Source organism: Acomys minous, assembly GCF_964271855.1.
Source record: "Acomys minous genome assembly, chromosome: 12".
NCBI lineage: Eukaryota > Metazoa > Chordata > Mammalia > Rodentia > Muridae > Acomys > Acomys minous.
Window position 1 is genome coordinate 66,918,280 of NC_140493.1, and position 60,948 is coordinate 66,979,227.

The 60,948-nt window shown below is 39.4% G+C and overlaps 2 protein-coding genes and 2 pseudogenes across 4 annotated transcripts; 3 read left to right on the forward strand and 1 right to left on the reverse strand.

Annotated features, from left to right (window-relative positions):
- Window positions 1-747: 747 nt before the first annotated feature.
- LOC311578376 (olfactory receptor 1468-like) lies at window positions 748-1,683 on the forward strand (the record flags this gene model as incomplete). Its single annotated transcript, XM_084748209.1, has 1 exon — window positions 748-1,683. One exon carries the CDS (start codon window positions 748-750, stop codon window positions 1,681-1,683), a length of 936 nt encoding a protein of 311 aa, XP_084604335.1.
- An 11,145-nt stretch (window positions 1,684-12,828) lies between these two features.
- LOC311579636 (olfactory receptor 1468-like) lies at window positions 12,829-13,763 on the forward strand (annotated as a pseudogene). The gene has a single exon. The product of its transcript is annotated as an olfactory receptor 1468-like (transcript).
- A 17,329-nt stretch (window positions 13,764-31,092) lies between these two features.
- On the forward strand, window positions 31,093-32,042 carry LOC311578377 (olfactory receptor 1E5-like; annotated as a pseudogene). Its single transcript has one exon. The product of its transcript is annotated as an olfactory receptor 1E5-like (transcript).
- A 5,477-nt stretch (window positions 32,043-37,519) lies between these two features.
- OR1R1 (olfactory receptor family 1 subfamily R member 1) lies at window positions 37,520-38,464 on the reverse strand (the record flags this gene model as incomplete). The annotated part of the gene is made up of 1 exon (XM_084749865.1): window positions 37,520-38,464. One exon carries the CDS (start codon window positions 38,462-38,464, stop codon window positions 37,520-37,522), a length of 945 nt encoding a protein of 314 aa, XP_084605991.1.
- Between the last annotated feature and the right edge of the window lie 22,484 nt (window positions 38,465-60,948).

A 60,948-nucleotide genomic window follows, 5' to 3' on the forward strand; every position in this document is an offset into this window, starting at 1 on the left:
ATAGAAATATTTAGAACAAAGATTAAAGTAAAATTAAGTTCAGCATCTATAACATATTTTGTGTGGGATGTAGACAGTGAAAGAAACAAATGAATGGAAACAAATCTCTGATGTTACTGCTTTGATTACAGATTCTTTTTACTGATATTAGAGACCAAAAGATAATGGGAAGGAAGATTAAACAGACTGAAGGTTAGAGTTTTATTTGGAATCTGGTATGCAATACCTGCCGCATATTCTAGGGAAAAATAATTCCCTCTTAGCAATCAGAGTTCTGTGGGACAAAATAGAAATCAAGCTTGAAATGGTGATCTAAACCATTCAACTACATTAAGTTTTCATTGTTGCAGATATATAAATAAACTAGACAGTTTACAATGAGGCTATGGGAATATTGAGATGCAAGAATCTGACAGGTGGGACAAATCATAATCACTGAGGGCACATAACCAAACTTACAAGTAAGAAAGAATCCAAAACATTTTGTGCCTCAGATGAGAGTAGGATTTAAAGGATGGAATACAGAAACATGTATAAGAACCCAGAGAATTAAGTCATTAATGGCATTAGAAATTCTAGCTCTATTTGGAATATATATATATATATATATATATATATATATATATATATATATATATGATAATTGTGAAATTAATTATTGCAGAGCACTTGGTTGAATCTATGTTCATTTTTATGTGATGTTTAGAAGTATCCTACTATTCTCCTTACAGATATTACAGAAAGAGCATGCCTGAAGACAACCAGACTGTCAGCTCCCAGTTCCTCCTCCTGGGCCTGCCCATTCCCCCAGAGCACCAGCTCCTGTTCTATGCCCTGTTCCTGGCCATGTACCTCACCACCGTCCTGGGGAACCTCATCACCATTGTCCTCATTCACCTGGACTCCCATCTCCACACACCCATGTACTTCTTTCTCAGCAACTTGTCATTCTCTGACCTCTGCTTTTCCTCTGTCACAATGCCCAAGTTGCTGCAGAACATGCAGAGCCAGGACACTTCCATCTCCTATGCAGGCTGCCTGGCACAAATGTACTTTTTCCTGTTTTTTGGAGACCTTGAGAGTTTTCTCCTGGTAGCCATGGCCTATGACCGCTATGTGGCCATCTGCTTTCCCCTTCATTACACCAGCATCATGAGCCCCAAGCTCTGTGTGAGTCTGGTGGTGCTGTCCTGGGTGCTGACCACATGCCATGCCATGCTGCACACTTTGCTCTTAACTAGATTGTCTTTCTGTCAAAACAATATGATCCCCCACTTTTTCTGTGACCTGTCTGCTCTCCTGAAGCTGGCCTGCTCTGATATTCACATTAATGAGTGGGTGGTATTGATCATAGGAGGGCTTGTTGTTACCATTCCATTTCTACTCATCATAGTGTCTTATGCACGAATTGTCTCCTCCATCCTCAAGGTCCCTTCAACTCGAGGCATCTGCAAGGTCTTCTCCACTTGTGGTTCCCACCTGTCTGTGGTGTCTCTGTTCTATGGGACAATTATTGGCCTCTACTTATGTCCATCAGCTAATAACTCTACTCTGAAGGACACTGTCATGGCCATGATGTACACAGTGGTGACTCCCATGCTGAACCCCTTCATCTATAGCCTTAGGAACAGAGATATAAAGGGATCCCTAAAAAGAATGCTTCAAAAGAAAACTCTCTTCTGACTGTGAAAGTCATCCTTCAGATGTTTTTAGAAAATAATCAAGTACATGTATTGATAATAATATTAGCATTTCTTAACCTTTCCCTATGATGGGAATTACTATTAAAGGAACATTCTATATAATGGCTCAATATGTGAATCTCATTTTTTACTATGAATCTTACTGTGCCTCCATGCCCTTGTGATTCTATGAAACTACAGTATAAGAACTCTTGTGCTACAGTTTTCTAAATGACATCATAGAAAACAACTGCACATAGACTCTCATGTTATGTTTTTCTAAATGACATCTCCCTTCCATACATCATTAAAATAAGCCCTGAGATTTTATCATTGTGTTCAGAAATCTGCGTTGTCTGTGGCATCATTTTTAAATATGCTTCAGAAACTGATTTCAATATAAATCAACACTCAGGCATCTCACCCTCCAGATACTTGCTAATGTCTCCCACATATTTCATCCTATAGAAAAGTGCACACAATTTTGTGTCTAAGTGTTCTCCACATCCTATTTTTTTTTCATTTTACCTAATCTTTTCTAAGATGCCCTTGCCCTAAGTCAATTTTTGTAACAAAGTCACCTCGCCTTTTTATTTCATATTTTCCTGGGAATTATCTTATGCCCAAGGGTTATAATTTTTCTCCATTAATGAGGAAAGGAACTAGAGTCTGATAGTTCAGTGTGTAAGGATGCTACTCTTATTTATGGTTACTTGTAATACTTTTGGGTTTTTCATTTGTCTTTTTGTGATTTTGAATTTAAAACCTTATAGATATATTTATTTTATTCTTTATAATAAAAGGAAGTAGAGAAAGTAATCTGACTTGTTTACACATGAAAAATGTAGCTCCACAACCTCCCATCCCACACAGTGTAAAGATTGGCACCTGTGTATGAGGAAGGACTGTCTGATTCTTAAATTTCCTCTCCTGTCTTGTATTTTAGCAGAAGAGATAGACTAGACTAGACTTCGTAAACTCTTAGCATTGCTATGGCATGGAGAAGACTTCCAGCAACAATGCATTCTTGTTTCCTGCTGCATCTTCTTATACAAACAAAACCTACCCATTTTTTTTAACCTTATATCCACTGCTAGCTCCTTATGTCCATGGGAATCTTTGACCTTCCTTCAGAGCTCCCTGCAGCTCTTCTCATCTGCCCAGATGACAGTTTTAGTTGGGGTCCTGTAGTTGTTAAATTTCATTGTGAAGAACCTTAGACTCTTCATGTTCTTCCCAAATCTGACCTCTGTCATTTATTACATGTCATGATTTATGATATCATTTCCTACCAACTTACCTGGGCTAACAAATCTGTACAAAAAATCCTTATGAAAATTTGACTTGGACACGTTTTCTTATCACAAAAACAAAAATATATCTATACATATATATATATATATATGAAATTCCAGACCAATGATTTTAGTTGCTGTTTTTGTTTTTGCTTGAGTCATATGAAAGTAACTTTAGACTAGAAAAATGGTTGAATGCTAAAAAGTCAAGCTCAAAAAAAGAAAACAATCTAGAAGACATTCATGTTGAGAGAAACAAATGCTCTGGAGACACAGCTCAGGAAGTTTCAAGAGAAAACAGTCTTAACAGCTGGACTAGGGGCCATTTGTGGGATAATATGGCAGAGAAGCTACCTGACTTTGGCACTGTCCAGAAAACACGGTTCAGGGCAATTTTTAAATTGATGGGCTAATTTTTTTCATAGAGAATATTACATGATTGCAAAATATTTTGTCTATGGAAAGGATATATAGATAACACTTATGTAGGTTTACATGAAAAAGTGGTTTGGGCAAAAAATGTACAAAAGGTCCAGTTTTGAAAGAAAAAAGAACCCTCTTAAGCTCAGTGTTACAGCCAAGGCATGTGCTGGCAAAAAAGCATGCAGTATTTAAAAGATTATTATTTCATTTAATTAAATTATTTATTCACTTTACATCATAAGAGTAGCCCTCTCCTTCATCTCCTCCAGGTCCCACCCTCCCTCCTGCTTCCCCATATGCCCCTACCTGACCCTACCATTCAGAATTTGGAGCCTCCTTTTACCTACCCATCTCAGCCCATCAAGTTGCATCAAGAGTGAGCATATCTTAAAGAAATTATTATTTCAGCTAAGGAAAGGCCTTCTCTGAACTGGAACAAAGTAAAGAATGACCCCATGGCAATACACACCCCAGATAAGCTTCCAACTTGTAAAAGTGAGCATAATGGTGATTCCAAAGGCCAGGCTCCAGCCCAAGATGAGAGCTGAAGTTGGTTGTTCAATCTTCAGGAGGCTGTCATAGATGCATGAAAGATTTGATAGTGAAGAACTCGTTCTTCCATTGTTTCAGAGAGCTACCAAGGACAGGCAGCAAGTGAATTAAGGCTCTGAGAGGACAAGAGATTATATGAGGTCACTGGGTAGAGTGTAAAACTGAGTCCTGAGTTTTGGCAGAGATCCTCATGTGTTGATGATGCCAGAACTATGAGACATTAGCCAACAAAAACTGTATATAACAAGTAGAAACAGACCAAAGAGAGATGTATGTTCCAAGCATAACAGCTGGAGGGACAGAACTATCTAATTCCTTTGAAAGTAAAGCCCCAGACACCAGACATGGAGATACAGAATTTGGAATTTTCTCTTTTTTTTCTTGTTCTAGCCATCATTTCTGTACTCATTCCTCTACTTTGAAATGATAATGAACTTTCTATTCCATTATATATTGGAGGTATGTATTTTTCTCATTTTGAGGGGTATGGGGCTTTCTTTCTTTTGTGTTTTTCTTTTTCTTTTTCTGGAGAGTGGATTGTACTTACAAGATTCAGTTGAGTCTCAGAAATGGCTTTTGGCTTTTAAGCAGTGTTAAGACTGCTAAAGGTTAAATACATTGTGCATTATGATATGGCCATGAGGTTGTGGTGGCTGGGGAATAACATGTCATGCTTTGCTTGGAATCATGTTTACCTAACCTTGTTAAACAATCTCTATCAAAAACCTACACAATGTTTAAAAAACATTGAAAGACCAATTCTCAACTTCATATGGAAAAACAAAATCCCCAAAATAGCTAAAACAATCTTCTACAATAAAAGATTGTCCAGAGGAATATCCATACCTGATCTCAAGCTGTGCTATAAAGCAACAGTAATTAAAACAACATGGTATTGGCAGAGCAATAGGCTGGTTGATCAGTGAGATTGAAATGAAGACCCAGAAATAAACCCACATACATATGGTCACTTGATTTTGACAAAGAAGCCAAATCTATTCAATGGAAAAAGGATAGCATCTTCAACAAATGGTGCTGGTTTAACTGGATGTCTACATGTGAAAAAAATGCAATTGGACTCATATTTGTCACCATGCACAAATCTCAAGTCCAAGTAGATCAAAGACCTCAACATAAAACCAGACACTAAATCAGTTAGAAAAAAGCGGGGAAGAGCCTGGAACACATTGGCACAGGAGCCAACTTCCTGAACAGAACACCAACAACCCAGGCCTTAAGGTCAACAATTTAAAAATGGGACCTCATGAGGCTGAGAAGCTTATGTAAGGTAGGAGACACTGTCAACTGAACAAAGCAAAAATCTAAAGACTGGGAAAAGATCTTCACCAACCCTGCATCTGACAAAGGTCTAATATCCAAAATATATAAAGAACTCAAGAAATTAAACACCACCAAACCAAATAACCCAATTAAGAAATGAGGTTCAGCTCAACTTTGACCATGTCCCCTGGAGGGGGAGACCTGGTGGCACTCAGAGGAAGGACAGCAGGTTACCAAGAAGAGACTTGATACCCTATGAACATATACAGGGGGAGGTAATCCCTCTCAGGAACAGTCATAGGGGAGGGGAATAAGGGGAAAATGGGAGGGAGGGAAGAATGGGAGGATACAAGGGATGGGATAACCATTGAGATGTAACAAGAATAAATTAATAAAGTAAAAAAAAGAAAGAAACTGATCAAACTTGATACTACAAAGCCTATACTGAAACTGCTAACTAACAGAAGTTCTGTAGACAGAAGAGCATTATTCAGACTAGAAACTTGGATCTAGACAAATAAAGAATGTTAGAAATAATAAAAAAAGAAAGAAATGAGGCTCAGAACTAAACAGAATTCTCAACATAGGAATATCAAATGGCTGAGAAACACGTAAAGAAATGCTCAACCTCCTTAATCATCAGGGAAATGCAAATCAAAACAACTCTGAGATTCCATCTTACACCCATCAGAATGGCTAAGATCAAAAATTCAAGCGACACCACATGCTGGCGAGGATGTGAAAAGAAAGGAACACTCCCTCATTGCTGGTGGGAATGCAAACTAGTACAGCCACTTTGGAAATCTATCTGGCACTATCTCAGAAAACTGGGAATAGGGCTTCATCAAGACCCAGCTATTCCACTCCTTGGAATATACTCAGAAGATGCTCGAGCACACAACAAGAACATTTTCTCTACCATGTTCATAGCAGCCTTATTCATAATAGCCAGAACATGGAAACAGCCTAAGGGTCCCTCAGTAGAAGAATGGATAAAGAAACGGTGGTACATATACACTATGGAATACTACTCGGCTGTTTAAAACAAGGAATTCCCAAAATTTGTGGACAAATGGATTGAACTAGAAATGATCATAATGATTGAGCTAACCCAGAAGCAGAAAGACTCAAATGGTATATACTCACTTATATCTGGATACTAGCCCAAGGGGCATGTCCCATTAAAGTCTTAACTTACCAGTAAAGTGGGTCAGAGGGGAGGACATCCTGCTGGGACTCTAGATAAGAGAAGCATGGGAGAATGGGTAAATAGAAGGATCCAGAGGGTCCTGGAAGCCTACAAGAACATTATGATGGGTGGATCTGGGCCCAGGGGTCCTGCTCAAACTATGGCACCAGCCAAGGGCAATATGTGCAGTAAACTTCTAACTCCTACTCAGATCTAGCCAATGGACAGGACATTCTCCACAGTTGAGTGGAGAGTGGGGTCTGACTTTCACACAAACTCTGGTGTCCCATATTTGACCATGTCCCCTGGATGGGGAGGGCTAGTGGCACTCAGAGGAAGGGTAGCAGGCTACCAAGAAGAGACTTGAAACACTATGAGCATGTACAGGGGAAAAGAGGTCCCCCTCATACACAGTCATTGTGGAGGGGAATAATGAGAAAACAGGAGAGAGGGAAGAATGGGAGGATACAAAGGGTGGGATAACAATTGAGATATAATATGAATAAATTAATAAAATATATTGAAAAGAAAAGAAAGAAACTTAGGGGAGAATGCTGGTTTTCCATAATGTAATACTGTGTGTATAAGGTATACATTTTCAAAAACTATAAATTATCAAATAAGGACATAAATGTTTAAGGAATATATTAAACACTTTTTCTTGAAAGTAAGTTTACATTGTATCAAGATGTCATCTTGTCAAACACTTATTTTGATACTCAGTAAAAGTCTAAACACAATTTCAAAAAGAATTATTTCATACAAATTCAGTGTATGCTTATAAAATTCCTATGTAAAGACAAGTAAAATACAAAAGAACATTTTGTGTCAGAAGTGGTGACACACACCTTTAATCACAGCACCCTGTAGACAGAGGCAGGCAGATAACCCTAAGTTTGAGGCCAGCATGGTCTACAAAGCAAGTCCAGGACAGCCAGAGCTACATAGAGTAGCCTGTCTCAAAAAAAAAAACATTTTCTGTGGGTATTATTTTTTGCCTTTCATGTTGTGACGTGTGACATTTTTGTTGAAAAATTTCTTTCATAGAATATATTTGAATTGTGAATTCCTTCTAACTCACCTCAGATAATCCCCATCCATTCAACTCTAAACCTCGTTCTGTCTTTAAAAAATAAACAGGCAAGTTTTTTTTAAGAAATTGAAAACCAAAGAAGTACAAGACAAACATACAAATATGTAAAAACACAAAATGAGAAGACACAAGATGTAAGTAAAATACTAATATGGTAAAAAAAATGCCCAAAGTATTGTGAGACCAAAAAAGTCTCCAAAATATACCATTGGGTTTGCTTTGAGTTGGCCATTTACAGCTAGGCATGGGGACTACCCTTAGTGTGGTTTGTACACCCAGTGAGACTCCATGAGAGAAAACTAATTTTCCTTTATAAAATGTTGTCAATTGGAGATAACTTCTGGGTTAGGGACAAGTGATCATGTCCACTTTACTTCTCAGTGCTGGACTCCATATGGCTTTGGCTTGTGCATGCCCTGTACATGCAACAACAGTCTCTGAAAGTTCATATGTGCATTAGTCCTGTTATGCCTGAACATTGCTTCCTAGGTGTCTTCTATCAACCCCTGAGACTCACAATTCTTTCTTCTTTTACAAATTTTCCTGAGACCTGAGACGAGAAGTTAGATGAAAACATCCCATTTAGGTCTGGGTATAGAAATGCCTTTCAGTCTTTGCACATTGTCCAGTTGTGAGACTGTTTTGTTTCCATCTACTGCAGGGGAAAGCATCTCTGATGATGGCTGAGCAAGACACTGATCTATGGATATAGCAGAATGTTGTTTTGACTCACTATAGTATTATATTTCTTTAGTAAAACACTATTTGATTTCCTCAGGGTTCTATGGCCTATCTAGTCCCATGTTCTTAGTCACCAAATCAGTGTCAGGAATGAGTTCCATCTCATGAAGTCAACCTTAAAACTAATGAGTGGCTGGCCAAGGGACTCCCATGGAAACCCTCTAACAACCCAGGCTGTTGCCATGACAATAGGATGCTCTCCACATTTTGAGAGTGAGGCTCCATTCCTGAGGACAGCATCATACAATTCATTGAAAATAGAGAAGTTGAGCTGGTGCCTACATGGATCCTTTACCCCTACATTCTAATGTCTTTTGCATAAGAAGAACTCTCTGCAGGCTACCAAAAGAGAAACATAAATGTCATCCAGCCACAGAATGTTTGAACTACAATCTGTCCTGTCTGCAATATTATTAGGAAAAGGTAACACAGACTCATAGATGTACCCAACGAATATCTGATTTGATTAAGGGGCACTCCATAAGGTGGAACCCATACCCAACACTAAGAACCAGAAGCAAAATAGCCATGAGCCTTTTTGTAAAATGAAATACTACTGATCTAAAAAAGAAAAACAAAGAAATGATAAAATTGCACATGGTGAAACTCTTCTATATTCATAGAGCAGTGCCTCATTGAATCATTTTCACTGATGATGAGAAGCTCTTTCCCACAGCAGACAGGAACAGATGCAGATATCCACAACAAGACAGAACACAGAAATATTCTTTGAAACACACACCTTTAATTGGATGTCTCCATCAAATTCATCCCTTCAGAGCTCCATGGAACACTGAAAAGAGGAAGTAAAAAGAGTGTAAGAATGAGAGAGGATGGTGGGATCACAGGAGAACAAGGCCCTTTGAATCAAATGAGCAAAGCTTGTATGAACTCACAGAGAATGAGTGGCTGGTGTTTGTTTCCTTGTGTGGCCAATGACAGGCCTATGATGGTTAGACAGATGGTTATGTTTCACCTAGAGAGATAAGGAGTCATGGGTTTTTTAAAAGATATTTACTTGATGAATAATTGAACATGGTTTGAAGGAGTTATTTTCCTTAGTTATTGACATGTATAAAAAATTGACTCATACACGTGATTTTTGTTAGGGGCATGTTCATCTCTCCTAACATTTCATTATAGCAAGGTGGGTTGTATTGAGAGTGGGTAATCTGGGAATCTATGCAAAGCATTTGCTTCTCACGGTAATATGCTAATATGCTACAGCAAAATCTCATTCTAGTACAAATTATCATATTTATATTTTAAATAGGGCCCAGTATTGTATTTATGCACTTTAGGAATCATCAACTGCACTTCAAAAACTCCATAATGTGTGTTCTAGGAATTAAAGAGTCATGCCAATCCCCCAAAGGAACCAATGACTACACATCCATCCATGACTTTCCTACCATTACTACCTTCCCCTAAATAGAACCAGATAATCAGGGTTGTATCACTCATTATTGCAGGACTCTAAATTGGTCCTAGAAAGGTTCTGTCTAGTGTGTATTTATTGAGTTAGATCTGCACTCTGGAGAGTATGTTCCCTTAGGTGCAGGGATAAGTATAGTGGGAGACTTGAGCAGGTTAATACACAGATTATAAACACAGAGGTATTACTTCACTTGCCTGCAGTTAATAAGGTGATAGGGTCTCAGGCTGAGGTCTTAGAGTCCAGTGAAGACATCCTCCGTGAGTTAGAAAGATAGTGACTGACTTTTAATGTTCTTCTAACCTAAAGGTCTAGTTTTCCTGAGTTTTATTATGTTCTGCAGTGTTGAGTTTTACATGTGATAACTTCTCTATTTTATACCTCACTCTCTTTCAGGTCTTACATTCTTACTAGCCTCTATCACTTCAATACAACAACAGCTATGTAACCCATGTAGTTTTGATGAAAGATTTTTTTTTTAACTTTTGTATTTTAAACTAACCTGAAGAGATTTAAGAAATTCTGGATAGGCCTTCTCTCAGGAAAGCACTTCAATTTTTTGAAATACCTAATGATATGCAAATTAAAATGCAGTTCAGTCTATCACAGCACCTCACTTTCTTTAGGTGTGAATTTAAAATGCAATACCTTATTTTAGGGGTGATGTCAACAGTTCAATAAAATATCCTGTGATTTATCGCTTACTCTGAATTTTAGAAGCACCATCTTAGATGATCCCTACATTAACTGTAGCCAAGGAAGCTGACATTTCTTGAGTCTGGGAGATGTGAATCTGTTGTCTTCTTCATGCACCATCTACATGTGAATGTTCTTGTCTGTGAGTCCTAGTCACACTCAATACCAGAGATTTTATCTTCTTAGTTCCAAGGGAATCAAACTTCTGGCAAAGTGTGTGTGAGTTTTCAGTAGATATTTTCCTTCCTTTAATATTGGCAGAAAACTTTGAAATATAAAAATTAGTAATAAAATGGAACAAACATTTTAGATAGGAGACCACTGCAGTTGGCTTCCTGCAAGTCTTTATGTTTCATTTGTCAGAGTGAAGATATAGTGAACTTTATTGATGTCAGAATATTCCAGAAATCCAAAGCATCCATACCATATCCATGTATAAGTGTGCATATGGGAACTGATATCCAGGGCAGATCTATAACTACAGGCTGGAAACAGAAGGCACTCAGCGTCATAGCCCTCTCTTCCTTACAAAACTGCAAAGTTTTCTGTTAACACCATCAGTTCTGTATATGAAGCCAAACACATTATGCCAGGTAATCTGATTGACTCAAAGTGTACTGAGGTAAATGTTAACTAAATTGCAAAATGTGAACAAAACTAACAGTACAGCCAAGCTGAGTTGACACACAATTTGACTGGCACTTGGGGTATGTATATTGGAGAAGGAGCTCACACCGACTAGTTGTAGAAGTATAACCACTCTTATTAAAATTACCACCAGTTTGTTCTTAACATACTTCTTGATATCAGTGACATTGCACATATTGAAATATAAAGACTTTTAGGTTATCATTGGAATTAGTAACATGAGTAAGTCTCATACATTAAGCTCTATGATAGTGTCCATGTTTGCAAAATCATAACAGAAAATCAGAGCTGGGAGTAAATAATTAATGCTAGAAATTCTTATTAGGGTAGAATTAACAGTGTTAGGTATTCTAATTTCATGGAACAATTTTTAAAGACCATTGATGTTTTTTGAATGGGTGCATTTTCTAGTGCAAAAGGCAGCTAATAATACTGATGACATAGTCAGCAAGCAGAATGTCCCTGCTACACCATGGAGGCAGACATGCCTTCCATGGATGGAGTTTACAGTCTGCTGAAAGTCAGCAGCTGATTAGGCATTGAGTGCGTCAGGGTACAGACCAGACATGGTGGGGTAATGGCAACACGGCCACTTACTATAGACAGATTTGGGGGATTTATCTTAGAATGCCACATGTCTGTACATGAAGGATAAATCATAATCCAGGTGAGTTGAAGCAAAGAGAAGAAATTTTTAGGCAGAAGGACTTACAGGTGTTAGATCCAGAGCTTCGGGAGTTATACCCTAAAGTAGATTTCATCATCCAATCACTGAGACTTCACCAAACAATTCATTCAGCAAGGAAAGATGATTGGATTCTCACTTTGGATGTAAAGATCATAGAAAGTTGTTTGAGAAGAGTCCAGATGTTCAGAATCAGGGAGGTGAACTGGAAGGCAGTTTCAAGAGTCCAAGTGAAGTGATACCATTATCTAGGATGGTAATTTTTAGGACAAAGATGAAGTAACATAAAATTAAGTTCAGCATCTATAACATATTTTATGTCAGATATAGATAGTGAAAGAAATGAATGAATGAGAACAAATCTCTGAGATTACTGTGTGGATCATGGATTCCTTTAACTGATATGAGAGACCAAGAATAATGGTTAAACAGGCAGAAGGTTGGAGTTTTATTTGGAATTGGCCGTGTGTGCAATACCTGCAGCATATTCTAGGGAAAAATTACTCCATCTTAGATATCAGAGTTCTGCAGGATGAGATAGAAATCCAACTTGAAATGATTATCTAAGCCATTCAACTACATTAAGTTTTATTGGAGTAGATATATAAATAAAACAAGACAGTTTACAATGAGGCTGAGGTAACATTGAGATGCAACAACATGACAGCAGAGCCAAATCATAATCACTGAGGGGACACAACCAATCTACAAGTAATAAAAAAAAAGCCAAAACACTTTGTATCTCATATAAGAGTAGGATTTAAAGCATGGAATACAGAAACATATATAAGAACCCAGAGAAAAAAACATTTATGACTTTAGAAATTCTAGCTCTATTTGGACTATAGATGTGTGATAATTGTGAGATCAATTATTGAAAAGTTTATAAGTAACTCCCAACAGATTGTAAACTCCACTCAGAGAAGAAATGTCTGCCTCCATGCTACAGCAGGAATATCCTACTTGCTGACTGCATTTACCCAACATGTAATCAATATTATTAGCTGCCTTTTGCACCAGGAAATGCACCTGTCTTACATATATATTTATTTTTATGACATATTTAGAAATATCCTACCATTCTCTTTAGAGATATTACAGAAAGAGCATGCCTGGAGACAACCAGACTGTCTTCACCCAGTTCCTCCTCCTAGGTCTGCCCATCCCCTCCAGAGCACCAGCTCCTGTTCTATGCCCTGTTCCTGGCCATGCACCTCACCACTGTCCTGGGGAACCTCATCATCATCATCCTCATTCACCTGGACTCCCATCTCCACACACCCATGTACTTCTTTCTCAGCAACTTGTCCTTCTCTGACCTCTGTTTTTCCTCTGTCACAATGCCCAAGTGGCTGAAGAACATGCAGAGCCAAATTTCGTCCATCCCCTATGCAGGCTGCCTGGCACAAATGTACTTTTTCCTGTTTTTTGGAGACATGGAAAGCTTTCTTCTTATGGTCATGGCCTATGACCGCTATGTGGCCATCTGTTTCCCCCTTCATTACATCAGCATCATGAGCCCCAAGCTCTGTGAGTCTGGTGGTGCTGTCCTGGGTGCTGACCACATCCCAGGCAATGTTGTACACTTTGCTCTTAACTAGATTGTCTTTCTGTCAAAACAATGTTATTCCCCACTTTTTCTGTGACCTGTCTGCTCTCCTGAAGCTGGCCTGCTCTGATATTCACATTAATGAGTGGGTGGTATTGATCATAGGAAGGCTTGTTATTACTCTTCCATTTCTACTCATCATAGTGTCTTATGCATGAATTGTCTTCTCCATTCTCAAGGTCCCTTCAACTCAAGGTATCGGCAAGGTCTTCTCCACTTGTGGTTCTCACCTGTCTGTGGTGTCACTGTTCTATGGCACAATTATTGACCTCTACTTATGTCCCTCAGCTAATAACTCTACTGTCAAGGACACTGTCATGGCCATGATGTACACAGTGGTGACTCCCATGCTGAACCCCTTCCTCTACATCCTCAGGAACAGAGATATAAAAGGGGAGCTAAAAAGAATACTTCAAAAGAAAACTCACTTTTGACTATGAAAATCACCTTTCAGATGTTTTTAGATTATATTCAAATATATATTGATAATAATATTAACATTACTCAATCTTTCCCTGCTGTAGTATTCCTCTCTTAGAGGAACATTCTATATAATTCCTCAATATGTAAAATTCCTCAATATGTAACTATGGATCCTACTGTGCATCCATGCCCTTGTGATTCTAGGAAACTATTGCCTAAGAACTCTTACTCTACAGCTTTCTAAGACATCATGGAAAACAACTGCACAAGAACTCTCATGTTATATTTTTCTAAATGACATCTCTCTTCCATATATCATTAAATTGAGTCATAGGATCTTATCATTGTGTCAGTAATATGAGTTGTCTGTGGCATCACTTTTAAATATGCTTCATAAACTAATTTCAATATCCAGCAGTATTCAGACACCTCACCCACCCAGACATGTTAATATCTCTCACATATTTCATCCTATAGAAAATTGCACACAATTTTGTATCTAACTGTTCTCTATGTCCTAATTTGTTTTTCCGTCTACTTAATCTTTTCTAAGATGCCCTTGCCTTAAGTCATTTTCTGTAACACTGTCACCTCACCTTTGTATTTAATATTTTCCTGGGAATAACCTTATGCCCAAGGGCTATAATTGTTTCTCCAGTAATGAGGCAAGGAGTTGGATTATGATAGTTCAGTTTGTAAGGATGCTACTCTTATGTTTATTTGGAATAATTTGGGTATTTTTTGTCCTTGTATTTTTGTGATTTGGAATTTAAAACTTTATAGATATATTTATTTTATTCTTTATAATAAAAGGAAGTAGAGAAAGAAATGAAAAAAGGTAGCTCAACAACCCCCCATCTCACACAGTGTAAATGTTTGCACCTATGCATGAGGAGGGACTATGTGATTCTTAAATTTCCTTTCCTGTCTCCTACTTCAGAAGAAAAGATAAACTAGACTTTGTAAACTCTTAGCATTGCTATGGCATGGAGAAGACTTCTAGCTATAGTGGATTCCTGTTTCCTACTGCATCTTCTTATACAAACAAAACCTACCCCTTTTATGACCTTATATCCACTGCTAGACTCTGTATGTCCATGGCAATCCATGTTTTCCCCCAGAGCTCCCTGCAGCTCTTCTCATCTGCCCAGAAGACAGCTCTAGTTGGTGTCCTGTAGCTGTTAAATCTCAATGTGAAGAACCTTGACCTCCTCGTGTGCTTCCCAAGTCTGACCTTGGACATTTATTACATGCCTTGGTTTATGATGTCACTTCCTACCCAGTTACCTGAGCTACCAAATCTGTTCACAAAAATTCCTTATGAAGGTTTGACTTGGACATATTTTCTTATCACAACAGCAGAAAAATAACAAATATATCAGTTGTTGCTATGAAAAACTAGATCATGTTTTTAGTTTGTTTTTGTTTGAGTCATATGAAAATGATCTTAGACTAGAAAAAAATGGTTGAATGCTGAAAAATTAAGCTCAAAAGGACAATCTAGTACAAACCTAGAAGACATTCATGTTGAGAACAATGCACATTATGGGGAAACAGGTCACAAAGTTTCAAGAGAAAACAATATTAACAATTTGTCTAGGGGCCATTTGTGGGATATCATAGCAGAGAAGCTACCTGACTTTGGCACTATCCTGAAAACTAGGCTGGGGAAAATTTTTTAATTGATGGACTAGTTTCTTTCATGGAGAATATTTCATGATTGCATAATGTTGTGCCTGGAGAAAGGATATTATAGATAACACTTATGTAGGTCTACATGAAAAAGCGACTTGGGCAAAAACATATACAAAATGCCCAATATTGAGAGAAAAAGAGCCAAAGGAAGCTTACTATTTACAGCCAAAACATGTACTGGCAAAAAAATGCATTATTTAAATGATTACTATTTTAAATTACTTAACTTCATTACTCACTTTACATCCTATTTGTAGCCCTCTCTTTCTTCTGTTCCCAGTCCCACATTCCATCCCTTTTCCCCACACCTCCCTACCCTACCCTTCAGAATTTGGAGCCTACCTTTACCTACTCATCCCAGCTCATCAAGTTGCATCAAGACTGAGCATATCCTAATGAGATATTATTTCAGCTAAGGAAAGGCCTTCTATGAATTGGAAAAAGGGAAAGAATGACCCCATGGCAAGACACATCACAGCTAAGCTTCCAACTTGTAAAAGATAGCATAATGGTGATTCCAAAAGGCCAGGCTTCACCCCAAGATGAGAACTGAAGTTGGCTATTCAATCTTCATGGGGCTGTCATTGATGCATGAAAGATTTGATTGTGAGGGACTCATTCCTCCATTGTTTCAGTGAGCTAGCCAGGCCAGGCAGCAATGAATTAAGGCTCTGAGAGGACAAGAGATTAAATGAGTCCACTGAGTGGAGTGTGAAACTGAATCATGAATTTTAGCAGAGATCCTCATGTGTTTATGAAGCCAGAACTATGAGACATTGCCCAACAAAAACTCTATATAAAGAGTAGAACCAAAGAGAACTGTATGCTGCAGGCATAAAACCTGGAGAGGCAGAACCATATAAACCCTTTGAAACTAAAGTCTCAAACACCAGACATGAAGATACAGAATTCGGATTTTGCCCTTCTGTGTTTGGGTCTTGTATATCCATCATTTCTGTATTATGCCTCCGTTCCTCTCCTATGAAATTCTAATGTACTTTCTATTCCATTACATATTGGAGTTATTTTCTTTTATGTTTTTATTTTCCATTTTACTGAAAAATGGATTATACTTACAAGATTTGTTTGAGTCTCAGAAATGGCTTTTCACTTTTAAGCAGTGTTGAGACTGTGAAAGGCTATGGGAACTTCTTACAATAAAATGTATCTGTTCAGCCTAGGAAGCCAATAACTGACACAAAGAGACTGAAATATAATTCAAAGCTGCAAACACTATACCAGGAAGAACTAAGACAAACTACTCTAATCCTTATAACCTACATATATCACAAGCACTTGCCAATCTGATCCTTGGCAACTTCTCTCCTGCAACTCTCCATCAACTGTCCACCATCAACTATCCCTGTCCAGTGTCAACTCTCAGCTCCTCCCTCTCTCCAGGAAGTCTCCACCTCCACATCCTATCCTTCTGCCAGCTGATTGGCTAAACAGCGCTTTATTACATCCACTCAAGACATTCCTCCATAGGAACTATTAAAGCTGGACTAACTACATTGTGCATTATGATATGACCATGAGTTTGTGGTGTCTGAGGAATGAAAGCTGCTGCTTTGCTGGGAATCATGGTATTGGTCTAGCCTATCTGCCTTTAGGGTCGTGCATCATATGGTTTTTTTTCAGGTTAAAGTCTTTGGCTCCTGGGGCAATGTGTGCCTCTCCATTCCTTTTAAACCAAGGCACTGACTCAGGAAACTAAACACTCAGGCTCCCTGTGTTTCTCTGCATTGCTTAAAAGTCAGAAAATATATAGAACTTGGCTAAAGAATTAGTATTAGACATTATTCTTGAATAGTCTGCCTATCTTGCAATCATATTGATTGATTGTGGATTGATTCATGGATTCATTGATTTGATTTGATTTTTCTAGGGGTTGCTGAAAATTCTCATAGTAACCACCCTGGCTGTAGTCAGAGAACAGCTGAGAAAGAGGCATATAGAAAATTCTAACAGTCTCTGGAATCCTCCCATTACTGTGATTCAGTAAAGGTCAGGAAAATTGCATCTGTTGCAGGAGCTGATTTGAGTAAATGCCACCATGGAAGTAGTGGGACCTTTACCACTAAGCCTTCCAACACGTATTGCTATTCCTAAGAACTGACCTGTTATATGGCTAGATTTAAAAGACTGTTTATGTATTATACATTTGCATCTTTATATAAAAGATTTGCTTTCAGTGTCCCTTTTCTTAACTTACCTAAACCAAACAAAAGACATCATTGGAAGGTTTTGCCTAAAGGAATGGCAAATAGCCCAACTTTGCATCAAAATTTGTTGCTACTGCTTCAAAGAGGGCTAACGAGTTGTTTCCTCTTGCAGCTATTATACAGTACATGGAGGATATTCTGCTTTTGGCTAAAAATAATAAAGTACTGGAAGATCTGTTTGCAGAAGTAAAACTTGGATTAACTTATTATGGATTGGTTGTAGCTCCTGAGACAGTTCAGAATACTACTTCCCTTACTTGATTGCTCCTGATCCACTCCCTAAGCCCTCCTCAACTAACTTCCCTCCCTCCTTTCACCCTCAAGTCTATTCTAATTCCCCTTCTCAGTTAGATTCAAGCATCCCCTTGGGGCACTCCTTGTTACTTAGCTTCTTTCAGTCTGTGTATTACAGCATTGTTATCCTTCACTTATGCCTAATATCCACTTATAAGTGAGTGCATACCTTATTTGTCTTTCTGGAACTGGGTTACCTCACTCAGGACAATTTTTTCTAGTTCTACCCATTTCCCTGAAATTTTCATAGTGCCATTATTTTAATAGCTGAGTCATATTCCATTGTGTAGATGTACCACATTTTCTCTATCCATTCTTTTGCTGACAAATATCTAGGTTGTTTCCAGTTTCTGGCTGTTATGAATAAAACTTCTATGAACAGAACTGGCTCAGTATGATGGAGCAGCCTTTGAGTATATGCCCAGGAGGAGTATAGCCTGTTCTTGAGGTAGAACTACTCTCAATATTCTGAGAAACCACAACATTTATTTCCAACGTAGTTTTACAAATTTGCACTCCCACCAGCAATGGAGGAGTGCTCCTCTTGCTCCACATCCTTGACAGCATGTGCTGTTGCTTGAGTTTGATCTTAGCCATTCTGACTGGTGTAACATGGAATCACAGAGTCATTTTGATTTACATTTCCCTGATGACTAAGAATCTTGAACATTTATTTACGTGCTTCTTGGTCATTATGTTTTCCTCTGTTGAGAATTCTGTTTAGACCTCTACCACATTTTTACAACTGCATAGTTTGGCTTAATTGGGTAGTTATTGTTTCTTAAGTTCTTTATATATTTTGAATATCATCCCTCTGTCAGATGTAAGGTTGGTGAAGAACTTTTCTTATTCTTTAGGCTGCCACTTTGTCCTTTTGTCACTGTTCTTTGCCTTACTGAAGCTTTTCAGCTCTATGAGGCCCAGTTTATTAATGGTTGTTCTTGGTGCTTGGACTATTCATGTTGTGTCCAGGAAGTTGCCTCCTGTGCTAATATGTTCAAAGACATTCCCCACTTTCTCTTCTATCAGATTTACTGTGTTCAGTTTTATGTTGAGGTCTTATTCATTTGGACTTGAGTTTTGTGTATGGACCTTTGTGCATTCTTCTACATACAGACATCCAATTAGTCCAGCACAATTTGTTGACAATGCTTTCTTTTTCCGTGGTATAATTTTGGTTTCTTTAACAAAAATTAATGCTAATGTGTGTGGAGGGGGTACTTTGGGCCTTCAATTCTATTCCCTTGATTATTTTGTCTGTTTTTATGCCAACATCATACCATTTTTATTACTACAACTCTGTAGTACATCTTGAAATAAGGGATGCTGATACCTCCAGAAATTCTTTCACTGTACAGGATTGTTTTAGCTATTCTGGGATGTTTTGTTTTTCCCATATGAAGTTAGGTATTGTTCTTTTCAGGTCTGTAAGAATTGTGTTGGAATTTTCATGGGAATTGCATTGACTCTGTAGATTGCTTTTGGTTAAGATGGCCATTTTTACTGTTAATCCTACTGATACATGAGCATGGGACAGATTTCAATCTTTGTATATCTTCTTTAGTTTCTTTCTTCAAAGTCTTGAAGTTCTTGGCATACAAGCTTTCCATTTGTTTGGTTAGAGTTACACAAAGACATTTTATATTATTTGTGGCTATTGTGAAGGGTGTTGTATTCTTAATTTCTTTTTCAGCCCATTTATCATTTGTTTATAGGAGGGATGATGATTGTTTGAGTTAATTTTGTATCCAGGCACTTTGTTAAAGATGTTTGTCACCTATAGGAGGTCACTGGTATAATTTGGGGGGTCACCTTTGTATATCATCATATCATCTGCAAATAGTGATATTTTGGCTTCTTCCTTTCCAGTTTGTATCCCTTTGATTTCCTTTTGTTGTCTTATTACTCCAGCTGAAAGTTAATGTAGTATATTGAATACATATGGGGAAAGTGGATAGCATTGTCTTGTCCCTGAGTTTAGTGGAATTGGTTTAAGTTTCTCTCTGTTTAATTTGATATTGGCTAAAAGCTTGCTGTATGTTGCCTTTATTATGTTTAGATATGTGCCTTGCATCCCTGATATCTCCAAGACTTTTATTATGAAAGGTTGCTGGACATTGTCAAAGGCTTTTTCAACATATAACGAGATGATTGTTGGAGGAAGGTCCAACTGTGTTTTCAAATGTTAATTTCAGTGCCTAAGATCTGGTTATCACCCTACCATGGTCATTGTTATATATGTTGAACTATCTCCTGTAACCATGTGATAATAAGGAATGTTCCCCAATTCTCCCTAACTAGCTAAATAGAGATGCTGACGCCTATGACTGGGTAGAAAAGAGAGGTGGAGTTTGAGGTGCCTGGGCTTGGGTTCAAGAGAGGAAATATAGGAAAAGCTAGGAAGAAGAGAAGATGTAACAGAAAGAGAGGAAGCAAAAGAGAGAAAGGAGTCACTATTTCTGAAGATAGCCCATTGATACATTTTAGCAACAACTAAAATCCAAAAATTATGGACAGGGCCATAAGGGATGTATTATTAATGAGTTTCTCTGGGACTCAGGGATCCCGGGAGTCAGGGCTCTATAGGAGTGGGAAGACAATTTCAAGGACTCTATCTGGAAATGCACAGTGTAGAAGCAAATGACAGGGAACAAGGTCTGGATGAAGACACATTGAGACCAGTTAGGTAAGCTGGCATGAGATTCAAAAGTAGCCATTCTAAAATCTTCTCTCACAGATATCAGTGCCCTACAATTCTAAAAGACAATTCCATAGGATAATTTTGAAGCCATGAGCCTTATTTTCTACCATCATCATTGCTAAGATTTTTCTCTGTGTGCATTGAGGATCACCAGAATTGCTAATAAAAAGTCATCTGTAATACATTTTTAGTACTTTATGCTTTCCAAATCAGTTATTCTAAACAGACTGTTCTGAAAGATGATTTGTAAAAGTCACTGAAATTTAAGTGTACAGCCAGTAAATTCTCTCAGTTTCCCAAGATCATAGACCAGTAGCTAAGAGAGCCTGACTCCTGTGGGCCGCTGAAAATGTTGACTGGGGTCTAGAAAGAAAATATGTAGAAGAACATCCTTGAAGCCCCTTTATGCATCCATCAAATGTTCCTGCTTTTAGTATGTTTACAAATAAGCTCATATTCTCACTTGAGATAAGACCTGTTGTTTGGTTCTCACCTCTTCTCTGTAATGCCAAGGTTTGGGGCTCATTCAATGGGTTTGGATCATAGCTCAATTGGAAAACTATTGTGTCCATGTTACAGAACCTAGTGGTGATGGCATTGACTCTCCCAAATGCCTTAACACAATGTCTCTCTAAAGAACATGGCACTATGATGTAAGTTTTGATATTTTCTCATTATAATGTTCTTTGTAGAAGCATATTGAATTGAAAGAACCCAGCACTGAAGTGATATGTAAATCAATGGATGTCTCTCTCAACTGTATTCTCTTCAACTCTATGCTTCCAATGTTCAATGGTCATGAATTATTCTACATTTGTTGATGTTGCATGCGTTTGTGTGTGGTACACATAAGTGTACCTCCTCATGTGTAGGTATGCTTATTTGTGGAAATATATGCTTATGTGAATGTATGCATGTAGGGGATTGAGGTTGATATCTGATGTCTTCCTGAATTGTTCTCCAGGTTAGTTTCAGACCCAGTCTCTTCACTGAAACTGAAGCTCTCTGTTTTGTCTATGCTAGCTGGCCACCAATTCTTAGTTCCCTAGTCTCCACCCCAATGGACTGATGCATAGCATTTTATGGCTGTGCTTGAGATCCAATCTCAGGTCCTAATCCCTGTGTGGAAAGTACTTTTCCCACTGAGACATCTCCTCAGACGCTTCTTGGTGATACCTTCTTAAGAGGAAAATAAGTGGAGCAGCCATTTTTCCAATAGATTCTTTGTCAGGAATTGGATGCAAGGATGCAAGATGGCGGCGAGCAGTGTGGACCGTGTTTGGAAGCTCCAGTGAACAATTCAGGGAATTGCACAGATTTCTGAGCAAGGAACACCAAGGTCCCCACACCATGGCAGCAGAAGTGCTCCATGGTTTGAGGGACCAGGGTGCGGAGGACCTGCTTGCCCCTGCACATGGGAAGAGCATGGACTTTCTCGGACCAGAGCAGCAGTGTCAGAGACAGCAGTGTCACAAGCAGCACCAGCGGCACCAGCGGCAGTGGCTGAGGTTTGCAGCTCAGAGCCTTCCAGTGGAGGCGATTGGTGTGGTGAACGGTGGGAGTTGCTGCGGGAGAGGGGAGTCTGGACAGGATTTGGGTCGCATGGTGCCTTGAGACCCAAACTGGACTCGGCAGACAGTTCAGCCCCAGAGTCCTGGGTTTGCTCAGTGAGCTGTGCCATGGAGACACTGGCTCAGCTCAGCAAGCAATTCTGCCTGAGGCACAGCTCCCCTGCTGTGACACAGGCTGAGCCAAGTGCTCACTTCCACCCTAGGCACCAGCTCAGTGCAGCCGCAGTTTTCCTGCTGTGATGCAAGCTGAGCAGAGTGCTCAGTTCCACCCTAGGTGCTTGCTCAGTGCAGCTGCAGTTCTCCAGCTGTGATACAGGCTGAGTGGAGCGCTCACTTCCACAGTAGGCACCAATTCAGCGCAGATACAGTTTTCCTGCTGTGACTCAAGATGGGCAGAGCGCTCAGTTCCAACCTACACACTTGCTCAGCACAGTCGCAGTTCTCCTGCTGTGGCAGATGGTTCAGACCCTGAGAATCTAGCTGAGCTCGACACATGGTTCGGGTTCAGTATCCCTGGCTGGACTTAGCCGGAGACCCAAAAGACTGTGGATACCTTGGCCTGATCCAAAGCTCATTCAGAGACCCAGAAAGATTGAAGGAACCACAGCAAAGGGGAGCTGAGGATCAATGGCTGTGAGAGCCCAAAACGACAGGGCTAACCTCCTGCCATCCACACCAGTGAAGTATCAGAGCTTCCAGCCTATGGAAATCGTGAGAAAACAAGTGAATCTATCATCAGACTCCCTCCACCCAATTCTGGAAGTTACCGAACAAAAACAGAGACGGCAAGATGTCTAAAGGACAGTGTAAAAGCATACGCAAAAAAACAAACAAACAAACAAACAAAAAAACATGGCATCTCCAGTTTCCAGCTATCCCAAAGAAAACAACCCAGAGAACTCAAATACAATGGAAACACAAGAAAATGACCTCAAATCCTTGGTAATGAGGATGATAATGGAGGAAACAAATGAAATTCGAAATCAGATGCAGGAAGACAGAGCCAAGCAGATGCGAGACATAAAAGAAGCACATAGAGTGGAACTGAAAAATTTTCAGGAAAATGTAAACAACCAGATGAAAGAAATAAATAAAACGGTTCAAGATCTGAAGATCTATAAAGCGACAATAGAAGAAGCTCAGGAATATACAAAAAATCAGATGAAAGAAATGAAAAAATCTATTCAAGATATGAAGATGAAAATGGATTCAATGAAAAACACACAGACAGAAGAAAAACGAGAACGTGAGACCTCAGAAAAGAATGTGAATGACACAGTGCTGAGCTTTTCTAATAGAATCCAAGAGATGGAAGAACGAATCTCAAGTCTAGAAGATACAATCACAGATCTTGAAGCAACCATTAAAGAAAATGCCAAATCTGGAAAACTCCTGACACAAAACATCCAAGAAATTAAGGACATCATGAAAAGAAGAAATCTGAGGATAATAGGCATTGAAGAAAAAGAAGATATCAGACTCCAAGGCCCAGAAACTATTCTCAACAAAATCATAGAAGAAAATTTCCCCAATCTAAGGAAAGAGATGCCTATAAACATACAAGAGGCATACAGAACACCAAATAGAATAGACCAGAAAAGAAAAACTGCCCGTCACATAATCATCAAAACACAAAACATACAGAACAGAGAAAAAATATTAAAAGCTGCAAGGGAAAAGGGCCAAATAACATTTAACGGCAAACCTATCAGAATTACACCCGACGTCTCAGTAGAGACCATCAAAGCCAGAAGGGCCTGGACAGAGATCCTGCAAACCCTAAGAGACCACAGATGCCAGGCCAGACTACTTTACCCAGCAAAATGATCAATAACCATTGATGGAGAAAACAAAATATTCCATGACAAAACCAAATTTAAACAATACCTGTCCACAAATCCAGCTTTACAGAGGGTACTAGAAGGAAAACTCCATCCCAAAGGGTCAAGCTACAACCAAAATGACTCAGGAAATAGATAACTATACCATGGCAAAAACACAACTCCACAAATGCTCGACTGAAACCAACATCAAAATTAAGACTCTTCACAGTCACTGGTCATTAATATCTCTCAACATCAATGGTCTCAATTCTCCAATAAAAAGACACAGACTAACTGAATGGGTGCATAAACAGGATCCAACATTCTTCTGCATTCAAGAAACATATCTCACTCATAATGATAGGCATTACCTCAGGATAAAAGTTTGGAAAAATATTCCAATCAAATGGTCACAAGAAGCAAACAGGCATAGCCATTTTAATATCGAACAAAATAGACTTTCAACCAAAATTAATCAAAAGGGATGAGGACAGACACTTCATACTCATCAAAGGTAAAGTCAACCAAGATGACATCACAATTCTGAACATCTATGCTCCCAATACAACAGCACCCACATTTGTAAAAGATCTGCTAAAAAGGCTTAAACCACACATCGATCCCCCAGCCAATAATAGTGGGAGACTTCAACACCCCACTCTCACTAAAGGACAAGTCATTGAAACAGAAACTAAGCTGAGAAATAACATAATTAACCAATGCCATGGGTCAAATGGATCTAACAGATATCTATAGAACCATTCACACAAACAAGAAAGAATATACCTTCTTCTCTGCTCCCCAGGGAACCTTCTCCAAAATTGATCACATCGTAGTTCACAAAGAAAGCCTCAACAGATACAAGAGGATTGATAAATACCTTGTATCCTATCAGATCATCATGGGCTTAGGCTGCAATTCAACAACAACAGAAATAACAAAAAGCCTACACGTATGTGGAAACTAAACAACTCTCTGCTAAATGACACCTGGGTCACGGAAGAAATAAAGAAAGAAATCAAGGAGTTTCTGAAATTCAATGAAAATGAAGGAACAACATACCCAAATTTGTGGGATACATTGAAAGCAGTGCTAAGAGGAAAATTCATAGCACTGATTGTATTTAAAAAGAAATTGGAAGCATCGCACATAAGCACCTTAACGACACAACTGGAAGCCCTAGAAAAAAAAGAAGTAGAAACATCCAAAAGGAGTAGAGGTCTGGAAATAATCAAACTCAGGGGTGAAATTAACAAATTAGAAACTAAGAAAACAGTCCAAAGAATCAACAAAACCAAGAGCTGATTCTTTGAGAAAATCAACAAGATAGACAGACCATTAGCCAAACTAACTAAAAGGCAGAGAGACAGTATTGAAATCAACAAAATCAGAAATGAAAAGGGAGACATAACAACAGACACTGAAGAAATACAAAGAATCATAAGATCCTACTTTGAAGGCATATATGCCACAAAATTTGAAAATCTAAGGGAAATGGATGATTTTCTTGATCAATTTCACTTGCCAAAGTTGAGTGAAGAACAGATAAACAAGCTAAATAGTCCCATTTCCCCTACAGAAAGTGAAGCAATCATTGATAGTCTCCCAACCAAAAAAAGCCCAGGGCCAGACGGCTTCAGTGCAGCATCTACCAGACCTTCAAGGGCGAGCTAATACCAATACTCTTCAAGCTACTCCAAAAGATAGAAAGGGATGGAACATTACCAAATTCATTCTATGAGGTCATAGTCTCATTGATACCTAAACCTCACAAAGACTCAACAAAGAAAGAGAATTTCAGACCAATTTCTCTGATGAACATCGATGCAAAAATACTAAATAAAATACTTGCAAAATGAATACAAGAACACATCAAAGATATCATTCATCCTGACCAAGTAGGCTTCATTGCAGGCATGCAGGGATGGTTTAATATATGGAAATCCATCAATGCAATCCACCATATAAACAAACTGATAATAAAAACCACATGATCATCTCCTTAGATGCAGAGAAGGCATTTGATAAAATCCAACACCCATTCATGTTTAAAGTTTTAGAGAGATCGGGAATACAAGGCACTTTCCTCAGCATAATAAAGGCTATATATAGGAAGCCAATAGCCAAAATCAAATTAAATGGTGAGATACTCAAGGAAATTCCTCTAAAATCAGGAACAAGGCAAGGCTGCCCACTCTCTCCATATCTCTTCAATATAGTACTCGAAGTTCTAGCCAGAGCAATAAGACAACAAAAGGAGGTCAAGGGTACTCAAATGGGAAAGGAGGAATTCAAATTATCCCTATTTGCAGATGATATGATAGTCTACATAAGTGACCCTCAAAATTCCACCAGAGAACTCCTACAGCTGATAAACACCTTCAGCAAATTGGCTGGATACAAAATTAACTCAAAAAAGTCTGTAGCCTTCCTATACAAAAATGACAATCATGCAGAGGAAGAAATTAGGAAAACTACACCCTTCACATTAGCCACAAGCAATATAAAATATTTAGGAGTTAATCTAACTAAGCAAGTGAAGGACTTGTCTGAAAAAAATTTCAAACTCTAAAGAAAGAGATTGAAGATGACATGAGAAGATGGAATGATCTTCCTTGCTCATGGATTGGGAGAATTAACATAGTAAAAATGGTCATCGTACCAAAAGCAATCTACAGATTCCATGCAATCCCTATCAAAATACATACACAATTTTTAAAAGACATTGAAAGTTCAATTCTGAACTTCATATGGAAAAACAAAAAACCCAGAATAGCTAAAACAATCTTGTACAATAAAAGGCGCTCCGGAGGAGTCTCCATACCTGATCTCAAACTGTACTATAAAGCAATAGTAATTAAAACAGCATGGTACTGGCACAGCAACAGGCTGGTTGATCAGTGGAATCGAATCGAAGACCCAGATATGAATCCACACACATATGGTCACTTGATTTTCGACAATGAAGGCAAATCCATTCGATGGAAAAAGGATAGCATCTTCAACAAATGATGCTGGTCTAACTGGATGTCTATGTGTAAAAAAATGCAACCGGCCTCATATTTGTCACCGTATACAAAACTCAAATCCAAGTGGATTAAAGACCTCAACATAAAACCAGAGACACTAAGTCACTTAGAAGAAAAAGTGGGTTAGAGCCTGGAACATATTGGCACAGGAGACAACTTCCTGAACAGAACACTAACAGCCCAGACATTAATGTCAAGAATTAATAAATGGGACCTCATGAGGCTGAGAAGCTTCTGTAAGGCAGGAGACACTGTCAAGAGAACAAAGCGACAGCCTACAAACTGGGAAAAGATCTTCACCAACCCTACATCTGACAAAGGTCTAATATCCAAAATATATAAAGAGCTCAAGAAATTAAACACCAACAAACCAAATAACCCAATTGAGAAATGGGGCTTGGAACTAAACAGAGAATTCTCAACAGAGAAATATCAAATGGCTGAGAAACACTTAAAGAAATGCTCAACCTCCTTAATCATCAGGGAATTGCAAATCAGAACAACTCTGAGATTCCATCTTACACCCATCAGAATGGCTAAGATCAAAAATTCAAGTGACACCACATGCTGGCAAGGATGTGGGGAGAGAGAAACACTCTTTCATTGATAATGGGAATGCAAACTAGTACAGCCACTTAGAAATCTATCTGGTGCTATCTCAGAAAAATGGGAATAGGGCTTCCTCAAGACCTAGCTAGTCCACTTCTTGGAATATACCCAGAAGATGCCCCAGCACACAACAAGAAAATTTGCTCAACTATGTTCATAGCAGCCTTATTCATAATAGCCAGAACATGGAAACAGCCTAAGTGTCCATCAGTAGAAGAATGGATAAAGAAACTGTGGTATATATACACTATGAAATACTATTCAGCTATTAAAAACAAGGAATTTCCAAAATTTGTGGATAAATGGATTGAGCTAGAAATGATCATAATGAGTGAGTTAACCCAGAAGCAGAAAGACTCAAATGGTATATACTCACTTATATCTGCATTTTAGCCCAAGGGGCATGTCCCATAAAATCCTTCACTTACCAGGAAACTGAGACAGAGGGGAGGACATTCTAGTGGGACTCTAGATGAGAGAAGCATGGGAGAATGGCAAAGTAGAAGGATCCAGAGGGTCCTATAAACCTACAAGTAGAACATTATGATAGGCAGATTTGGGCCCAGGGGTCCCGCTCAAACTAAGGCACCAGACAAGGACAATACAGGCGGTAAACCTTAAACCCCTACCCAGATCTAGACAATGGACAGAACACTCCCCACAGTAGAGTGGAGAGTGGGATATTACTTTCTCACATACTCTGGTGTCTCACCTTTGACCATGTCCCTTGGAGGGGGAGACCTGGTAGCACTCAGAGGAAGGACAGCAGGTTACCAAGAAGAGACTTGATACGCTATGAGCATATACAGGGGGAGGTAATTCCCCTCAGGAACAGTCATAGGGGAGGGGAATAAGGGGAAAATGGGAGGGAGGGAAGAATGGGAGGATACAAGGGATGGGATAACCATTGAGATGTCACAAGAATAAATTAATAAAGGAAAAAATTTAAAAAAAAAAAGAATTCGATGCAGGGCTGAGGAGATGACTTGGTACTTAAGAACTCCTGATATTCTTCTAGAGGACCCAGGTTTGATTCCCATCACCCACATGGTGACTCACAGCCATCTGTAACTCCATTTCCAGAAAAACTGTTATTCCCTTTTGTTCTCCATGAGCACTAGCATATATGTGATCATGGACGTATATGCAGGCAAATCAATCACACACATAAAATAAACACTAAACTATTTTATTAAAGAGTCAGATAGAAAGATTTGGAAAGTTTAGTGTCTATATATAGCGGGAGAGTTTCTCCTGCCTAAATTGCCACCATCTGAGTCCCTCATGTCCTTCTGCAGTCTAATTAGCCCCTGTGTGTCTAAGTGGCCATTGGGCTGAAGTATTTCATTTCCTTTCTAGCAGCTTTCGTACAAGTGGCTGAAGAAGTAGGAGAGTTGGGGCATATTGATACATACTGATCTTCTTTTGGGGGTAGGAAAGGTAGATGCACAGCAGCAAGAAGGCAGGTGGTGTTAGCAGGTATTGCATGTTATCTGATCCAAGATAAGGTTATGGGAAAAAGCTCAGAAGACCTGTCAATGGGCCATGGCTACATGGTCCTCTCATTTGCTTACATTTAACTGCCCCATGGTCTACCACAGTCTTAGCCTCCAAGGAGGACATACAGGAATTTTAGCTTTCAAAAAGTGCAAGAATTGTTTTGGGCAGAGTTGTATCAAGGAACCTTATATTGTTTTGCCTATGGCAGCCTGGCCTTTGCCAATGTTTTATTTCCTCTTATCTGACCCCATTGGTTTCACTGGGAGCCTGACTCAGTCAAGTCTCCAGTTTCCCCATTGGTTGCCCATGTCATATGTCTGTGTTTCAGCTGTGAGTTAATGCTCCAATTCTAGGACTCTACTGCAGCCCTCAGGCTCAGTTGTTTGATGTCATGTCTACCTTCCAGAGGAACATGACTCAATAGTTGGGGGTTTTGAGGGTTTTCTAGTGATTTTAGAGGAAAGGGTCCATTTGTTTCTATGATGGGCCTCTTCACTGTGTGTGGATTGGTTATCCTTATGACTTTCTCCACAAGGGTTCTGTGCAGTCCAAAAGTTCTCCAAGCATGTAGCATGCCAATGACAATGCTTTGGTATGTTAGCACTACTATGCTTAAAATAGTTTTATATATCATGTTAATTATATATTAAATTTTCCACAGATAAGGCCTACCTCAGGTCAAGTCCTATTAAGGGAACCATAAGACACATATTACTATTGGTCACTTAAAGGAGACCAATTTAAGAACAGATGTGCTATAAGTGTGCAATGCATACTGAGTTTTGGAAAAAAGAATAAGAAACATGTTAATATTCATTATAGGCTAAAAATGGATGGTTTGGTATATAAGTTTAAACAAAATTTTAACATAATTGATTTTGTTTGCTTTGTCATTTAAACATGTTTATTAAAATTAAAGAAAATATACTATAAATGAATTTATTATATACACTAAAATAATATATCATCAAGAAACTAAAAGTATATCCAAAATGGATGAATATCATGAAGATAACTATGAAGTCCAGAGAAAATATGTTTGTATTTCTAAAATTAAATTGAAATTCGGAATATGGTTCAGACTGTGCCTTGCTCATATTGCTAGAGGCCAGTTTCAGCCTTGTTTAATTGATGCTTTCTATTGTGAAAAAGCTTCTAGCTTTTTCTGATGCATTTATGTCATTGCTATATAACTAATAGTTTTAACTACATGCACTTATCATTGACAGCATGAGCCTTTGAAGGCTAGATGCCTTGCAGAATTGTCAGTTCTAGCTAACTAGCAATATGCCTTTGTCCACATAGTTAAGGACATTTTATATGCATTGAAAAATATTGTAAAGAGCATGATATATTGTCATCTATAGTATCTCTTTTGTATAGTATACTAAATTTCTTCAGCTCATTCCTCCTAACTGAAATATTTCAACATCTCTGGAACCCATATGGACCATCAAAAATGGTCTTGTGTGTGATTCTGGTAAGCAAAATCCATGTCTCACACAGGCTAGATAATTTCCCTACCATTGATCTACACCCTAGCCCCCTTTTGATAGTTTAAACAACTCATTAATGCATTTGATACTGACTATTTATAGGCTAGTTTTTCTGTTGTGCATTTGGACTTAGACTGCAGAAGCTTTCCAAGTAGCTGAGATAACAAATGTACTTTCAGAAAACCTTTCTTTTATAAATCATTATCGCTGCATTTAATCAATACCACATCTTTGCTCTGTGTAACCATTTATTACACACTTGGAAAAACACAGAGTAGTGAAGTAATCTTTTATGACTCACAAAGGTTGCGTTTAGTTTTTAAAATGTCTTCTTAAATTTTCTACATTGTATATTCATACAAATAACTCTTAAGTTTCAACAGGTTAAGAAGTCAACATGGAAAGAAGAAATCAAACTGTTGTCTCAGACTTTCTCCTCCTGGGCTTGCCCATTGAACCATGCCAGCAAGACCTGTTCTATGCCCTATTCCTGGCCATGTACCTCACCACTGTCCTGGGCAACCTCCTTATCATTGTCCTCATTCAATTAGACTCCTGTCCCCACACACCCACATGCTTGTTTCTCAGCAACTTGTCCTTCTCTGACCTCTGCTTTTCCTCTGTGAGCATCCCCAAATTGCTGCAGAACATGCAAAGACAAATTCCATCCAATTCCTATGAAGGATGCCTGACACAAATGTACTTCTTCCTGCTTTTTGCAGTTCTTGAAAGCTTCCTCCTTGTGGCCATGGCCTATGGCCACTATGTGGCCATCTGCTTCCCCCTGCACTATACTAGCATCATGAGTCCTAAGCTGTGTCTCTGCCTGGTGGCACTATCTTGGATAGTGACCACAGTCATCTTGTTGTCACACACTCTGCTCATGGCTCACCTCTCTTTCTGTGCTGACCATCTGATCCCTCACTTTTTCCGTGGCATGTCAGCTCTTCTGAAGTTAGCCTGCTCTGACATTCAGATCAATGAAGTGGTGATACTTATTTTAGGAGGACTTGTCATTATTGTTCCATTCTTACTGATATTTTCCTCCTATGCATGAATAGTGTCCTCCATCCTCAAGGTCCCCTTTTCCAGAAATGTCCGCAAGGCTTTCTCCACCTGTGGCTCCCACCTGTCTGTAGTGTCATGTTCTATGGCACAATCATTGGTCTGTATTTATGTACATCACCTAATAACTCTACTGTGAAAGAGACTGTCATGGCCATGATGTACACAGTGGTGACCCCCATGCTGAACCCCTTCATCTACTGCTTCAGGAATCAGGACATAAAGGGAGCTTTAAGAAGGCTGCTTTCAAAGAAGATGAGCCACTTTTCTCAGGCACAGTGACTCTAATGATTAAAATATTTTTTTTTCAAATATGAGGCTCAATCTCAAATAATAAAGCATACAGGGACTTTCCTCAAGTTTCAGTACATAGAGCTTATCAGGCCTTTTAAAGTTACCATTTTACTTCAGATGTGGCATAACTTAAGCTCTGACACACACTGGGGTGCCCTTACTTATCATTTAAGTCTGAATAAACACTAATGGTGGTATTTAGTACTCAAAGGATATACAATAATTTCCAATTCCCTGAAAACAACTTCAACTCTTCAGTCACTTTGGTACTTTGCTTCTGACAAACATACTTTTTCAATGAGGACTATTTCCAATTGAATAAGTACATGCCACCAAAAATGTATTTTTTCCTATGGAGTCATTTTTTCTTTGTTTCAACTTCCTGCATGGTTTTTTTTCTCATATGTTGATTAAAAACCTACTTAGTGATCATATCCCAAAACTATCATTTCTTTGGGAATTCATCAGCTAATGGTAAACTACTTCTATTGATGATATCTATATGTTTGGTGTTAATTCCTCTTTTGAACTAAAGTTGTAGAATCTGGAATGAGCCATCCAGTCCTATTATATGCTGGTTAATTACAGATAGTAAAATGATGGCCCATGGCATTGTCTGATGAAATGTAAATAGTGATATTTGTTATTCCTAGGTAAGTTTTTCCTCCCTTGTATGTTGAAATAATGTGATGCTCTCTATTTCTTTCTTTTTTTTTTCTTTTTTTTTTGATTGGTAGACATTTATTTTTATTTTTATTTTTTTTTACACATTTTTATTGAAAATTAAAAATAATTCCTATTACATCTCATTTTCTATCCCATCCCATGCATCCTCCCATTCCTCCCTCCCTCCCACTTTCACCCCAATCCCCCTTCCCTATGACTGTGGCTGTGGGGGACCTCCTCCCCCTGAATATGAAAAATGGGAATAGGGCTTCCTCAAGACCCAGCTATTCCACTCCTAGGAGTATACCCAGAAGATGCTCCAGCACACAACAAGAAAATTTGCTCAACCATGTTCATAGCAGCCTTATTCATAATCGCCAGAACATGGAAACAGCCTAAGTGCCCCTCAGTAGAAGAATGGATAAAGAAACTGTGGTATATATACACGATGGAATATTACTCAGCTATTAAAAACAAGGATTTTCCAAAATTTGTGGACAAATGGATTGAACTAGAAATGATCATAATGAGTGATGCTCTCTATTTCTTTAGAAAAAGCAAGCATAAACATCTTGAATATAGGTGATTACTAATTCCTAATTGAACAAAGCCTTTCTCATTGCTTTGCATGTTTATTGTAGATTATTTCTTGGCTTGAATGTATTTTCATATTTCCTAAAATATGCCTTAAAAGACTACATTTAAAAACAAATCTTCCTGATAGTGCCAATGATATCTTTATTTGCTTTACCAAAAACACACTGACTACTAAATGGTAGACACCTGCTTGAAGGTATCTAAGTAGCAAAATGTAAGGGTCTCCTGCAGTTCTCTGACCCCTGTATCAGTGCAGTTAAAGGTTAATATTCTAAATATTGTCTATGCACAGCCTAGAAGTGTGTATAATAAATAAGGAGAGCTAAACATTTGTCCAATTGCTTTCACTTCAAATGTATTATATACTCAGCAGTTCACAGGACTTGTAATGCTTTGTTGTTTTCTGTTTTGTTTTGAGGCAGGGTCTTTCTACATTAGCCATGGTGGCCTTGAATTTGCAGTGACCCTTCAGCCTCAGCCTTTTACATGCTGGGACTACCAGTGTGCAGCACCAGCACACCTGACAGGACATGTACACTCTCAGAATAATGTATTTCAATAATTCACTTTTGGTGGGTTTTGGATTGTTTTTTCAGTTTGTTCTTGATTTAAATAATTCTGCTTCAGTTTTATGCCTTAATCCCTATATTTTGTAATATTGTCCTACTTTCCTAGGGATGCATTCTCAGAAACAAGTATATTAGCTCAAAGAATATGAGCATTTATGATTGGGTGGAAATGGCCAAATTGATGAAGACATTCTTATACTAAATGGGAGTATGGCTGCTTCCTTAGTATCCCCAATGTTTGAATTTTCCTTTCAGATGTTTATTGCCATCATAGCTAAAATGAGATTCTACTGTTTTTAAGCTGAATTACTGTATGGATGGGTGAAGCCAACCTTAATATTTGTCAGCCAATTTTCCTTTTTTATGTTATTTGGGCAATGTATTTGCTTTAAGTTGTTTTCCTTTTTTCTGTTAGGGATGTTGTCACTTTATCTGAATGGTTGTAGCACTTCCCTCCATTGGCTATTTGCTTACTTTTCTTTTACTAAACATTTTAAATCTGGGGCAGAAAAAGAAGTTGCTCTTATTTTCTGATACATGTTTTTCTAGCAGTCCTTTGGAAGGTGTTTTCTATTACAATATTGTATAGCACCATTTTCACACTATGTGTGAAGTGTTAGCTTCTATATCTCTATTACTGATCCATTTGAAATACATGTTAGGAATAATTACCCTCTTTCTCTTCTCTCCATCACCAGCAAACCAGATGTTGCTATCTTCAGTACCTAAAGATACTGCCTCTGCATTGTGCTAAGTGTTCATCTCAAATTTCTTTCTTTATTTTCATTGCCAGATGCCACTGTATTTGTGTCTTAGCAGAGAAGGTACACTTTGATAGGCACATCTAAAACATCTGTGCAGCTTAAGGGCAAATCTTATGCCTAGCAGTAGATGGACAACAGAAAACAAACACACAGGGGGCAATTTTGTAGGTGTTTTGTTTTGTTTTACTTCACAGGTGTTTGGCTTTTATATCATGGTTTCTGGTTTTGTGTTTGTATGGGGTTTTTTCTGTGTGCAAATGCATGTCTCTGAGTCTGTATGTAGTTTTCCTTGGCTTTTTTCTTTGTTTCATCCTATTCTGGATTTTATTTCATTTTATTTTATTTTTAAATGTTTGCTGGTTTTCTAATGAGAGGGAAAGACAGGGTGTGGGTTTGGGTGAGTGGGAAGGATCTTGGAGGAGTTGGAATATACCCAGAAGATGCTCCACCACACAAGGACATATGCTCCACCATGTTCATAGCAGCCTTATTCATAATAGCCAGAACCTGGAAATAGCCTAAATGTCTCTCAGTCGAAAAATGGATAAAGAAACTGGTACAGTTACACCATCGAATACTATTCAGATATTAAAAACAAGGAAATCCCTAAATTTGTGGACAAATGGATGGAACTAAAAATGATCATACTGAGTAAGTTAATGCAGAAGCAGAAAAACTTCACTTACCAAGAGATTGGGATAGATGTGAGGATATCCTATTGGGAATCTAGGTGAGAGAAATGTAGGAGAATGGGGAAATGGAAGGATCCAGAGAGTCCTATAAACCTACAAGCAGAACATCATGATGGGTGGATCTGGGCACAGGGCGGGTTGTTCAAACTAGTGCACCAACCCAGGACAATATGAGCAGTAAACATTGAACCCCTACTCAGATCTAGCCAATGGACAGTGCATTCTCCACAGTTGTGTGGAGAGCGGGAACTGACTCAGACATGAACTCTGGTGCCCCATATTTGACTACTTTCCCTTGGTGGGGAGGCCTGGTGTCACTCAGAGAAAGAATAAGCAGGCTACCAAGATGAGATAGTGGGGGAGGAGGTCCTCCTCAGTCATATACCTATGGGAGAGGAAGAGCGTGAAAGCAGGAGGGAGGCGGAACAGGAGGATACAAGTGATAGGATAACAACTGAGTTGTAATCTGAATAAATTAATTAAATTACAAAAATATAATGATAAAAAAGAGGCCATGAATCTGAGAGGGAGTAAGGAGAAGATATGGGAAGGGAGAAAGGAAATGATGTAATGATATTTTAATCGAAAAAATGACAAAAAATAAAAATATTCTGGGTGAGAAAAAAGGACACCTAAATATAATGACTTTTAGAAACAAACAAACAAGCAAACAAACAAAGGCCCTGAGATTTAATAGTAATAAAAAATTTTTAAATGTTCTCTTTCAAAGTATTCCTGAGATAGTTCTCTTTCAAACATGTTTACAGTCTATTTTATTAATTTCTATAACAATCTGTTTAGAAATTACATTGTAATCATATTGCAATGTTGAAATTACATGAAATTAGGTATTTATTAAACAAAGTTTATTTCTACAGAATAGAATGAAGACTCTCTACTCACTTGAATTTTCTCTGTTGAGTTCTATATATTGCTTAACTTGATAATTATGCAATAATATCTACTTTTCCTCCTGGATACTTTTAATGATTTTAAAGTCAATCACAGCTGCATTTTTGTTTTAAAATTTACTTCTTTGTGTAGCAATTGTGCATCAGTTTGTGTTTCACTAATGCATATAATAATTATATAACTAGTAAAAAATTAATAATGATGATGATGATGATGATGATGATGTAATAAAAATAACCAAAGCAAGTACATGTAGACACAAATGTGTTCAAGGAGTTAAGTTTCTATGTGAGCAACTGAAAGTTGTTCAATAAGGTGAAGATGATGGAATACACTGCTGCTCACGACAGAGCATGAACTCCTGAGGCTGCTGATCCTGGAGCAGCCTCTAGTCTTCTCTCAGTCTGTTTCCTGTGTTGTACAATGTCAGTTCCTCATAGACTTCCATTTGGTGAGAGCCATGTGACTGGTGCACTTACGACAGCATTTGCCACAAACAATCCATCACTAAATCCTGTAACAGTAATGGTGTAATAGTGAAAAGGTAGGAAGGCATATTCTAGATTGTTACAGTATTGCCCAAAGACTGATGGAATAATCAGTGGAAGTTGTAGCTAGGTGTCTGCACCACAAAGTTAGGAGAGTGTTTTGCAGTAATACAGCAGCAGGCTCTTCTGGATACAGTGTTTCAAGAAATAAGAGGAAATTGCAGAATACTCCCCAGGGAAGATGGGATGGCTGTGGAGGCAGTAGTTGAGGGAGAATGCTGTCTCTGCATGGTCACAATGCAAGAAGAGAACATAGAATCTGTGAGGGGAAACTAAGTCAAAATCGCTTTTAAAACACCTAGCAGTATCCCAAGGAGGAGCTTGTGTGGCCGTGCCTAGCATCACAGCACAAGCACTCCCCAGTCCCCTTCTCCTCCAGTTTCCCCATTTGCCATTCAGAACATCTTCAGCCTGAGTTTACGCCGCATAGATGACCTTATCTTCTTCTGTTCTCATTATTTTTCCATATTTAAATCTAGACTGTATTTTGAACATCCAAACAGCAAAGGCAACCAATTTACGGTCGTTTAATGTTGTGTCACACACCACTATATAAATATGTACTCATTTTCGCATGGTATCTAATTCTTATTTAACAAGGCATTAGTCTGTGTAGGAACAAAGCTAATAAAACATGAAGGAAGGGTGGAATAGATGAGACTATACTGGTTTGGGAGTAGCACTATTACTGACATGCCAGTTAACCCATATCTTCCATTACTCAACTTGGGCAGCAGCTCTCCATCTGAAACCCCTTTTTAGGGCTCCTTTGACCTCTTTATTACGAAGACTGTAGATGAAAGGGTTCAAGGTTGGTGTGACCACTGCATAGACCACGCTGGCCATGCGGTCATAGCGAGCTGAGTAGGAGGAGGATGGCCGGAAGTAGACAGAAAGGACTGAGCCAAAGAAAAGTGACACCACCACCAGATGGGCACCACAAGTGGAGAATGCACGGCGCCGGCCCCCTGTGGTCTGCACTCTGAGCACTGCCACAAGGATGCATGTATAGGAGAGGGATACAAGGAGCAGAGGGGTCAGTACCACTGTCAGGCCTTCTGAGAAGATGGCAGTCTCTGCAGCTGATGTGTCAGAGGTTGCCAAGCTCAGCATCACTGTCATGTCACAAAAAAAGTGGCGCACTGGAGCAGAAGATGGGTAGGAGAGCGCGGAGATGAGCAGTGTATGTAGCAGGGAGTGCAGATGGGACACAGCCCAGGATACAGCCACCAGCAAAAGGCAGCGCCAGGGTGTCATGATGGCACTGTAATGCAGCGGCCGGCACACGGCCACTGCACGGTCGTAGGACATGGCTGCCAAGAGGTAGCTCTCAGTGATGCCCAGTGCTACAAAGAAGTACATCTGGACAAAGCAAGCCTGGAAGGACACAGCCTGGCCAGGCTGTAGCAAGGTGGCTAGCAGTCTGGGGACAGTGACTGTAGTAAAGCAGACATCCACAAGGCTCAGGTGACCCAGGAAATAATACATGGGGGAACACAGAGCCCCATCCGACCTCACAAGTACCACCATGCTTAGGTTACCCAGGGCATTGAGCAGGTAGATGCTAAGGAAAAGCAGAAACAGCAGCGGGTGGGCATCCACACCATCCATTAAGCCAAGGAGCTGGAACTGTGGTTGGTATGTGAGGTTTGTCACAGCCATGGAGGTCAGGTACCTTTGGGGATGCTGAAGGGAGAGATGAAACAGGAAACCTGAATTCTGGGAACCCTAGGTAGATTTCCTGGACCTCCAGGTTCCATATATAATTTTTTAATTAAAAGCAATACTTTTAAATCTATTTGCTGTTTTGCCTGCATGTTTGTCTGTACCATGGGCATCCCTAAGGAGCCAGCAGAGGGCATCTGATCTCCTGGAACCATCTATAACTCCAATTCCAGACCATCAGATGCCCTTTTGTGGGAACTGAACTATAGTCCTCTGGAAGAGCATCCAGTGCTCTTAACTGCTGAGCCATCTCCCATTGGTTTTTAATGCTATATATTGACACATGTGTTTCTGCTTGCTAAAGTGGATTGAAAACCATGTTACTCACCCAATAATCCTAATTTTATAAGCAAACTTAATTTTGGAAGTGTGCTTTCTATGGGAGAGTCTGGGTAATCTTGACTTATGGAGCGAGTCAAACCTGCTTCCCAGCCCTGCCTCTTTGTGCCACATTAAGGCAGTGCGGCCTTTCTGAGCCTCAATCTGTTCTTCTTAATGAGAAAAATACAACTATCCATTCTGGGATTGAGTAGGAGGATAAAGAGGTGAGTTTAAAATGCTTAGCAGGTGCCCAGCAGGTAATAAATGCTCACAACTTTTGTCTTTTGGTCTAGCATCATCGTCACCATTCTTATTTCCTTAGTCAAGCAATTAAAGGGAGGCAGAATTAGGACTCAGATCATCTGGACACCAGCCTAAACCTCACCCTCAGATGCCTTCCTGTGTTTGCTGTTCATTTCATTGCATACATGCTAGGTCAGTGACTGGAGATCACTGCCTACAGAGCATGGGGAGGCAGACACTCTCCTCTTGTTAATGGTTCATTCTCTTACACAACCCCTTAGTTCTGTCGCTGTGGCAGGAAAACAGCTACGCAGTGTGTGAGTGCATGCACATGACTGTGTCCCAATAAAATTGCATTTGTCAAAGGGGAGTCAGGCTGTACTGGACCAATGAGGTGTGGTTTGCTGACACCATGTTGGGTGTTGTAGAACATGGGAAGATGGACGAGCCTTAGCTTCTTGGCCTTAAACAGTTTTCCCAGGGGCAGAGAGATTAACACTTTTCTAATTTTTTTGTGAACCAAGTATGATACAACTCTTCCAGGAGAGATTGGGGAAAGCTCAAAGGAAAAATTACCTGAATTGGTCTTTGGAAATTGGCAGGAGTTTGTTTATTAAGCAAAACTCCTGTTGTGTGAGAATGAGAGTTGCAGACCATGGGAAGAGGATGCATGGGTTGTTATTACAGGAAAAGGAAGCTGAAACACCCAGATGGCACTGGGAAAACCCTGCCCTTGCTCTGAACTCAGCTTATGAATTCAGTTGAACAGAAAACTTCTAAATTTCTGTAAACCAGAATTAATCATTTCATTTGTCCCCATTCAACATCTTCACTGAAAGCCTCACACGCTTTCCCAAATTGCTCTAAAGCTCTTAAAACTGCCCTATGGATGTACTGATCTGCCTGTTATCTTCCAAGAGAAGAGATCAAGCTTCTGTGTAGTCCTAGAAGACAATAGGACAAGCAATTGTCAGGGAAAAGATGCATCCCACTGCCCTGTCTGGAGATCTGTGCACATTTTATCCAACAAAAAAAATGTCTTGAAGGAAGCTTTCTGCAGACCAGTGAGTGATCACAGAGGAGAATGGACAGTAAAGGAGAAGTAGTGATGGCCACTCAAGCAGCTTCCAGGAAGGGCTTCAGGCACCTCCCTCCCATGTTTTTATTTTTCTTTCCACTGTCATTGTCACTCATGAACAGCCCTGGGCAACTGGCTTGCTAGGATCCTGAAAACCAAGTCAGTACCTTGTATGTCAGTGACAACTCCTTTTTCCTAACTGCTTCCCCCATTGTGTATATGGTGCTGCAGAAAAAGCATGACTTTGAAATCAGAGATGCCTGAGTTTCATACTGTGTAATCACAGAGACACTTTCACTTAGTCTCCATGGATGCTTGATGCAAACATGTCTCCTCTCTTGATTACTCTCTTAGATGCTAGATGTCAACATTAAATGAGAGCTTACTGCGAGGATTAAGTAGAGAGCAAATACTAACTGTTGGTAGCTCCCTTCCCCAGTACCGGATGGCTTCTCTCTGCTCTCTGGTGGGTTCCTGGTAATTCTTGAGATAGTTCTGATACTATAAGGCCATAGTTTTGCGTTTTCATGTGTGTGTGTGTGTGTGTGTGTGTGTGTGTGTGTGTTTTGTTGTTGTTTGGGGTGTTTTTTAGTTATTTTAGTTTCTTTAATTGAGCTGACCTTGTCTTTCCTATGAATACTACAAATAGTCTCAATTTTAGCCTCTGGCGATGGTGTGTGACAAGCTGGCTTTCTGTGCAGGTTTTTTTCAAGCAATATGGTCTATGTCTGATAAATCATTTTTCTTCAACTCAAATACTCATGGTGCCTGAGATCCAGTCCTAAAGAATCCAATTTCCAAATCTCTTTTCATTCTGGCTTCTCTTTGCTTTGTGCATTTCCTTAACAGAAGCAGACACAGTGTCCATGCTGGGGTTGAGCTTGTGGAACTTCCTGGGGCAAAATAATGGCTCAACCACTTAGTTCATGCTTGCCACTTTATCCATGCCCAACACTGGATTGAGAACTGGGACTACAGAGCTAAATTAGCCAGTGAGTTTAACCTCAAGGAATGTAGAATGCAGTAAACTCCACCTTAAATGTGTGCACCATGCAGGCGTGCATTCCTCTGCCCGGCTGATTTAAAGGAGACTAACAAGTAGAACATTATGATAGGCAGATTTGGGCCCAGGGGTCCCACTCAAACTAAGGCACCAGCCAAGGACAATACAGGCGGCAAACTTTAAACCCCTACCCAGATCTAGACAATGGACAGAACACTCTCCACAGTAGAGTGGAGAGTGGGATATTACTTTCTCACATACTCTGGTGCCTCACGTTTGACCATGTCCCCTGGAGGGGGAGACCTGGTGACACTCAGAGGAAGGACAGCAGGTTACCAAGAAGAGACTTGATACCCTATGAGCATATACAGGGGGAGGTAATCCCCCTCAGGAACAGTCATAGGGGAGGGGAATAAGGGGAAAATGGGAGGGAGGGAAGAATGGGAGTATACAAGGGATGGGATAACCATTGAGATGTAACAAGAATAAATTAATAAAAAATAAAAAAATAAAGGAGACTACAAAGGAGATGCGAGGTCAGGGTTGAGTTTGGAAGCATGAGTAGGCGGCTAGAACCACAGATTTGTAGGAGTGGAAAGATCATCGATGATTAGAGAAAGGCAGTGTGAAGGCACAAACAAGTGGCCTGTGGGAGGGTGGGAGCTCAAATGTGCCCCCTTTGTCTAACACCATGCAGAGTGGAAGGAGATGAGGAAGGGAGGGGATAGGACACAGACAAGCATCAGCAGGCATGTGCTGGGTTCTCTAACCTGCAGGCTGCTCTCCAGTCTCAATGCTCCCTGAAGCATCTGTAAGATGGCCTCCCTCCTTGCCAGAGGTCCCCAGTCATGAGGGTAGCTATAATGTCTTCCATCCTGAGGTGATACAACTTCATCTTCAGTGTCTTTCCTGTGGGCTGGAGAGGGAAATTCAGAGCATTAAGGACCTTGGGTGTTTCTCCCACCCAGCCTTCTTGCTCATCCAAATCCTCAGTCACTCAATGGAAACCATATGGATGGCTCAGAATGCTGCCTAAAGCTTTCCAACATGGCTCCCAGAATTCTAATCCAGTCTTACCGTCAACTGCTTCCAGGAGTTTCCCTTTCCTGGAGGCCAGCCTACCTGGCCTCTTCACTGCTTCTTACATTTTTCTCACAAGCCTTTCCAGCATACTCCTCCCTACCTAAAAAGCCATTCCTACCCTACTCTGACACCTGAACCTAGCTCCCCTCCCCTCCCAGAAGCCCCACACACCCTCTGGACCTCTGGAGCTCCCATCACTTCTTCTTGCCTTTCTCTTCTATCTCTTACTTATGCTCAGAACTTAGTTGCTGATGATTTTTTTTTCTGTTTTGCTGCATCTATTCCCCTAGATGAGGAACCCTCTAAACACAAGCATTCAACTGTCTTTTCACATCTGAACTTGCCAGGGCTTTGTCCTAATTCTCTTGGAAATCTGGGAAGGCTCCAGAGAAGAGGTGTCATTTGATCAGGGCCAGCTTAAAATCATTCACTAAACAGCCAAGGGATTTTTTAAAATAGAAAGTTACACGGGAAAGTTTAAGAAAGTTATGTGATACCTTTGAGCTGCTTTCTTCTTCCCTTTTAAAGTGAAATAGTTCAGAGCTGGAAATGGTGGTTCGGTCTGAGTTAGGATCATGTTAGTCTAGAAGTTTGAGACCAGCCTGTGCAACATAGTAAGAAACCATCTACAGATATATAGATAAAGATATAGATACAGATAAATATATAGATATATAAAGATATAGACTTCTACCTCCTCATATACATCTAGAAAATAGCAGGTACCTAATAAATGTCATCCCCGCCAGCTCCAAACTATTTTTGATAATGTGAGATATGTTGGCTGCTCCTAAAATACCTGGCACAGGACTGAATTCTAGGGCACTATACACTCCCAGGTAATGCAGGTACTACATTGAAATGTTTAGGAAGGACTTATTTAAGAGAGAAGAATGAAGCAGAGGCACATAAGATACAGGACCTTATCTCCCAGGCACCTGCTGCCCTAAACCTCATGCAGAGTCAACTGTGCACCAGCACCTGAGTTATACAAAGACATGGAGCTTGGTGATGCATACCCACACAGTGACAGGGGTATGTCCTGACATATCCAGACACACAGACATACCGGAGACACAGAGCAGCAGGCATTAACAACTCACACAGAGACATTAACACAGTCCACATGCTGCAGAAAGCAGTCATATGTGTCACATGCACCTGAATACAGGAACAGGTGGCAGAAACATGAACATCTCAATGGATTCTCCACACACAGTACAACCTAGCACATGACCCCTGTCAGTTTGTCCTTGCTCTCTATCACTGCAGGTCTGTCTGCCATAAATAGCATGGGCAGAGAAAGCAGTGTCTTCAGCACTCTTAGCTTAAGTTTTTCTGTCTAGTTCCCTGAATCTCACTTCTTCCTGAAGAGCCCCAGTTCTTCTCTCAATAGGGTCCACGTAGCTTTCACTACAATGGCAATTTTAACTTCTACCCCAAGATGACCCCTTTCTATTCCAAAGACAACTGCCTCTCTTTTACTTTCCTCTGTCAACTCCTCATCCATCTCTTCTCAACAATTTGCTCCAACAGTCTCAACTATTGTATCTACTCTGTGCCAGGCAGGTACCTGAGCACTGGGCAAGGAGGACGTTCACAGATGAACACAGCAGAGCACTAACCTTCCTGTTCTGTTACTAGGCAAATGCCAATGAGTTTGAGATGTCTTAACCAACATCATGCCCCATGCTTGAGGTCCAGTGCCCAGAGAATGCTGCACCTGAAGTCATTCATTAATTCAGGGGCCAGCCAAAACTCCAGGCACAGACTCTGAAGCCTGCCAATCATTCATGGCAGGTACTTGTGTACCCCTTTTCCTCAGGTGCTTGATTTATACCACCGTCCTTCCTACCCAGCAGCTCACCTGTGAGTATGCCTGGGCTCAGTGCTGAGAAGCACAGACTGAGCTTGCCCACTTACAGCAGAGCAGTTACAGAAGGTATACCCCGGAGAGGCAGTGTTGTTTCCACAAACAAAGGCAAAGGGAATGGCATGCTGGCTAGGGATAAAGGGGTCACCAACTGATGAATTATCTGGGAAATACTATGGGGAGCACTGTGGCCTCTGTAATACTTTTTCCCATGAGGACTCCTTGGACTCCAGTCAGCCTAGTGTCCCCTCTCATACAGTGCTATGGAAATGGAGATCAGACAGATGGAAGTGTCCGAGAATCCAGAATTGAGATGCATGTCCCCGCAATGATGGTGGCTATGCTGGTCCCATTCTCAGTGGCTTACGCTTTCTCTTACCTGTCTCCTTCTCAAAGAGATGGCTTAAAGGGACAGAGCTTGTTAAAGATCGAGGGACACTGGCCTCCTCTTACTGGCTTTTCCAAACACTTCTAAATCTGCAAATTTGCTGTGTGACCTTGCCTGGGGAGGAGATTCTCCTGACTCTGCTGTGAGGAGAGCAGGACAGTGCCCCTAAGAGAGCACCTGGAAGTTAGTACAGAACTGGAAGTAAGCCCCAGACCCACCCTGGTGGTCCTTCCTCACCTAGAAGTGGAGGATGGAAGGAGAGGCTGTGGTTCCTGGCAGAGTTCCAATGGCAAAAGGACCTGGATCAGAGCAGCTGGTCCCTATGTCCTGTGTGAAGCTAGTCATCATGGGCTTGAGATGGTAAGATTAGAGATGCTGGTATCACAACCCTGCCCTGCTGAAGGCAACCAGAGCAAAAGCAAGCTAGTCTCTGCTCCTTGTTCAGAAGACTTCTGAGTATCCTGAGCTCCGTGCTGGCCTCACCAAAGAGCCCTTCTGGATCTGAAGGAACCACGTGATTTCCCAGTGGCCCAATGCCTCCTGAGGACTTTCTCTACCTTATCTAGCTGTCCGTCTGTCTGTCTGTCTATCACTGGCACTAATAGTCACATCCCACCTATGAGCTTTTCCAGCCTGGCTTTGTTCATTCAACACCTATTCAGTGTCCATGAGAGACATGCTACTGATATCCCAGGAGTGCCACAGAAGTATGGAAATAAGTGAGATATTTAATTCACAACTGCTTTGACCTTGGGAAAAATCACCTCTCCCCTTTGAGTCTCAGTGTCCTTGTTGGCAAATTGAGAGAAGTGAGATGATGGTGTGACAACCTTTTTATGCTTGAAGGTGCAAAACTGTAAACATATGGCCTTGACATTAACATTCAGTTTGGAGAAAGAAGACTTAGGAATAAGTGGCTACAATGCTGGGCAGCAAGCAACATAAGGACTTAGAATAAGAAGCAGCACTTGTGTCTTCAGTGTTCAGGGACCACTTCTTGGAGAAAGAAGGCTTTAATCCAAGCAGAAGACTTGGAAGATTTAATTTTTTTAATGTAGTGTTTCAAAGGGTGCTTGGATGGTCTCCATCAGCTGTAATAAGATGCTTATTTGAGTGAGAGCTATACCTATCTGTAGGTATAAGGATAAATATTTGGAATGCAGTTAGAAATTAAATTGGTTTAAGGAAATGGCAGTAGTAAGCTCCTTTCTAGGGCTCATGCCTTCACCATGCATGAGTAGTGGGTTAGGGTTACAGTGTCAACTAAGAATTCTTTCCTATTGAGTGGACCTTAAGTCAATTTAGATGATTACTTTCACCTCCAGGATATAAATGCCAATACTGAGCAACACTAAAGGAACTCGTGTGTGTGTGTGTGTGTGTGTGTGTGTGTGTGTGTGTGTGTGTGTGTAACAATAACAATTAAAGAATAAGAGGCCAAGAATGTGGGAAGGGATCATGGGAGGAGTTAAAGGATAGGGAGGGAAGGGAGATAATATAAACATAGTACTCATCTACAAAATTTTCAAAAAATCAATTTTTAAAGATCATAAAGGGAGACTGGAGAAATGATCACTGGTTAAGAGTATCTGCAGCTCTGGCCAAGGATCTGAGTTCAATTCCCAGCATCCACTGGCTCACAACTTGTAACTTCAGCTACAGAGGAATTCAAAGCCTCTGGCTTCTGTGGATACTTTCACACTATTACCCCTCCATTCTTCCTCCTCTCTCTCTCTCTCTCTCTCTCTCTCTCTCTCTCACACACACACACACACACACACACACACACACACACACACACACACATACTTTTAAAAAATGCTAGGGTTTGGGCATGTGGGAAGTATCTCAGGACACTGCCTATGAAGAAGACGTAGGGACCTATAATGGGAGAAACATGCTGGTGAGACTTTCTGGTACTAGAGAAGGCTTCAGACTCGACGTCTCAGACAGCCTGGCACCATGCTGCCCCTAATTTCACTGCTACTGAAGAGCCTGTTGTGTTTTCTGTATTGTCTCACCTGCAGATAAGGCAGAGGAGTGGGTGGTGAGAGAAGGTACCACCAAAGAAACTTATGAAAATGCCGTCACAAAACATTACTTTATGTGGTAACTTAAACTTTATAAAGAAAAATCACAGAGGGAAGGAGATCTGCCTATGGTTTGGAGAGGATATAAGTGAAAGTCTTAAGAAAACCAGCTCATATCCATAGAGTGAAGAAAAATACTTACAATCCAAAAGTAAAGAAATAATTGCATAACCCCATTCCTTCAGAAATAGAAATCAACACCAAAAGAAGTAACTCAAAGAACCAAAAGGGATTACACTAAGGACTTAGGAATACGTTTGAGGGGAAGGATGGCCAGGTGGCTGCTTTTTGTTGTATTTTATTCCATAAACTAAGTACATATAGTGTTTTGATTGATTGAGATAAAATTTAACTCTAAAGCAAAAAAATTGAAATTCAATTTTTGAAACATAATTACTAAATTTACACTCAATTAATATATTACCTACTAAATTACATTGTTCAAAATATCTATATTCCTCTACTACTCCCATATAGACAGGAACCTTGAATGCATAGTTAAATACCACTGAATAAATCTAAAAATTCTGAATCAAAAGCATTTACTAAGGGGTCAAAACAGATGACCATTTTTCCAATTCACAACAAATGTAGACAAGAAATCCAGCAGTAAACATTCACTAATTACCACTGACAATGCCTGAAAGTGCCTCCTCACCTCTGTGGACATATTCATAAAGCATTAATTATTCTTTTCTTGTGGCACTGTGGAAAATGGAGCAGTAATTTCATTTCATGTGATAATAAAGTGAATTTCTTTGGGATAATATGAGGTTATACACATGCTCACGTGGCTGTACCTACCTGACTTCTGACAGTAACTCTAAGTCAGAGTCTGGGGCTGTGTTGGACCTTGCTCCTTGAACTAAGTAAATAATAAAGAAGGCATTTAATGTTTTCATCTACTTCAGTATCAACCATTGAAAGTAAGTTCTATTTCATATTAGAATAGTTAAAATTCTCAAGCAAATGGGTAAGGTGAATATCAAATATCTTGAAGTTCAGATCGGTTTGAATTTATTTGTGAATTAATTTCCAAAGGTATGATAACAAAAGTTTCAATATAATAAACCAAAGCCTTGAGATAATTGTTTTGTAATTTTTTATTTCTATGTATTTATGTGCATGTTGTTCTGTGCATGAAGTGCCTACAGAGGCCAGAAGAGGGCATCATATCCCTCGGAACTAGAGTTTCAGATGTCTGTAAACCATCATCTGGGTGCTAGGAATTGAATCTTCGCTTTTTGAATGTGCTCTTAACCACTAAGCCATCTCTCCAACCCATGATAATTGCTTATATAGTTCCTTCTAAAGTACCAAAGTGCAAAATTATACTTCACAGACAACCTTTACTATTTTTAATTTTTAAAAAAGAAAGAAAGAAAGAAAGAAAGAAAGAAAGAAAGAAAGAAAGAAATCACATAAATTGACATTGATTCCTCTTATAACATAAAGATATTGAAGCCATTATATGACTAGAGATGGAAGGTGTGGATGCATTAGCTTACAATTAGAAAGACCATTATCTAGTGGAAGAAGAAGGAAGGCCAAGGCTTCTTACACAGCTAGACACTGACTCCAGGAGCTCAGAACTCTAGTTAGATTTCATTGTAAATGTTTAATGGTTTCTCATCATCTTAGGAGTTTATATATAAGTGATAAATGTAATTGCCTGGATTCAGAGTAAGGCCTTGTATTGAGTAATCTCCTATGTTGGAAGATTTTCAAATAAAATGTGCACAGGAGTGTTGTGTTTCACTAAATTAAGGACATAGTTTGCTATGAAAAATATTAAAAACTGTGTCTTGAGAAAGTAATGAAGATACATTATGGGTTAAAGCTTTGAGATCTCCATAATTTAAAAATCTGTACAAAGTTCTGCTTTTCTGGGGTGATCTTCATATCTTCCAGTGCAGACGATGAATGAGTTAAAGCCAACATGTTAAAGTATGTACATCTGTTTCCTAGGATAAAATGTTGTGTCAGAGACACAGATGACTACACAATGGGGAGTGCACATTGAGATCTCTGAAACTCACAGCATAAAGCATAATACCAGGCATAGTAAACGTTAAAACATTTACATCAAAGCTTCTTACTAGATGTTCAATTGTATGGTTTTATCTTCTTTGTCAAAAATCAGGTGTCTGTAGGTGTGTGGGTTTATTTCTGAGTCTTTGATTTGATTCCATTGATCAACCAGCCTATTTCTATGCCAGTTCCATGCTGTTCTCATCACTGATGCTCTATAGTACAGCTTGAGATCAGGGATGGAGATTCCTCCAGAAGATCTTTTATTGTATAGGATTGTTTTAGCTACTCTGGGTTTTTTGTTTTTCCATATGAAGTTGAGAATTGATCTTTCAAGGTCTGTAAAGAATTGTGTAGGTATTTTGATAGGGATTGCATTGAATCTGTAGGAGATCTTTCTGTCTTCTGATATCTTCTTCAATTTCAGTCTTTAGTGACTAGAAGGGTTTTTTCATAGAAGTCTTTCACTTGCTTGGTTAGAGTTACTCCAAGATATCTTATATATTATTTGTAGCTATTGTGAAGGGTATAGCTCAATAATTTCTTTCTCAGCCTGCTTTTCTTTTATATATATATATATATATATATATATATATATATATATATGACCTTTATTAGGAGAGCTACTGATTTTTTAAATTAATCTTGTATCCAGCCAATTTGCTGAAGGTGTTTATCAGCTGTACAAGATCTCTGGATGGAATTTTGTGGGTCACTCGTGTATACTATCAAATCATCTGGGAATAGCAATATTTTGACTTCTTCCTTTCTTATGTGGATTCCTTGATATCCTTTTGTTGTCTTATTGCTCTAGCTGAATTTCAGGTACTGTATTGAAGAGATATGGAGAAAGTGAACAGCCTTGTTAAGTCCCTGATTTTAGTGGAATTGCTTTTAGTTTCTCTCATTTAATTTGATGTTGGCTATAGGCTTGATGTATATTGCCTTTATTGTACATGTGCCTTGTATCCCTGATCTCTCCAAGACTTTAAACATGAATGGGTGTTAGACTTTGTCAAATGTAATTTTGACATCTAATGAGTTGATCATGTGGGGTTTTTTTCTTTCAGTTTGTTTATAGAATGCATTGATGGATTTCCATATATTGAACCACCCTGCATGCCTTGGATGAAGTCTACTTGGTGGTGGTGAATGATATTTTTGATGTGTTTTTTTATTTGGTTTGAGAGTATTTTATCAAGTATTTTTGCATCAATGTTCATAAGAGATATAGTATGCTAATCAGAATAAAATAAAATAATTTGAGGATGAGGAAGTCTTCTGTGTGATATTTTGACTAGGTCTCATGAAAAAGTGTATATCTGAAAAAAATAGTAAATGTACATGGGAGAAAACTTGTTATTCAGGGAAAGACCCTACCTAAAAGAATCCAACTCAACAGCCCCATGTCTGCCAACTATCTCATAATGGAAATATACCACAGTCCAAAGCAGCACTAGTGAAGGACCAAGGATTCAAATGCATGCGTGTGTAGTGGACATTTCATACTTAAACCATAACCCAGTAGAAGCATAATACTGGAGGCCTCTGGAAGTGTCAACTACAGAATAGGCCAACCACAGTAACTCAGCTGAACTGCCTGCTGTCTTTGACCTGGCATGTTTTTCTGCACAGCACAGAATTAAAACCTCCAGCAAAGGTAAATTACATTTTCTCATAGGCTTGTGATGGTCTTCCATGACTATTTTAAGGTGATTGTGTATGTATGTGTGTGTGTGTGTGTGTGAGAGAGAGAGAGAGAGAGAGAGAGAGAGAGAGAGAGAGAGACAGACAGACAGACAGACAGACAGACCGAGACAGACACACAGAGAGAGAGAGAGAGAGAGAGAGAGAGAGAGAGAGAGAGAGAGAGACAGACAGACAGACAGACAGACAGACAACAACAAAAGACAGTTCGGTGATTGTTAATTTCTGTAGTTCAACTTTGGATTTAGACTAACCATGGAAACACATTTCTGGGTGTTTTTGTGAGGGTGTAACCAAACAAGTTTGACTCAGGAGAGAAGACACATGAGTGGGAGGTATCATCCCATGGTCTGTGATAAGTTACTGAACAAAAAGGAGAAACAAAGCTGAACGCCAACATCCACTTCTTAGTTGTAGATGTAATGTGACCAACAACCTCATGCTTCTGCTCCCATGCCTTCCCTGACAAGATGGACACTATCTCTTCAAACTGTAAGTCAAAATAAAACCTTTCTTCCTTGAGTTGCTCCTTGTCAGGTGTTTTGTTACAGAGTGATAAGTAAAGTAACTATTACAATTTGGAAAATCCCTGACCAGTAGTACATTGTGTCTTTTGGATTGTCATTCATACATACATAACTATTGTAGAGAGAGCACTTTACAAAAACAATGATGAGTTTTCACATCTCTTCTCTGGTTGTTTCCAAGCCCTTATGGCACATTCAGAATTCAGAATGTTCAGAAGTACTTTCCAGCTGTCGATGGATTCTTGTTTTATACTCTCAACTGAAAGGATCCCTGTGCTCCAATTAGTCTTGCATCAAACTAAGAGATAAGCTCCTATAAGAAGGTCCCTGATGATCTGAGATTAGCTAAAGTAAAACCACAAAAATAAGAATATTGGCATAACCATCTCAGTACTTTGGAAGCAGAGGTACACAGATCTCTGTGAGTTTGAAGTCAGCCTGGTCTACAAAGTGAGTCCAGGACAACCAAATCCACACAGAGAAACCTTGTCTCAAAAAATTGAAACAAACAAAACAAAACAAAACAAAAATATGTTGACATAATGTCCATTTATTTTGGTTTTGGCATAACTACTTCCTTTCCTCATTGTACATGAGGGAGGAAGTGAACAAAAAACAGAATCTATATAAGAAACATCCCTTGATCCTCTTACTAAAGGACACACATGAAGCCCAAGCTGCCCATCAGCTACATCTATGTAGAGGGCCTAGTTTCAGTCCCTGAATGGTCCTTGGTTGAGTGATTCAGTCTCCACAAGCCCTTCTGGGTCCTTATTGTTGACTCTGTTAATTTTATTGTAGGTGACCTCTTGTCACATCCTGGTACTTCTATCTTTTCCTCTACTTTTTTAAAAGACTCACTAAGCTCAAAGTTTGGCTGTGAGTCTTGGCATCTGTTTCTATCTGTTGCTGGGTGGAGGCTCTCAGAGGCCAGCTATGCTAGGACCCTGTCTTCAAGCATAGCAGACTATCAATAATAGTGTTAAGAGTTGGCTTTATCCCATTATATGGGTCTCAGGTTGGGTCAGGCATTGGTTGGATGTTCCCTGAATCTCTGCTCTATCTTTATCCCTGAAAATCTTGTAAGTAGGATAAATATTGGCAAAGTTTTGTGGGTGTATTGGTGTTCCCTTCCCTCCACTAGGAATTCTGTCTAGTTAGAGAGTGTCCTCTACAGTCTCCATAAGGCCTGATACTAGAAGTCACAGCTCGAGTCACCCCCATATCCTCCAAGGAGACCAACCTATTGTGGGTATCTCTCTAGCCTCAGAGATGACCCCACCCAGTTTCTCTTCTCTCTACAGGCCCTCTGTCTTACCTCACCCATGGTCTCCCAAGATCTGATTTCCACCCTCATTTCTCTCCATGCATCCTCTCCTGCCTAGTTGCCTCTCCTCGACTGCTGAATTCTATCCTAGTTCCCTTTCTGACAGAGATTTAAGTATCCTCCCTTGGGTTCTCTTTGTTACTTTGGGTCTTTGGGTCTTTGTTTCTGTGTTTTGTAGTGTGTTTATCCTGTAATATGGCTAAAATCATATGTGTTTCTCTGGATGCAGGTTACCACACTAAGGATGATATTTCCTAGTTCCACCCATTTACCTGCAAATTTCATGATTTCCTTCTTTTTACTATCTGAGTAGTACTCTGTTGTATAAATGTACCACTTTTGTCCATTCTTTAGGTGAGGGACATCTAGGTTGTTTTCAGATTTGGGCTATTACAAATAAAACTGCTATGAACATAGTTATGCAGGTGTTCTTATTGTATGGCAGAGCATTTTGGGGTATATGGCCAGGAGTCATAGATAGATAGATAGATAGATAGATAGATAGATAGATAGATATAGATATAGATATCTAGGTCTTGAAGTAAAGCTATTCCCAATTTTCTGAGAAAATGTCAAATTGATTTCCAAAGTGCTTATACAAATTCACACTCCCACCAGTAATGGGATAGTGTCTCCTTTCTCCACATCCTCATTAGCATGTGCTGTCACCCGAATGTTTTATCTTAGTCATTCTGACAGATGTAAGATGGAACCTTACAGTCATTTTGATTTGGACTTCAGTTTTGTGAAGGGTGATGAATATGGATCCATTCGCATTTTTCTATATGTAGACATCCATTAGCTCAGAACCATTTGTTGAAGGTGCTTTCTGGAAAACCTAAATGAAATGGACAATTTTTTGGTAGATGCCACTTACCAAAGTTAAATCAAGATCAGGCAAACAAAGTAATTAGTCTTATTACCCCCTGAAGAAATAGAATTCGCCATTAAAAGTCTCCTATTCAAAAAAGCCAAGGGCTAGAGTGATTAATTCTATCAGACTTTCTAAGAAGAGCTAACACTCCTCAAACTATTCCACAAAATAGAAACCAAGGGAACATTGCCAAACTCGTTCCATGAGGCCTCAGTCACCCTAATACCCAAACAACACAAAGACTCAACAAAGAAAAGGAATTTCATATTGATTTCTCTTATGAACATTGATGCAAAAATATTCAATAAAATGTTCTCAAACCAAATCCAAGAACAAATAAAAAACATCATCCACCACAATCAAGAATTCACCCCTAGCATACAGGAGTGGTTCACTATACAAAAAATCCATAAACATAATCCACCATATAAAATAACTAAAAGAAAAAACCATGTGATCATCTCATTAGATGCCAAAAAGCATTCCACAAAACCCAACACTTCTTCATGTTAAAAATCTTGGAAGCCAAGAATACAGTGCACATAGCTAAATATAATAAAGGCTTAAAGGGGCCTGAACCTAGGGACCTCAGGGACCCTAACCCCTCCCCCAAAGACCCCAGTTTGCTTGGTTAGACCAACTCCATGACAGACTTCAGGTCTTCAGTGTGCCTAACTAGGCCAAGTTTCTAACAATTCCTGGAAAAACTACAAGTTATGGACACTCTCTCCTTATCTCTTCAATATAGTATTTGAAGTCCTAATCAGGGCAATAAGACAATGAAAGAAGGTCAAGAGGATACAAATTGGAAAGAAAGAAGTCAAAGTATCACTATTCACAGATGATATGATAGTATACTTAAGTAATCAAAAAATTGCACCAGAGAACTACTACAGCTGATAAAAAGCCTTAAGCAAAGTCACTGGGTACAAAATTAACTGAAAAAATTAGTAATCCTCCTATATACAAATGACAAAAGGGCTGAGAAATACATTAGGGAAACTACACCCTTCAGAATAGACACAAATAACATTAAGTATCTTGGTTTAACTCTAGCCAAGCAAGTGAAAGACCGGAATTACAGACACTTCAAGTCTGAAGACACAAATTAAAGAAGATATCAGAAGATAGAAAGATGTCCCATGCTCATGGATTGGTAGGATTAACACAGTAAAAATAACCATCTTACAAAAACCAATCTGCAGATTCAATCTAATTCCCATCAAAATATCCACACAATTCTTCACAGACCTTGAAAGAACACGTTTAAATTCATACCAAAGATTCCAAGATGGAGGCGCCTATCATGCTGTATCTAATCAACCCATGGAGACCAGGGACCTGACTGGGAGCCACAGACTGCAAGAACTAGAGAACACTAGGTAAGTGGGGACCTGCACAATACAGACCACAGGAGAGCCTGGTCCCAATTCAACCAATGGCCCACATACAACGGGAGTCCAGTCCCCAGACTCTGGACCAGAACCCACTTGCAAACTGCAACGGGGCTCTATAGCATGAAGTCGGTATATGGGACTGAACTCAAGGCAGTGAAGCACAAGAGCTCCTGGCCTAAGTAAATCTCAGGGAAGCAGGTGCATCTGCCCCCAGATCCCCCCACACCTATTCAGTGCCAATCCACAGAAAGCCCCAGGTGCCACAAGGAAGCCCAGGCCGCTGTGAACACATTATCCATCCACAGCAGTGCAGTGTGAATGTGACTAGACAGGAACTTAGCTACGGGACACAGCAGACTGTGCCTGCACAATTGGGCAGATCTAACCTGGCCTAGCCAGGCTCCACAGGCCAGCAGGGCCTCCCATGCTTTTAGGAGAGGCTGGGCAGGCCAGAGGGGTAAAAACACAAAACTAACCACTGGCCCCAACACAACAGGACTGAATCACTACAGTTGGACTATCTGAACAGGTCTGGGCAGGAACCTAGATACTAGACACAACAGACCTTACCTGTACAACTGGGCAGATCTAATACGTCCTAGCCAGCCTCCACAGTACTGCAGAACCTCCCATGCTCTTGGGAGAGGCTGGACAGGCCTGAAGGAACAGGACAGAAAAATAACCAGCCACATCAACACAGCAGGATTGAACCACCACAGTTGAGAGATCCAAACAGGACTGGAAAGGAGCCTACCTCTGCTGACACAGTGGGGAGCCTAGGGTGTGGATCAAAGTCCCCTGGAGCTGAAACCAGATCACGGTCCAGGGAAGTATTCCACGATCCCCACAGGCAAGGGACCTTAACTTATAATCACTCACCAACAATCTGCTCTTAATGACCAGTGAAGAAAAACAGAAGCTACTTCCCAACATCAGAGACAGCAAGATGACTAAAGACGAGCATATAATTGAAAACAACAATAACAAAAACAATATGGCATCATCAGATCCCAGCTATCCCAAAGAAAGCAACCTGGAGAACTCAAACACAATCTAAATACAAGAAAATGACCTCAAATTCTTACAAATGAAGATGATAATGGAAGAAACGAATGAAAGACATAAAAGAGGCTTATAGAGAGGCACTGGAAGAAATTCAGGAAAATACAGACAATCAGATGAAGGAAATCAATAAGATGGTTCAAGATCTGAAGGCCTATAAAGAAGCACTGGAAGAAAATCAGGAATAGACAAACAATCAGATGAAGGAAATCAATAAAACAGTTCAAGATCTGGAGATGAAAATGGAAACAATGATATAGGCAAGACAGAAGAAAAACGGGACAGAGAGAACTTAGAGAAGAAAGCAAGCAGCACAGAGGTGAGCTTCTCTAACAGAATCCAAGAGATGGAGGAACGAATCTCAAGACTAGAAGAAACAATCATAGAACATGAAGCAACCATCAAAGAAAATGCTAACTCTGAAAAATTCCTGACACAAAACATTCAAGAAATCGAGAACACCATGAAAAGATGAAACCTGAGGATAATAGGCATTGAGGAAAGAGAAGACGCCTGACTCCAAGGCCCAGAAAATATTTTCAACAAAATCATAGAAGAAAATTTCCCCAATTTAAAGAAGGAGATGCATATAAACATACAAGAGGCATACAGAACACCAAAATAGAATAAACCTGAAAAGAAAATCTTCCTGTCACATAATAATCAAAACACAAAATATATAGAACAAAGAAAAATATTAAAAGCAGCAAGGGAAAAGGGCTAAGTAATATATAATGGCAAACCTACTAGAATTACACCCAACTTCTCAGCAGAGACCATAAAAGCCATAAGGGCCCAGACAGAGGTCCTGCAAACACAGAGACATCACAGATGCCAGTCCAGACTACTATACCCAGTGAAACTACCAATAACCATTCATGGAGAAAATAAGATATTCCATGACAAAATTTAATTCAAAAAGGTCCTTTCCTATCCAGAAATCCACCCTTACAGAAGTTTCTAGAAGGAAACCTCCAAGCCAAAGTAACAAGATACAACCAAAATTACATGGATAATAGATAACTATACCATCACAGAATATAATTCCACAAACACTCTACTGCAACCAACATCAAAACCAAGAGACTTAACAGTCACTGGTTATTAATATCCTTCAACATCAATGGTCTCAATTCTCCAATAAAAAGACACAGACTAACTGAATGGATGCATAAACAAGATTCAACATTCTTCTGCATTCAAGAAATACACCTCAGCTGTAAAGATAGACATTACCTGAGGGTAAAAAGCTGGGAAAATGTATTGCAAACAAATGGACACAAGAAGCAAGCTGGTGTAGCCATTTCAATATCTAATAAATTAGACTTTCAATAAAAATTAATCCAAAGAGATGAGAAGGTCACTTCATATTCATCAGAGTTAAAGTCAACCAAGATGACATAACAATTCTGAACATATATGCTCCCAATACAAGGGCACCCACATTTATAAAAGAAGTATTAACAATACTTATACTACGTGTTGATCCCCAAACACTAATAGTGGAAGACTTCAACACCCCCACTTTCACCAAAATATAGGTCATTGAAACAGAAACTAAACCTAGAAATAATTGCACTAACCAACATCATGAATCAAATGGATCTAACAGATATCCACAGAACTTTTCACCCAAACACAAAGGATTATACCTTCCTCTCAGCAGCCCATGGAACCTTCTCCAAAATTGATCTCATATTAGCTCACAAAGCAAACCTCAACAGATTCAAGGAGATTGAAATAATACCTTGTATCCTATCAGATCACCATGGTCTAAAGCTAGACTTCAACAACAACAGAAATATCAAAAAGCCTATACACACATGGAAACTAAACAACTCTCTACTTAATGACACCTGGGTCAGGGAAGAAATAAAGAAATTATGGACTTTCAGAAATTCAATGAAAATGAAAGAACAACATACTCAAATTTGTGGGACACATTGAGAGCAGTGCTAAGAGGAAAATTCATAACACTAAGTGCTTTTATACAGAAATTAGAAACATCTCATGTAAGCATCTTAACAATATATCTGGAAGCCCTAGGAAAAAAGAAACAGAAACACCCAAGAGGAGTAGGCACCTGGAAATAATCAAACTCAGGGCTGAGATCAATAAATTAGAAACAAAGAGAACAATTCAAAGAATAAAAAAAAACCAGGAGCTGGTTCTTTGAGAAAATCAACAAGGTAGACAAATCGTGAAAGGCAGAAAGACACTATCCAAATCAACAAAATCAGAAATGAAACTGGAGACATAACAGCAGACACTGAAGAATACAGAAAATCATAAGATCCTACTTCAAAGGCATATATGCCACAGAGTTTGAAAATCTAAGAGAAATAGGCAATTTTCTTAATCAATTCCACTTGCCAAAACTGAATCAAGATCAGATAAACAAATTAGATAGTGCTATTTCTCCTACAGAAATATAAGCAATCATTAATAGTATCATAACCAAAAAATCCCAGGGCCAGATGGTTTCAGTGCAGAATTCTACCAGACCTTCAAAGAGGAGCTAATACTGATGCTCCTCAAGCTACTCCAAAAGGTAGAAATGGATGGAACATTACCAAATTCATTCTGTGTAGCCACAGTCACTTTAATATCTAAACTTTACAAAGACCCAACAAAAAAGAGAATTTCAGACCAATTTCTCTTGTGATCACTGATGTAAAAATACTCAATAAAATACCCTCAAACCAAATACAAGAACATATCAAAGATGTCATTCACCATGACCAGGTAGGCTTCAATCCAGGCATTTAAGGATGGTTTAATATACATAAATTCATCAATGTTATCCACCATATAAACACACTGAAATTTAAAACACACATGATCATCTCCTAAGATACAGAAAAAGCATTTGACAAAATTCAACACCTATTCATTTTTAAAGTTTTGGAGCTATCAGGGATACCTCAACATAATAAAAGCTATATACAGCAAGCCAATAGCCAACATCAAATTAAATGGAGAGATACTCAAGGAAATTCCTCTACATTTGGGGACCTGGCAAGGCTGCCCACTTTCTCCATATCTCTGCAATATAGTTCTTGGAGTTCTAGCAAGAGCAATAAGACAAAAAAAGTAGATCAAGGGGATACAAATGGGAAAGGTGTAAGTCAAATTATCCCTATTTTCAGATGATATGATAGTGTACATAAGTAATCCCAAAAATTCACCAGAGAACTCCTAGAGTTGATAAATACCTTCAACAAAACTGCTGCATCGTAAATTAACTCAAAAAAGCCAGTAGCTTTCCTATATACAAATGACAGCTGGGCAGAGGAAGAAATTAGTGAAACTACACCCTTCATGATATCCACAAGCAATATAAAATGTCTAGGAATAACTCTAACCAAGCAAATGAAAGACTTTTTTGGAAAAAAAAATTTCAAATTTCTGAAGAAGGAGATAGAAAGATCTCCCTTGTTTGTGGATTGGGAGAATTAACATAGTAGAAATGGCCATCTTACCAAAAGAAATTTACAGATTCAGTGTAATCCCTATCTAAATACTATGCAATATTTTAAAGACATTGGAAGATCAATTCTTAACTTCATATGGAAAAACAAAAAACCCAGAATAGCTAAAACAATCCTGTACAATAAAAGATCCTCTGTATGAACCTCCATACTTGATCTCTACCTATACTATAGAGCAACAGTAATTAAAACAGCATGATGCTGACATAGCAAAAGGATGGTAGATCAATAAAATTGAATCAAAGACCCAGAAATAAATCCACACACATACAGACACTTGATTTTTGACAAAAAAAGTCAAGTCTATTCAATGGGCATCTTCAACAAATTGTGCTGGTCTAACTGGATGTCTACATATAAAAAATGCAATTGGACCCATATTTGTCACCATGCACAAAACTCAAGTCCAAGTGGATCAAACACTTCAGCATAAAAACAGAGACACCAAATCTGTTAGAAGAAAAATTAGGGAAGAGCCTGGGACTCATTGGCACAGGGGACAACTTCCTGAACAGAACTCCAACAGCCCAAGCCATAAGGTCAGCAATTAATAAATGGGACATTATGTGGCTGAGAAGCTTCTGTAAGGCAGAAGACTGTCAACAGAACAAAGCGACAGCCTACAAACTGGGAAAAGATCTTCATCAACCCTACATCTGACAAAGGTCTAATCCAAAATATATAAAGAGCTCAAGAAATTAAACACCACTAACCCAAATAATCCAATTAAGAAATGGGGCTCAGAATTAAACAGAGAATTCTCAACAGAGGAATATCAAATGGCGGAGAAACAGTTAAAGAAATGCTCAATGTCCTTAGTCATCAGAGAAATGAAAATCAGAATGACCTTGAGATTCCATCTTACACCCATAAGAATGGCTACAATCAAAAACTCAAGTGACAGCACATGCTGGCCAGGATGTGGAGAAAGGTACACACTCTTTCATTGCTGGTGGGAATGCAAACTTGTACACCCACTTTGGAAATATATCTGGCAAAATCTCAGCAGACTGGGAACAGTGTTTCTGCAAGACCCAACTATTCCACTCCTTATCATATACTCAGAACATGCTCCAACAACAACAAGGACATATCCTCAACCGTGTTTATAGCAGCCTTATTTATAATAGCCAGAACCTGGAAACATTCTAAATGTCCTGCAGTCGAATAATGAATAAAGAAACTGTGGTACATTTACGCTAGGGAACACTACTCAACTATTAAAAACGAGGAAATATCGAAATTTGTGGACAAATGGATGGAACTAGAAATGATCATACTGAGTGAGATAACCCAGAAGCAGAAAGACTCACGTGGCATATACTCACTTATAATTGGACACTAGCCCAAAAGGCATGTCGCATGCAAATCTTCACTTACCAGGAGATTGGGATAGATATGAGGACATCCTGTTGGGACTCTAGGTGAGAGAACTATGGGAGAATGGGGAAATAGAAGGATCCAGAAGGTCCTAAAAACCTACAAGAAGAGCATTATGATGGATAGATCTCGGCCCAGGGGTTCTGCTCAACCTACTGTACCAACCCCGGACAATACATGCAGTAATCATTAAAGCCTTACTCAGATCTAGCCAATGGACAGGACATTCTCCACCGTTGTATGGAGAGCAGCGACTGACATGAACTCTGGAGCCCCATATTTGACCACTTCCCCTTGGTGGGGAGGCTTGATGGCACTCAGAGAAAGGGTAAGCAGGCTACCAAGACGATACATGATAGCCTATGACCATATGGTGGGGGAGGAGGTCCCCTTCTGTCACAGACCTAGGGGAGGGGAATAGGGTGAAAGTGAAAAGGAGAGAGGAATGGGAGGATACAAATGAGGGGAAAGCAAATGAGCTATAATATGAATGAATTAGCTAAATATAAATAAATAAATAAATAAATAAATAAATAAATAAATAAA